The sequence below is a fragment of the Callospermophilus lateralis genome, chromosome 16, assembly GCF_048772815.1.
Source record: "Callospermophilus lateralis isolate mCalLat2 chromosome 16, mCalLat2.hap1, whole genome shotgun sequence".
Taxonomy (NCBI): domain Eukaryota; kingdom Metazoa; phylum Chordata; class Mammalia; order Rodentia; family Sciuridae; genus Callospermophilus; species Callospermophilus lateralis.
The window spans coordinates 51731744-51803832 of NC_135320.1; the positions used below are offsets into that span (position 1 = coordinate 51731744).

The window sequence follows — 72089 nt, forward strand, 5'->3', positions numbered from 1 at the left end:
ATATCCCCAGCCCTTTTTATTTTTGACACAGGGTTTTGCTAAGCTGTTTAGGACCTTACTGAGTTACTGAGGCTGGCCTTGAACTTGTAAACCTCCTGCCTCAGCCTCCCAAGACACTGGGATTACAGGTGCACACCACTGTCTCCAGCTCAGTTTTCTTTTGATTTGCATTTCCCTGATGGCTAAGGATGTTGAACATATTTTCATGTATTTGTTGACCATTTATATTTCTTCTTTTGAGAAATTAATCTTTTTGAGAAACTATATTAATCCTATATTTGAAGAGGAGCTGGCAAAGATTTTCTCCCATTACAAAGGCTGTCTTCACACTTGTTTCCTTTGCTGTGAAGAAGCTTGCTAATTTGAAGCCATCCCATTTGTTGATTCTTGGTTTTATTTCTTGAACTTTAAGGATTAATCTTGTTAAGGAACTTGGTGCCTGCACCAGTATGTTGGAATGTTGTCTGCGTGTTTTCTGCTAGAAGTTGCAGTGTTTCTGGTCTAATTCCTGTATCTTTGATCCACTTTGAGTTGATTTTTTTGTGCAGGGTGGGAGAGAGGGACTTAATTTCATTCTTCTACATATGGATGTTGTTTTCCCAGCACCATTTGTTAAAAAGGTTAACTTTTCTACAATGTATGTTTGTTGCACTATTACGGTTTAGATATGGGGTGTCCCCCAAAAGCTCACGTGTGAGACGATGCAAGAAGGTTTAGAGGTAAAATGACTGGGTTATGACAGTCTTAACTTAATCAGCGCATTGATCCCCTGATGGGGATTACCTTGGTGGTAACTGTAGACAGGTAGGATGCGGCTGGAGGAGGTGCGTCACTGCGGGCATTCCTTGGGGTATATATTTTGTCCTTGCTGAGAGGAGAAGTCTCTGCTTTCTGGTTGTCCTGTCCTGAGCTGCTTTCCTCCACTGGGGTCTTCTACCGTGATATGCTGCCTCACCTCCATCCCAGAGCAATAGAACTAGCCAACAGTGTGGAGAGACCTCTGAAACTGTGAGACCCAAATCAACTTTTTTCTCCTCTAAAATTGTTCTTGTCAGGTCTTTAGATCACAGTGATGAAAACAGCTGACTAAAACAGGCATCTTTGTAAAGGATTTACACCTGAGTCTATCTGGATTTGTCTGTTTTTATGCCAGTACCATATCACTTTTGTTATTAAAGCTCTGTAGTATAGATTAATGTCAGGTATTGTGATGCCTCCAGCATTACTCTTATTGCTCAGTATTGCTTTGGCTCTCCTGGGTCTTTTATTCTTTCACATAAATTTTAGGACTTTTTTTTCTAGTTCTGTGAAGAATGTCATCAGTATTGTGATGAAAATTGCACTGAATCTGTGCATTGCTTTTGGTAATGTGGCCATTTTAACAATACTAATTCTGCCTATCCAAGAACATGGAAAGCTCTTTCCATTTTTTCAAGTCTTCAGTTGCTTTCTTTGGTGTTCAGTGATTTGGAGATCTTTCACCTCCTTAAATTTATTTTCAGGTTTATTATTATTTTTTATGCGTTTGGGAATGGTATTGTTTTCTTGATTTCTTTCTCAACAGAGTCATTGTTGGAGTATAGGAAAGGTATTGATTTTTGTGTTTATCTTGTATCCTGCTACTTTGCTGAATTTGTCAGCTCTAGAAGTCTTCTGTTGTTTTGGGATCTTTAAGTACAGAATCGTGTCATCAGCAAACAGATAGGTTGACTTACCCCTTTCCTATTTGTATCTCTTTAATATCCTTCTCTTGCCCACTTGCTCTGCTAGTTTCAAGTACTACACTGAATAGAAGTGGTGAGAGGGCTGGGGATGCGGCTCAAGCGGTAGCGCGCTCGCCTGGCATGCGTGTGGCCCAGGTTCGATCCTTAGCACCACATACAAACAGAGATGTTGTGCCTGCCGATAACTAAAAAATAAATATTAAAATTCTCTCTCTCTACCTCTCTCTAAAGGAAAAAAAAAAAAGTGGTGAGAGTGGACATCCTTGTCTTGCTCCTGATTTTAGAGGAAATACCTTTTCCCCATTCAGTATGATGTTGGCTTTGGGTTTGTTGTCTATAGCTATTACAATATTGAGGTAAGCTCCTTCTATCCCTAGTTCTTTCAGTGTTTTTAACATGAATGGGTGATAGATTTTGATGAAGGCTTTTTTTTTTTTTTGCATCTATTGAGACGATTATATGATTTCTCCCCTTAAGTCTATTTATGTGACAAATTACATTTATTGATTTGTGTATGCCGAACCAACCTTGAACTCCCAGGATAAATCCAACTTGATCATGGTGTACAATCTTCTTCATTGTGTTTCTGAATGTGGTTTGCTAATGTTTTATGAAGGATTTTTGCACCTATGTTCATCAGAGATATTGGTCTGTAGTTTTATTTCACTTGATGTGTCTTTATCTGGTTTTGGTATCTGGGTGGTACTTGCTTCATAGAATGAATTTGGGAGTATTCCCTTCCTTTCTATTTTATAAAATAATTTGAGAAGGAAGGACCTTAGTTCTTCTTTAAATGTCTGAGAATCTGTTTGGTCCTGGGCTTTTCTTTATTGGAAGGCTTTTATTACAGCTTCAACCTCATATATTTTTATTTTTAAATATAGGTTGGTGGATGGAAATATAGAGGTTGGGGGATTCACACTCAAATTCCTGTTCACTTAAATGATTATTCATTCATATACTAATTTTACACCAGCTTTTTAAGAAGTATCTAAAGTGCGTGTTAAACAGATCTTTTGTACAATTAAAATTAAACAGCAAGTATTTTAAATTAGTTATACCTACTTTCAAGACTAATGATCATAAAGATTAAATAAAACAATCTGACAAGTGTGACATTAAAGGACATTTTATTTACTGACAGAATAAAAACCATAACTCCAGACAGTGCAAAATGCACTGCTGAACCCCCAATTACAAAGAACTGGTATTAATACACAATGTTTAAGCAATGCTACACTTATTTTTGGCAAAGTGCTGTATTGTTCACTCTGTATAAAACTGACCTTCTATGAACCAATCCGTATAAAAAATTTCCATAAAAACAAAAAAATTTAGACAGTGGCTCAAGAAAACAAGCTGCCATTTATGCATAGATTGATGTACAGTATATAACCTAACCAAATGTCCCTTTTGAGTTTTCAAGTTGATGAAAAAAAAGGTGTCCAGGAATACATTAAGAAGGCACATAGTACAATCTACAACACTCTTCAGTCTTCATAACTTATGCCCTGCCCTTGAAAAGCAAATGTGTTCACCATTTTACTTGAGGAAAACATAAATCCACTTTAAAAAAAATAACACACACAATTATTAATTAAAGTTCAAACCTCTGGAGGAAACAACCAAAAGGCAAACAAAACCACTCACACACTCCAAGCCTGAACACACACCAACCTCCCCAAGTACTCTAAGTACTGGTTTGGTTTTTTACACAAGTCCACCTAGAAAACTAAAACTTCAGGCAAATACAGAGCAAAATTGGGCATTTAACAATTATACATTTTAAAAAATGTCATAAGGAAATTTTTCAACAATATACAAACATTATCCACATAAGCTGCCTTCCTCTGAACAGGAACTTCTCTTTCCACATAAAGGATACTGTTGCAAAGAAAAGTTCTCCTGATCTGTACCTTGTAGGTACCCCTTTCCTCCACTTAAACCTCTTTAATTGGTGTCAGATTTCAAGTGAAATTGCTACATGGCAAGACTGACACCATTTTATTATGTAAGTTTTCTAAATAAAGCATTTTATATAAAATTTTAAGCTTTAAAATAAGTACATAGGGATGTCATTAATAATACATCAGCATGGCTGATAGCTGTGAAAGTATCCATGATAGGAACCCATCTTTAAAAGAGTCTAACTAGTATTTATGGGCCTTATAAAATAAAAGATAATTTCAAGGTAACATAACAAACATACTAGTATCTCCTAGTACAAGGAGCAGTCTCTTAACTGATTTGAAAACAGAAACAAATACTTGGAAACTTTTCTCACTAATCTATTTAAATGCAGATATCTGTCTTCTAGTTGGGTTCCTTCATTTTTTGCTTCCAACTCAAAGAAAATAAGAATGATGAAGATGTCCTTCCTTGCTCTTTTTTCTTAAGAATATAAAAAAGATAATATATTTCCTTAAGGAGGAAGAGAGAGCAAGGTAATTCAAATTTCAGCAAATTAGCATTACAAAACCAGTCTACTATACAGATCTGAGAAGCAAAAACAACAGGTAATGCTGAATGGCCTTCTCAAGTTTTAAGTAAACTATCTTCTTGCTAGAATCAAAGAACTGATTGAACAGAGAAGGTATATAAACAGGAACAGTCTGTATGGGAAATGGAAAAATATACAGGAAATTAATGTGTTTGTGCTTGTGCGTGTGTGTGTGTGTGTGTGTGTGTGTGTGTGTGTGAGTGACATCTCCCTGTAACAGGAAGTCTAAAATCCAATCATTTTGCATTTTCTGCAAAAAACTTCCCACCCACCCAGCCATATAAATGCATTGCTACAGAAGATAAATAACAGATAGCTAATCTTCAACTTATAGTGCAGAACATAATTTGATTAGCTGAGGAAGAAAAATAAACATAGGGTACACATTATAAAATATTTTACTAATGAAAACATAAACTTTGAGGAATGTGGTGCATTATAAAAAGTCAGAAATCTATTCATGAAGCACTGCCTGTGTGCACCACACATTCCAGACTTTTTCCAAGTAACATTCTATGGTATCAGTTTAGAAACAGTCAGAACTCCCAAATTCAGAGGAATTGTATTTCTCACTGCCTGAACTTTTAAGTAATATGCACAAATATGCATTGTAAACCACTAATAATCACAATAGCAAAAATATCAATCAATTCACAAAATGCTTTTTGGCCATGTTTTAAAGAATATGTAATAAGTCAACATCATTCTTTTGTTGGCCTTATGTCTTACACATGGTCAATACCTCTTAAACATCTCATGACCACGAATTTCAGCTGAATTATATAACCATTTTATTCAATTCTTACATGTACCAATTTTAGACAGAAATCTTAGATACTGACACAAAACCACAGTGTTCCATCACAGGTGGTATGGTAATCCTAATTCTGAAAAAAAAAAAAAAAAAAAAAAAAAAGTCCCAGTGACTGAATTTTTTTGTTTTCCAGGTACAAAGCATAAAAAAACAAGGCCCAGATAAGGCAAACAAAAAGTCAATAACTGTTAGAGACATAAATGTATTTAAGGTATCAAGAAGTCTGAAATAAAAAGTAGTTAAAAAAAAAAAGATTATTGCAGTTTTATATACAAATCTGTTCATGCCGCCTAACAAATTCTCATGACTGAACTTCTGTGGCTTGTGGGGTACTAACAACTCTCATGCACTGTATGAAAGTGGCCCCATGAAGGCAGAAGTTTAGGTCCAAAAGACACCTCTCTGGTTTGTTTTCGAGTCACCAGTGTGAGGCCCTAGAACAGACGCGGTGTAACACACACACTTTCATGAAAACTCTCCCAACTCTGGTAAACACAAATATTAACAATTAACTTCTCAGTTTGACAAAACTTTACAGACTTGGCCCCTGATTAGAAAACAAATAAATAAAAGGGGAAGTCCTTAGAAAAGGGGAATAAAGAAAGAAGGGGGATCTAGACTCTTGTTCTAAAGAGACGTCTGGCACTTCATCACAGCCAGTGGAAGGACAATCTAAACCACCAACTAACTACATGTTTGACCTTTTCCAACTCAAATGCCCCAGTCGTGTCAGAAAAGAGCACAGCTCTTCCCTGGGAGTCTCCCAGGGTTCCCTGCATCAAGCTGCTACAGGGTTAATGAAAATATAATACTTCACAGGACTTTATGCTGCTTTTTCCTTGAAAACATTTCATAGACATGTGCTCATCTACTAGGGTTGCAGAGGAGATGGACAAATAGGCTGACTGTGCAGGCAGTGCTACTGTTCTGTAGGTAGCATGAGCTTTCAACCGTGAATGCATTTAAGTTAATTTCAGAGGAAGCTAGCAAGTGTGTGGACAGTTCTGCAGAAGCCATCACCAGAGTGAAAAAATGAAGCAACTGGCTAGAGGTACGGAAATAGATTTTTCTGTGTCGAGTTAACTGGCCTTCGTGTGAGTTGAACCCTGCACCCTGGCCTCATTAGCACCAACACTGTGAAGAACAATGGTGGCAGAAGAACTGCGACAGCCTGCCATCACTAGATTCAGTAGAAAGGCCCTTGGAAGTTCACACGAGGTTCAGTTGTGGACAGCCCCATTTCCCATCAGTATGCGATCCTCACAACGACCCTGTGAGGGAGGTAAATGTTACTACTCTCCTGTTGTGGAGGAAACAGAGGCCAAAGTGGTTCAAGATTTTGCCTGAAGTTAAAACAAAAAATGAAAGCTCAAGGAAGCCACCTGTCACTCTTCTCACAGGCACGATGAAGACATCACCAGAAGTCCCTCTTCACCCTTGCTTGCCCCTTGGCAGGACAAGCTCCATGTCAGAGGGGGTTTTCACTGTGTCTAGAAATAAGAAGTCCATCGCTTTTCTTGTGGGCAGATAGAAATATGAAAAGTCACTCAAGTGTCTGGACAAGTACATCTGAATTTATAGCTGCTATGAGGAGGAGTGGGCAGAGCTGGCAGGAAAGAATCCAAACAACTTAAATATGGACTAATGGGTTACTTATAGACATGGGTTTTTTCAACTATAATTTCACAGGTCTAATTTCTTCCCTCTGCACATGAGACAAGTGCTTTTGTCCATGACACCTGATCTGTACCACATCACATAGTCCCATCGGAATTGCTGAATGACTGTTCACTAAAGCTTAATGTACCTGAATTCCACAATGAACTGCATGACTAATCTGGAAAAAAATAATCACATACAGAAAATATCAAGTTTTCTTTCAAAAGAAAGTCCAGCCATAATTCCATTATATCCAATGGCAACTATCACCTGTTAATGCTCATGTTAGTGTGTAAAAATGTATTCATATTATACAGAAAAGATTATCAAGTACTGGTCAATAAAGTATATGGCTGACCCTGAGAATAAATTTTTGCTTACTCAAAAGATTAAGTAATACAAAATAAAATGAAAATTGTAAGATGCCTATTCTCGTACTTGGGGGAAGAAATGTCTTTAAATTGCTGACTAACCTGTGTACACCTTAATAAATTTAAAGACATCCCCAAACACCAAACACTGTAATTGTATTGATATGTTTCCAAAAATATCCTGAAAAATTTTACAAAAAAGTACATGTTAGGAGCAAGGCATTATGTGAAACACAGCATAGAAATCTGGTTTTTAAGATAGTGTCTAAATACACTGATAAACTATGTGATTGGTCATCAATTGGCTATAAAGAGACAGCATTTTCATTGTACATATACGTACATCCCCACACAGGTGCACAAACCAAGAGAAACCAACCAGCAAAACTTGAAATTTTTAGTAATTGTACTGACGCGGGCAGGGCTGATGAACCACCCAGCCACTGTGCCTGACTTGCCGGGAGTGGTAATCCCTGGTAAGATTTTGGCGACGAAGACTATTTCTGTTCAGAGACTGCCTTTCACCATGTTCTTTTATCCACTGGGAAGGGCGAAAGCTCTTGGGTTGTTCCAGAAAAGTTGTATGAGCAGCAAGAGCTGCAACATAGCAGTGAATGTGTTGCTCCACTTCATTTTGGGCTTCCACTCTGAAACAGAAAAGTAGGATGCATTGAAGAGCAAAGTATGTGATTAAGGAAGCTCAAAAAGACATTTCACAATTCAGTGGGACACACTGATTTGTGGTTGGATGAGTTTATATTTTGTTACCATACTGACTGATAGTGGTGGAAAGGAGAAGCCAAAAAAAATTTTTTTTTTTTTTTTTTTTTTTTTTGGTGGTGGGGTACCAGGGATTGAACTCAGGGACACTAGACCACTGACCACATCCTCAGCCCTATTTTGTACTTTTCATTTAGCGACAAGGTCTCACTGAGTTGATGAGCACCTTGCTTTTGCTGAGGCTGGTTTTGAACTTGCAATCCTCCTGTCTCAGCCTCTGGAGCCACTGGGATTATAGGCGTACACTACCCTGCCTGCAGAAACCAACTTTTTAATAGTTGGTTCACAGATGAAGCAGACTGTACTCTAAAAATATGCTTTATACTTTGAATGAATTAAAGCAAGTTTTTTTAGTCAGGGAACTAACATTGATTGAATTTCTGCATTTGCCATCTTTTTTGGGGGAAGTATTATCTATTTTTGTTCTTACCATTATCTATTTTCCTTTTTCTTTTTTGCACAGTACTGGGGATTTACATAAGGATACTCTGCCATGAGCAATATCCCCAGTTCTTTTTATTTTTTTTTAAACTTTGGTTGCCTATGCTGGCCTTGAACTTGTGATTCTCCTTCTTCAGCCTCCTGAGTAGCTAGAGTTACAGATGTGTGCCATTGTGCAGGGCAGTCACCTTATCTTAAAAATAAAAAAAAGATTTTTTTTGGTACTGGGAATTGAACCCAGGGACTCTTTACCACTGAGCTACATTCCCAAATCTTTTTTTTTTTTTTAAAGAGAGAGTGAGAGAGGGAGGGGGAGAGAGAGAGAGAGAGAGAGAGAGAGAGAGAGAGAGAGAGAGAGAGAGAGAGAGAATCTTAATATTTATTTTTTAGTTATCGGCAGACACAACATCTTTGTTTGTATGTGGTGCTGAGGATCGAACCCGGGCCGCACGCATGCTAGGCGAGCGCGCTACCGCTTGAGCCACATCCCCAGCCCCCATTCCCAAATCTTTTTATTTTTGATTTTTGAGACAGAGTCTCACTAAGTTGCCGAGGCTGTCTGTAATCCTCCTGCCTCAGCTTCCTGAGTTGCTGGGATTAATAGGTGTGTGCCACTATGCCTAGCAGGAAAATATTTTAATTCTCAAATTTTACTTATCAGAATGAACTATGCCAAGAGCACATTCACAGATGCTTTCTACCTACAAATAAAATGTTCTAGGAAGTATATTTTAAGCCCATATTTCATGGAAGTACATGCATAAGGAAATTCTACTGACAACATTTTTCTAGCCAGAAGCCACTGCTTATTATAGAAGACAACTCCAAATTTTATTTATATACGATAAGGCATATTCTGGAATGGCATTTACTGTTGAGGTTTCAAGACCCTTGAGGAACACATCATCTTAAAACATGGCCACACACCACTACGGTTATCGTGTCTTCTATATTAAAAGTTAACCAAGTAGGATTGGTCTAGACTATATTAATATATATCATAAAGAGTTTAAGTTTCTATTTTTTTTGCAGTGCTGGGGAATCAAACCCAAGGCCTTGCACATGCGGCCCAAGTGCCCTCCACTGAGCTAAACATCTAGCCCAAGTTTCAAAATTGTTAAGGGTTATTTTACACAGGAAGGGCGATGAATGTTTTGCCTAAAATCACTTGAGGAAAATACTTTTAACACACAAACACATGTATTTAAATTTGAATTAAATCAGGTTTCATTAAGAAACTGATAGAGGGTTGGGAGTATAGCTCAGTGGTGGAACACTGGCCCAGCTTGTCCAAGGCACTGGATTCATCTCTAGCACCACTCACAAAACAGAACTAATAGGAGTTGACATAAAGAAAGTGGTTCATAAAAGGTGGGCATTTGGGTACCGAGCCTCCCTATGCAAACTGGTAACAGAGATCACACAGTCTCAAAGTTGAGTATACTTACTCTGTGCCCGTGAGTCTTATAAGCAGCTTTTCCTGGCCCTACAAATGTTAAATGGTGAACTATTAAATCACTAGTAAGATTTAAAATGCTATTTTAATTATATTGTTAGGACGTGGTCAACTTTTCTTTATTAAAACTAATTTACTACAGGTCATTAAAGGCACATATATTAAGATTATGAGAGCTCATAAACTTTCACAAACAATATTCATAAAGGCTAAAATGCACATGCCAAAGCTCATTATAATTATAAAGCACCTTATTTTTATGTGCTTTATGGTAATATCCCTGAGGACAGAAGCATGGTAGCAATTTAACTTTTGAAAGATATATGGTTTATTGCCTTCTTAAAAAACATAGATTTTGTTGTTGCCGTTATTGTTGTTTTGTGGTGCTGAGGATAGAACCCAGGGCTTCATGCATGGGAGGCAAATGCCCTACCACTGAGTTCTATCTTCAGTCCCTAGAAAACACTGATGTTTACTACATAGCTAGCCTCCTAATTTTTCAAACACCTGATTCTATCTGGATATAGTGGGCCTTAGAATTTCAAATCCAAAAATATGAATGTTAAAAAAATTAGCTGCTATCATTAAACTATAATAATCTTCAGGATTTTCCTATGTGCAAAAAAAATTCACATAAAGTTTAGTGCATTCTTTTGATAATTTATAGAAAAGTACCTATTTAACTATTCTATATAACATGTGAATGCAAAAACAAACAAGATAGAAAAACAACATTCTCACTGCATCAAAACTACAAATGCATAACAACCAAATGCAGTACATGGTCCTGGATTAGATGCTGGTTTTGGACAAACTTGACATAAGAAAATGTCAGTATAATTTGGCTAGCAGTATAAAAATTTGTTGAAGCAAAATGGGTACCACTGTCTAAATAAACAGGTTTTAAATAGTATATACAGCATGTCCATTTGGGGTGAAAGCATGTGTGTGGTTATGTAGGTATGGGTACACACAGGAAAAACAATCTTGAAGGATCTGCCCTAGGGTATGTATATACCTTTGGGTCATGAGAATGTCATTTCAATTTTTTAAATGTTTGCATACTTGCATTTCCTGGGCTTCTGTAATACTGAGTTATTTTACAAAGCTGCATACTACAGACATAAACATGTACTTTTAAAAATGAAAAGTAAATATACAAATGCCAGTAAGTTTAAAGTTAATTATTAATCATGCTAAATTCTTGAGTGAAATTCCTCAGAGGTGAGACGAGAATCAAAAGGGAAGAATATTTAAGAACTGAAGAAATTTAAAAAAACTACAAAGCAACTAAATCAAATATCACCTCCAAAAAGTTATAGTTTGAGTTTTTGTTGGAATGCCTGAAGCACCTCTTGATAAAATTATGGGGCTGATTATAAGTGCCAGTTAGATAAACATCTCCCACCAAAGATCTTATCCAGTCTACAACCTGTATCACTTAACTATATAAGCACATTGTTTTTCATTTTGGTATAAGCAAAATGAAATATGTTTAACCTCAAAAAAGATCATTACAATATTGAGACTTGAGAGGGCAGCAAACTCTGGTAAGGTTAAAGAGCTTCCTGGGCCTTGTTTATATTTGGCAAACAGGAAACAGAATATATACACAATGGTCTTGTTAGTGGAGCCAGGACCTGGACAATCTAGAAGAGGCCCTTTAGATAACACTGAATTGCTCTAAAGTATCCAAATTCACCTGGACCTTTGATTTATAAGTTGGTGCCAATATCCCCCAAATGCTTCAATGTCATGGAACATTTTATTGAAATGCATAATGGGATTAGCTGGACTGGGCTAATTAACATGGTAATGGGGCTTTATTTTAGTGGGTGGGGGCAATCTCAAATATATTCCTTGGATATGTTCTCTGATAAAAGCCACATAATATCTGGAAGTCTGTTTTGGAACATCATAATCTTTACTCACTGGGTACCTGCCAGAATTTACCAGGTCTTCTCTCCCCATCTGCCATTCAGACAGAACACTCAGGCCACTTGGACCCCCAGAAAACAACAAAACATCATTTTGGTGTGAAATCTTTCCTCTGTAAGGCAGAAGATAATTCTCTGAACAAATATTTTGGTAAAGCAACTTTTGTACTTTATGTTTAAGATTTCTTAGGTTTTCATTGTTAAGCACCATTTAATGTGGCCTAGCTAGGAATATGTAGAAAAAAGTAAAAGACATAAGACATACTATACTGTTAAGTGTGTTAATACAGACTGTTTTGGCTGAATTTGATACTCTAGATGATCTAGTCTATAATGTGCCAGAATTATATTCTAAAATACTTGGCAGAAATGCCAGTCTTTTATTTTCCTTCAGTAGCAGAATTTTATCATACAATTTTATAAATGAGAGCTCTCTATTATACAACCATGCTACTACTTTTCAAAAAATCTTAAATGAACAGATTTTTATACTACTGACCACCTGTGCACTATATGCACATGCCTTCCTAAATCTCTAAACGAATCACTTTTGCATCTCCTAAAAACTTATCTTTGAATTGTAGCAGAAATAAAGAGAACACATGCTCAGCAGACTATCTGCAGAGAATAAATTATTTGCAACATACCTGGGACTACTTGGGTTATGAAATTCATCAGTCCCACAGCTGGCCTCACTGAGCCCAGGGCAGGAGTTATGCACAGCATAGACAGACATGCTGGGATGTTCGATGAGAAGGTTTTCCATAGGACTCGTTTCCACCTTGATAGTGGTTAATCCACCTGCAGTAAAACATGGGGGAGGGGTGATAAACCAGCTCTCCTCCATTGGACAGGACTCAAATTGGAGGAAACAGGAATCAGTTGTATCAGCCAAGCACTCCAGAGATGCAGGTAAACAGGAAAAGACTGAAGGGTGTTCTGTAGGTGACTCTTCACTGATGTCTTCTTCTTCCTCTTCCTCTGCTGAGAAACCAGTGCAAGTGTCTAGATAGCAGTCCACATTTCAGTTCATATCCACGGGAGGATGATTATCACAATGATCAGTCACAGTGGAGCCACCCATCAAATTCACAGCACAGAAAAAGGAAAGACAATACTGTTAGCTGATGCTCACGTTCCTCCCTTTATTTAATTCAGAAAAAAAATTTATATTTATTCATAATTATTATAAAATAATTTTCCAGTACTGTGTATATGTTGGGGAATGGGGGAATATTATATTGGCTTTGCAGGAATGGTTTTAGGGCTGTTTCTATTCCGCTAAATAAACATGTAATGAGTCATTAAGGTTCCTGCTTGTCTAATATGAGGTTTCTATTAAAGGGCCTCTGATTGGATCAGGCTATACAAGTAACAAAACTGGAAAGTGTGACATCAATCAATTTTACTCACTGATCATCTGGGCCAAAATGTTTGCCAAATTTTGTTTCTTTAGACAAATGTTTGTTTACCCACTTTTTTTTTTTTTTTTTTTTTTTGGTGCTGGGAATTGAACCCAGGGGCTTGTGCATGTGAGGCAAGCACTCTACCAACTGAGCTAATTTCATAACCCAAGTATCCCAGCTAAACCCAGCCCTGTTTACTCACTTTTAAAGCTTAAAAATCATCAGTTACTGGTTTACTTAGGCAAAAAATGGCATGTGAGAGTTTCTACTTTTATTGTGAAGATTTACCCTTGAGTATACCTTACCAATGAAATCAACAAGAATCCATTCATCATCTTCTTTCTCGCTAAATTCTGGTTCATGGTTGGAAGAAGTATTAACTTCACCCACAAACATTTTATTCAGCCTCTGGAACATTATTAAGGCAAGATTGAGACTTTGGCTGGGTGTCTTTATAGCTGAGATTTCAAAATCCTATCTTCAGTTAGCCCAACAGCGCAGACAGGTGATTAAAGTGCACAGGGTGCTTATTCAACTTAGGTGAGAAACAATAAGAATCATCATCCCTAAAACAAAACAGAAGGAAGAGATTATTTCAAATCAGCATATATTTATATGTGGACATTTTACAAGTGCACACATACCCTAAGATGAAAGCACACACTTTAGCCTACATTCTACAGCTATTCTCTTCCTGCAGGAGCCAAACCGGAGACATGTAACATTTCTTATTTATAAAAAATCATGAATTGAGTATCCAAATGCAACCTTCACATTATCTTAAAATGCAAAATAAAAAGGAAAGAGTTGTTTTTGTCACACCTGTGCTTTTATAAGGGATGAATTTGAAAAATATATTTCAAACTACAGGGCTTGGGGTATAGCACAGTAGTAGAGCTCTTGCTAAGCATGCATGAAGCCCTGGACTAAATCACCAGCACTGCCAACACACACACACACACACACACACACACACACACACACACCACTTTTATCTCAAACAGTAGTACCTCTCTGGTATAAGCAAAACTACATATGAAGCGTCTTGTTATATAAGGCTCCAATGCCCAGAAGTCTTCCAGTGAACATAGAAACTGTGCCATGTGACCACAGTTATACCTGGCCCCAGTCTTCCCCTGGCTCTGTTTCCCTTCCATCCTGTACTTCTTGTCTATGACTACATTTAAAATCTACAAGCACTGCACACTCTGGCCTCTAAGGCATGGAGAGATCTACACTCGAGAAAACTGAGCTGGGCAGCAAGTGGAGCTGGAGACACCATTCCCTGTGGAGCAGCTCAGCAGGGGATTCAAACCCTGGCTCTCTGCTTACTCACTATGAGATATAGAAGCTATGTGACTTCAGTTGTTAAGAGTTCCTACCTCAGGGAGTTCTAAAGGAGGAAATCCAGTTTGCTTGATCTTATCAGAGATGCAGATTTATTTACCCATTTTTACCTGGTTACTAGATAGTATATCAAACTGCTCACATATCAAAAATAATTTCAATTTTCCCCCCACACACTTATTCATCAACACTGCCCTTTGTCACCTTCTCAGTAAGCAGCAGTTGCCCCAGCAGTCGTTGAGGCAGACAGCCAAACAGTTCCTTCATCCTTTTTGCTGCCTCCTGCCCACTCAGCTCTCATCCAAACTACCAGCAAGCTCTGTGGACTCTGTGCTGCACAGGTAGCTCAAATCTACCTACTGTCTTTCATCACTCTCACCCTAGTTGAAGACAACTTCCCCAGGACTTTGCCAAAACCATCTTCTAAAAAGTCTCCCTGATCTTACTTTTGTTAAATGAGTTAATGCAGGCAATATGCTTAGCACATATGTACTTGGCACAAAGTTCTCTGTCTAGGTCAACTATTCTTCTACTGGGCACCTATTAGGTATAAGGCATATACTGAGCACAGGGGAGATGGCAGTGAACAAGGCCCTCCCACAGCAGGTGACACAACCTGGTGGGATGAAGCCATGCAGGAAAAATACTGGACAGTCCTCGACCTTCCTGGGTGTACCCCTGCAGTAAATGGCTTTAACCCTAAGGAGTAGACAAGACTAGGCAGGGAGGGGAAAACAATAAGGAACACTATGGAAGCCTGTAGATGAGTGAGAATGTGGCTCAAGATCCAGATGGAAGGTGATAAGAGCAGACTGCAGGCTAAGCAGGAACCAGAACCTGCAAGGCTTTGGAAGGCAGAAGTTAAGGGGGGAGTGGGGAGACAGTTAGACTGGGTTTCTGACTTGGCCAATTAAGAGATGGTGGCACATTTAGGGGAAATAGTATTGCAGAAAGAACAGGTTGGGCCTTGTGGACATGCTGTATTTGGGGAGTCTGCATGATAATGCATCTGGAGATGTCTAGTAGGCAGCTAAATATGAGACATTGGAGTTCAGGAGTGTGATGTTAGGAGGAGAAGCAGATCTGGGACTTTTCAACACAAAAGGGGATAGAAACCATAAGAATGGATGAGATTACCCAAGGATGGTGAAAAGAACCTCACTACTCAGTTCTTATGGCAAGAATCAGCTTTGAATAACTTCAGACTCTTGACCTTTTACATTCAGAATAATCATCTTCAGCTATGAAAGTAGTTGACAGATGTAGCTGATGAGAATTTTGCTGGGTTTAACTTGTTGTGTACAAACAAGACTGTTCCAATTGTTTGGCATAAGGGTAAAACATTTCAAGTAAATGACATTAGGATACTTTGTGGTCACAATTCATCATCCTCAGCCATTAATTAAAAGTGGGTAAACAGGAAGTATTACTTGCATAACCAGTCTTCCTGAAACCTTCTGGAAAGCAACATGGCCAAATCATGAAAGCTGGAGCTCTAGCATGAGAACTTAAATTTGGCTGTATGGTCCATGTAAGACATTAAAAGTGGGCTCAGCAGACTGGGGTTGTAGTTCAGTGGTAGAGCACTTGCCTAGCACATGTGAGGCACTGGGTTTGACCCTCAGCACAACATAAAAATAAAATAAAGGTATTGTATCCATCTACAAAAAAATTTTTTTTAAATGGGCTGTGTAGTTTGCATGACCTACTGCAGTATGATAGTTATGTCCCCAAAGATAAACCATTCCAAGTTCTGATATAAATGAATATTTTTGAGCATGTAAGCTAGGAGGAAAAAAGTTTTCTAATAATTCTGGATAGCACAGTATTGGATTCTGAGTCCATGTCAGCTAAGTAGCTGGAGCTGCTGGGTGAGGAGGAGTGCACCCCACAGAGACCCTTGCTAGAACTGAATGAGTGCCTTGTCCCCCACTTGTGATGATTCCTGAAGGCAAGGTACTGGGGCCCTGGCCAGACTAGTGGCAACTACAGGGCAGAAAATGAAAAACGTTGCTGGGGCAGCTGCTGAGTTCCTAAGTACAAAATGTTCCTCTAGCTACACCTCCAAACCCATGGAGTGGAAACTGGCTTGTGCCTGGAACACGTGCAGCTCTGCCAGAGAAAAGGCTCTGCCAAAAGAACTGAGGAGCAGCACAGGCCAGTGCTTTTTTTTTAATGTCTCCAGGTGTCCCACGTCTCTTCAAGGACAACCAACCTCAGGTGGGCAGAGTGTGGAAGCCTAGTCAAGTGAGGGAGGGAAGAGCTCATCCTTCATCTCCCCTGAGTCACTACTAGGTGTTTGTTTGGAAGGACACAAAATGCAGTCCTGGGGGAAGAGGAGGAGCACTGGCCTGGGTACCAGCAGAAGCTCTGGCTCTAACACAGGTAGCTGGAATTATACAATTCAGCCCTCCTGAGGCTTAGCATCACTGCTGGAAAAATAGGCAGTCACCACCAGATTGCCTAAAGGGGATCCCCACAGACTTCTGGCTCAGTGAAGAAGTGAGACTGGTCTAATTATACAAAGGAAAGTTTTTTCAGTCTTGCTTTCTGTGGGTGTCACAAGGGACAAGGAGCTTCTGGAGAGACCCTCATACACTAAAACTGTCCAGTGCAGTAGCCACCAGGCACAGAAGGTGAACAAATACGTGAAATGTGACTAGTGCAGTTGAGGCGCTTAATTTTTCATTTAAATCCACTTAAATTAAAAGCTTGATAATGGAGTCAAATTTTGGAAGACTTTCAAGTGTGTCTGGAACAATTAGGGTGTGTGAATCTGCTTTTTCAACTGTAATCTTCAGATACCTTAATACAGACCAAGTATTTCCAATGAGAATTTTGCATCTGAATTGATATGTTGTGTATAAAGTATACATTGCAGTGCATTTGAAAGACTTAGAACCAAATAAAGTAAAACAGCTCCTTGATTTTTACCTTGATTACCTGTCAAAATAATGTTGGACACATTAGGTTAAATATCGATAAAATTCATTTCTTTTGCCTCTTTCAACATGGCTACTAGAAAGTTTAAAACACATGTGGCTCATGTTATAATTTCTGTTGAACAGTGCTGTTTCAGGAAAATCTCCTTCAAATCTTAAGGAACTCTCCTCCCACGGATGACCCAGAGACTGTCCCTGCATAGTCACTGCTCCTCTTGACCTTGGCTCTCACACAGGGGTGGAGACTCTCAGTGGCAGCTGGTCCTACTTGGAGCTAAAAAGCAAAGCAAGGCTTTAGACTTTTCTCTACCCCACACAGCCACTGACTCTTTGATATTTACAACTCTAGGATAATGATAAAACTAAAATGAAAGTTCCAGAATACCATGAGTCCTAGAAGACACATTTACAACTCTGGAATTTAGAAAAGAGGTAGGTGTAAAGAAGGCTGGGTGAGGCAACACTGCTTTTCTTTGAGACACCTGCAACCTCTAAGCTAGAAGCAGCCTCACCCAGCAGGACCTCAGTGAAGAAAAAGTATCCTGGCACAAGCATTTGGCGAAGGCTGCTCTGTCAGGGTCCTGTCTGGTTCAAAATACCTCCACCCCTCCCTTTAAAAAACAAATCATATTTTTTATTATAAAATAAGCAAAGCCATATTAGAAAGCTGAGAAAGCAAATAAGTTATTATTCCATTATCTTGTTGCAATTGTTAGCAGGTTGGTATATTCTAATTTTTTCTTCTACAAGGTTTCTTTTTATCATAGTTGTAGCCTAGTGAATGCACAATTTTGTATCTTGCTTTGTTATTGAACATTTTATCATCGATGTTCTTCATATTATCACATGAGTAGGAAAGCTCTATGGGTAGCTCTATGGGTAGCATTCTATTTGAGGACTTAGAATGCAGTTGCTTGTTTGGAAGGTCTTGTGAGTATAACTTATCTTCTCATTTTTGGGGAGGGGTACAGGGGATTGAACTCAGTGGTACTAGTCACATCCCCAGCCCTATTTTATATATTTTTTAAAAATATTTATTTTTTAGTTTAGTTGGACAAAATACCTTTATTTTATTTATTGATTTATATGTAGTGCTGAGGTTCAAACCCACGGCCTCACACGTACAAGGCGAGTGCTCGACCGCTGAGCCACAACCCCAGACCCCTATTTTATATTTTATTTAGAGACAGGGTCTGAGTTGCTTAGTGCCTCACTTTTTGCTGAGGCTGCCTTCGAACTTCTAATCCTTATGCCTCAGCCTCCAAAGCTGCTGGGACTATATATAGGGGTGTGCTACTGCTCCTGGTTTATCTTCTCATTTTTGAGATAGGTAATACACAAGAGGTAACATGTGGTACCTAAAGGTGGCCTGCTCCCTTTGAAATTTTGGCTCTGTGCTGCAACCCACATGAATTCAGGATATTCAGTAACCTCTTGGTGCTCCAGTTTTTTCATCCTTAATATAAGAATGATAGTTATCTACTTCTTAGTGCCAATGTGAGGATTAGATGTATAACACTTAGAATAGTGCCTGGCACATAACAGGCATTTGTAATTATTAACTACAAGTTCATTCCAAGCTACCTCTGAACATGTGAGCATCTCTGGGTCTGCTTTACCTGTAAAGTATCTATATAATAATTAGAGCTACAATTTGTAGAATACTAATCATATGTGACAGGAACTTGAGATACTTGTCCCATTTTACTGATGAGGCAATTGAGGCTCAGAAATTAATTGCTCTGAAGCGACAGAGCCAGTCACAGGTGGAGTCAGCGTTACTGCAGAAATCCCTTTGATTTCAACCCCTTTCTTTTTCTCTGCAAATGATCTCTCAGTCTCCTCCTAACCACAACTCTGTTATATGAATTTCACAGAAGAGCACTTTTCAGTTGATTTTAGCTGCCAGTAGGCGGCACCAAAAAAGCAACATTTTGAAACTTAAAAAACAAAACAGAAAACAACCATAACTTTGATGAGTGCAGCTGTGGCTCCTTTTCAGTTTCAAACTATCAGGTGGCTAAACACACCTTCATTTTATTCTACCACTGGTTTCGAAAAATAAAGATGCTGATTCAATTTAAAAAAAAAAAAAAAGTCTTGAACTAAAAAAAAAAAAGAAAAGAAAAAAAAAACCAAAAAACAAGAAAGTGGCCTTTGCTTGTTCCAAGTCTACTCAGTCTGTTCACCCAGTTTACATTGGAGGCTATTTCCCCATGGATCCTGCTGTCTGCTGTCTTTCCTCAAAGCTGAACAGTGGCAAAGGCATCAGTGGGATGTAATTCATAGCCTGTTAACCTTGAATTTTGAAAGCAGAGCCATGCCTAAAAGAAGTACACAAGGGGAAAGAAAAGAACAAAAGGTAGCCTGAGAAAACAAAAGAGATCTTGGTCACAGAAATTATGTCCTGATTTCAGGCAAGGGCCTTTGAAAATTATGCTGCCAGTTCAGAATTACAATGGTTGCAACCTAAAATCAAAAGCTTCCCAGTACTTTTTCCACCTATAAATGAAAAACATAATTCAATTACCAAGCAAGTGATTTCAGGATCTTGGGGGCGGTCATTATGACCTCTGTTTAATGACCCGAGGGTCACACCCTCCTCTTTTTTTTTTTCCTCAAAACTACTTTGCATTTAGAAAAGACTCTTTTAGCTAGGGATGCCCAAGTCCTTAGGAGCTACAGATGAAAAGGGGCTCCTCCTTAATCTACTCAAAACTGGAATTAACACACTGAGCAGATGTGCTCAGAAAAAACAAATCAAAACCTAGAATGCCCACGTCAAATTCATCTGCAACTTTCTAAGAGTAAATATCATTTTCTTTTAATGGGCTGCCTGGTCCTTAAATTCCTTAATTTCTCTGTGCCTTGGGTTTCCTTTCTATAAATAAGCCAGGCCTGCTACATAGGCTTTTTGTGAGGACCATCTGGGATAATGTATTTAAGCCCTCGGCTTAGTACACGGCACATTCTAAGCACCAGTGATCAAAATGATTAGGATTTAAATGACGGGTAAGAAAAGTCCTCCTTCCACGGGTGCAACCTCAAACCGTGAAGTGTAAGATCAGGTGGGGTCCTGGAAGAAGCCACCGACAGGCGGACACTCAGGCGGGGGCGGGTCCCGGGTAACGGAGGAAGTTTCCCGGGGCTGAGCTACGGTGCGCGACCCTTGGCTGGAGGGCAAGCAGAGGGGACCAGGAGCCTAGGGCGGGGAGGCGGCGAAGCGCTGGGCCGCTGAGTCGGAGCGACGCGTCCCGGGCAGCGGCCACTCCTCTGGAGCCCCGACGCCGAGTCCCGAGTCCCGAGCGGGAAACTCCATCCCACGGCTGAGCGCCGGAGGGCAAAGGCAGCAGTGGGACGGAGGAAAAGCACTGGAAGAGGGTGAGGAGGAGGAGAAAGAGGGGGAGGTCCTGCCGCGGCCAGAAAAACAGGCCACACTCGGGGGAGGAGGCAGAAACCGAACACTCAACCGCCGCCCAGCGCCGGGTCTCGGTCCGGCCCGTGTCCGCACGCCTGGCCGCGGGGGCCGGCTGAGCGCCAGCCAGGGCTGGGCGGCGGCGAGCGGGGGAGCGAGAGCCGGCGCTCCCCGAGAGCCGGGCGCGCGGCCAGACCCGCGGGGCTCCGGACTCCGGACCCCGCTGGCGACGCCGCGGCCCGGGACTCCGGCCCCGCCCGCACTTACGTGGGCCGGAGCTGCAGCGGGGACGCGGCACCGAAGCACCGCGAGCTCGGGGCGGGCGCGCGGCGGAGGCTGCTGAGGTAGCTGCGGCGGAGCCGGGCTGCGCCTCTTTCGGGTCCGGGACGGCGGGCGCGGGGCCGGCTCCAGCCCTCCCGTTGCTGCCCTGGCCGCCGCCGGCCCGTCCAGGTCCTTTTGTTGTTGTGCAGCCCTCGGAACAGCTGATCGGCCACTCCGCCCGCCGTCGGGCCCGGCCGCCCCGCCCCGGGGCTTCGCCAGGCTCGGCCCCACCAATCGGCGGCGCGGGAGCCCCGGGGCCGCCCTGCGAGAGGTTGTCACCAACGCACGTGACCTGGCGCCGAGCCGGCAACGCTCAGAAACAAGCCCGGGCAACAAAGCCCGGAGTCTAGCGTGCAGACCTGGGCGAGTGGGAGGGCGAGGAGGGGTGCAGGGCTGGGGCCCCCCATACACTGGAGCTGCTGGGAAGGAGAGCAGGAAGGAGGGCGAGAAAGCACGGAAGAGCCGAGGCTCACGAGTTCTTGTAAGAGGAAAATTAAGGTGGCCGAGGGTGAGGAAGACTAAATTTAGACTCCAAGACCCTCTTCCGTCCTGTGTAGGGTAAACCTGTAGATACCGCGCCCAAGGCAAGCCCGCTTCTGGGCCTACCTGGTAAGGAAGATCTGGGCCCAACAGAGAGGGTGCCAGCCCACACAATCTTTTTAAGACTGGGAGCCAGGCCCCACCTGCTGTGTTAACACATGGGAGGTGACTGAACTTGCCCCTAGAATCCTGCCTATGGACAGGGCAGAAGCCAGGCAAACATACTGTGAGCCCAAGCCTGAAGTCAGAGCCACAAGGGCCCTCTGTTCCAGTAGAAGAGTTAGAAGAACTGCTTCTTCCCCCAGGCTGTGCAGCTAAGCTCTCCTGTGATCCAAGGAGGTTATGGCCTCTCTTCTGCTCACATACCTGCAAAACTGTGGATGTTGACAGCCTACCTACTCACTGGACTATTTATAGTGAGAAAAAAGTAAGACAGTGACATAAAAATACAAACCAAAGCTCTGTACACATATAGGTAGATTAATTGTTGGCAAAGAAATCATGTTGAAGCCTATCAGTTCTCTGGATCCTGCTTAAACAGAGATGTAAACCTCTGACCCAAGTGAAATGTATAGCAACCCTTCAGAGGTCTATTTCCATACATTACAGTATCTGAAAGATTTTCACGCTCTGACCCTCACAAGGATCCTGTGGTCAGTCCATTTCCAATAATATTGGTTTTAAAAGAGTATAAGTTAAAGTTCAGGGAATTGTCTGACAGGAGTAATGATTAAAATATGATAGTCATCTGACCTTACAAGTTACAAGACTGTAGTTTGTGGACTGGATAGTCTCACAGAATTGAATGTGGACTGGGTTTCAGATTTTGGCAAATAAGGATCACCCTAATATTTTTTTCTCAAATTCATTGCTATGTTAGGTGTCTCCTTAGGAGTTCATGAGGAAACCATCTTTCCATCCAAAGCAAAAGTATGATAACAATTACAAGAATCTAATTATTTTTCAGGGCTAGGGATTGAACCCAAGGAGCACTTTACCACTGAGCTACATCCCTTGTCCAATTTATTTTTTATTTTGATACAGGGTCTTGCTAATTTGCTAAGGCTGATCTTGAACTTGTAATCTTCCTGCCTCAGTCTCCTGAGGTGCTGTGCTTATAGGCATGTACCCAGCAGGGGTGTAATTTTTTAAAAGTCAAAAAGTCCTATCTTTTTTCATGTTGATAAGTTTTATTACATTTAAAGGCAACATGTGAAAACTTACTAATACCTTGTTATGGTAGAGAAAACAATGTGAGGTAGGCGATGTTCCCAAAGATGGCCACCACAATCTCTCCTTTGTCACAAAGTAGAATAGTTTTCCTCCCTTTGAAACTGGGCTGTCCTAGCATCTGCTTTGACTAACAGAATGTGGTAGAAATAATGTTCTGGTACTTTCATGCCTGGACATTAAGAAAAACTGACAGCTTCTGCTTTGTATTCTAGTGAAAGCCACCCACTATGAAAGGAGACAACATCAGGCTGTGAAGAAGCCCAAGCTAACCATGTGGAGAGGCCACATGGTAAGAGAGAGATGTTTAACCAGCCCATAGCTGTCCACCCATCTCAGCTGAGGTGCCAGTCAGGAGTGAAGAAGCCCTCTAGGGAGTTCAGAGGTAACAGATACCACATGAAACAGACGGAGGTAAGGCATCCCCACTGAGCCCTGCCAAAATGTCAGATATTGAGTAAACATTGTGTTAAGGCACTAAATGTTGGAAGATTTTTAAATTTTGTTTTGTTTGTTGTTTGTAGTGCTAGGGATTGAACTCAGGGCCTCTTGCATGCTAGGCAAGAACTGTACTAGTGAGCTACATCTCCAGCCCTTAGAGTATTTTTTAAAGCAGCAATAGATAACCAGAATACAAAGCTAAAATACAAAGCCCATCACTGGTCTTCCATTTCTAAACTCCACACAGGATAGTTTTTGTGATTTAAAAAACAATGTATTGTGTTGGGGATGTAGCTCAGAAGTGAAGTGCCTGATTAGTATGCATGAGAGGCCCTGGGTTCGATCCCCAGTGATCCCCAGCACTGCAAAAATCTATCTCAGGAGTCATTTGCTTTCTGTTTACTCTCTTGCTGATTTATAATCTTGCCACCTGGTACTTGTTTATCCCAGTGATGTACCAAGGGATGGGTGGAGGGAGGAAGCTTAGGAGAAGTCTGCCCTGTGAGGGAGGAGTACTTTATCACTGACATTGTTTGGAACTATTGGGGCATGAGTGATATTACAAAGCAGATTGATTTTTAGTCAGTTTTATTATTGTGTTAAAATTCTCTACAGACAAAAAATAAAATAAAACACTTCACTGCCAGCTGCCTGCACCTAGGGTGAATCCCTCTCTCTGTCTCCCTCCATGGTAGGCCACTCGTTTACATACATACATGCAGTAAGACTCAGGAGTAATGTCATCTCCTCAGCAGAGAGCTCAGTGAACACAACCAAACTGTCAGATCAGAGGACTGCAAACCAGCCTCTCATCTGTTAGCTGACAAAGACCCAGCCAGTTCTTTGCCTGGGCAGATCCAGTCACTCTAACCATCCTTTAATTCATAGGATAATATTTAGAGTGTTGCTATAGTACCCAGTTCCAGGCTGACCCCCTGCTGTGGTGTGCCCCTTTCCCCATCTGTTAGAGTACCCTTGAGTTCAATACACTCTCTTATCTGCCCAAACAAAAGGGATTCAACCTCAAGTTTTGTTGGAAGGATCACATTTATGCCAACATCCAGATACAATGCAACTGATGCTCCTGCCTCCTGCCCACGAACGCAGACTGTGACCACCATCCCGCCAGTTACACCCAGGCTTCTAAAGACTTGTTTCCCACCACGCCACAGGAGAACCCCATACAAGACAAATTTGTGGCACAAAGCAGCAAGTTATCCAGTCTGTGCTGTGGAAAATCCCAAAGTGAAGTCCACTTAGGTCTTTTTCAATCTATCCATCAATAAATCAGGTCTATTGGGCTTCAACTATGTACTCAGCATGTTGCCAAGTGTCTGGAAAGACAGTAAAAACATTTCTATTTATCTCTTTTAATACCAGGATTTGAACCCAGGGGCACTTACCCACTAAATCACATTCTCAGACTTTTTTTTTTTTAATTTAAATTTGTTTTTTAGTTGTCAATGGACCTGTATTTATTTATATGCAGTGCTGAGAATCAAACCCATGGTCTCTTACACACACTAGGCAAGTGCTCTACTACTGAGCCACAAGCCCAGCCCACATTCCCAGCCTTTTTTTGTATTTTATTTGGAAACAGGGTGTCGCTGAGTTGCTTAGGGCCTTGCTAAGTTGCTGAGCCTGGCTTTGAACTTGCTATCCTCCTGCCTTAGCCTACTGAGCCGCTGGGATTACAGGCATGTGCCACCACTCCTGGCTAGGAAAAAAACATTTTTTAAAAATTGCATCTTAATCACTTAGAATTCCAGTGAAATCTGTGGTCCAGTGAAATCTGCCTGGACCAGACAGCATGGCAGAGAAGGAAGCAAGAGATTCAGTGAGCTCTACTTTTTGGAATAAAAACAGGATCATAAGTGTAACAGGTATTCATGATCCTGTAACCTTTGTGACTTCTGTGTGTTAGTTTTTCTGTTTTTGTTTTTGGTGCTGGGGCCTTATACATGTTAAACATGTACAATATCACTGAGCCGGAATCCCAGTCCCATTAGATTTTCTTTTTTTTTAACCCTGTTTCCACATGGTGATTAGAAATAAAGCCTTTAAAATACAAAGGACCGGTGTGCTGGCAGAGAGACCAGAAAGGAGCAGGAGGTGTCCCCACCTCATTCAGCAGCCAGTACAGGGGAAAAGAGCCTTTTAGAACTGTGGGGGCATATGCTGGATTGTGGCTGGTCCATGTCAGTTCCCCAGGCCTGTGGTGCTTTCTCCAGTTTCTGTAAAGTCCTAAATTTAAAAGCTTTCTGGTTTCTGGATGAATGCATAGTCAAGAAGTAAATTATGTAGAATTATATTAAACTTATCCATATAGAACAGAAGTCAAGGTCATCCCTGAATGGATATATGCTATATGGTGTCCCTCCACACACTTTCCCAGTCCTAGGGAGCATTGAAGGGACCCACTCTGTCGGGGTGGACCTCCTGGGAGCTGGGGCATTTGTTGGGGATTAACTAAAGTGTGTGAGCAAAGGTCTTTTCTAACTCTTGCTACCAAACCTACCTCTACACTCTCACTACTACTTCTGGACCTCTGCCCAACAGGCTGCGTGGGCCAGAGGTGGCCTAAGGTGGGGTCTGTAACCATGAACTGCTCTGTTATGGGGACAGTTTGAGCAGAACGTGCTTCTCTGCCTGTCTACAAAGAATGCTGCAGACAGTGTGATTGCTGCTCACATGAGCACCACACTGCCCCGGGACTCTACCTATTTAAGAAAAGTTGTTTATTGGGTCATCCTTTTTTGCTTCAACTACCTACCTTTAGTATCCATTACATTCTGCAAGATTAATTTGTGTTCTTAAATATCCAGGTTTTTCTTGGTCTTGGGGTTGCCAGGCCTAAACATTTTGATAAACGGAGGTAGGGTTTTTGATTTCTTTTCCTTTGGGACCTCTTCTGCCTTACTCCTCTTTGGCAGGGGTAATTATTTCTTTCACTTCGTAGCTCAGATAAGTAGTGTAGTTCCATAAAGGCTGAAAGTCATCCACTCATTCATTCGGGCCACAAAGTGCCTATTGTGTTCACAGCATTCATTCACTCACTCATTAATTCAATAATTACTTAATGAGCACTTACTCTATGCCACATACCAGATATAGAGCAGTGAATAAAGGACTGTCTTGGTCCTCAAGAACCTTCCATCTAGCAGATGAGTTACAATAATCAAGTTCATATATAATATAAAGGGTGCTGTGAAGAAAAACAAAGCTGGGTAAAGATCTAGAGAAGTTGATGGAGGGGTGCAGGTAAGATGGTTAGGCTGAACAGCAAGGACTGAAGAGTGTGAGGGGAAGAGTGGTCCAGGCAGCAGGAAGATCAATTGCAACAGCCTGAGGCAGGAGGGTCCTTGGTATGCTCAAGGAAGAGCGCTGTGTTTGCCCTCACACTGTACCTGAGAATTTTGTAGGATCTGGTTATCTGTTATTACCTGTCCAGATCCATTGTTCTTCAGAGAGGACTGGCCATAGAACTTCAAATTCCTTTACAATTTTTTGGAGGTTTTCACAACACTTCCTAAAAAGGCCTATAACCCCTGAAAGGTAACTCTTTATGTTTATCATTATAATATGGAACTGCATTTCAGAGTGCTGAGAACAGGTTTCACAGAATGGGCTGCAGGGAATCAGTCCTGATGCTGGTGGGGAAAGCAGAAGCACTTTTTATGCTCCCTGGCAAGGAAAGGAACAGGTAAGATGGAGACCCTATTCTGGAATGGGGACAGAAAGCAGAAAATGCCTGACTCATGCTGGTGTTCAACAAGTGTATTCCCACCAGCACATAGACCCTTCTTGTTTTAAGGATTTTTATGTCTTATCTCGTGTGGAAATAGGATTTTAAAAACTATTTTTAAAACCCTAAAGCTTACATCTTTAATAGCATTTGAGAACTTGAGGTCCTGAAGAAAACCAACAGAGTAAACAGCAAAACATCCTCAGCTTCTTTCCTATGTTTGTAAGCAGGTGGTCTAGACCTATGCTTGGATTTGTGCCTACCTGACCCATATTATGCATTATCCAAATGTTTAAAACCATAGTTTGGAAAATAAGCCACTCTCTAACATACACTGCTATACCTGAATTACTTTACCTGTCCAAACACATATGTAATCGAAACCCATCAGTCCCTGAAAATAAACTCAGCTATTATCCATATTGTCCATAACTCATAATAGAATTTAAAGTGAGATACAGCTGAATGTAATGGTTAAGAGGACTAGTTCTGGAATTAGGCCTTAGTACAAGTGTATGACCTTGGGCTTGACCTCATTTAGCCTTAGTTTTGTGATTCATAAAATGGGGATGATAAAAAATCTCTTTTTGGTAGTTCTGAGGATCAACTGAGAAGATGTGTATTAAAGTATCTGATACAATTGTAGTGGCACCCCCCCACACACAGAAAATCTTAACTAAGCTTCTCCAGAAATCGTCACCATAATTGATTTTAGGACTATCAGCAAAAGAGTCTCTACAAAAAGAATTCAATGTAGGTAAACTTCCTATTTTCCTGTTGCTCTATTACTTAGCCACTGGCCTGGAAGAAATCAGCACTCCCAGTGCTGAACACCCCTTGACTTGTTTTTCACAAACATGTATCCAGTATAGTAGTTTGTAGAAGTGTGTTTGCAAATGCAAAATGTGATTAAAAAATATATATATATATATATATATATATATATATATATATATCTGGCCTTGAGCTGGGCTTCACAGAGATGTCTACATTTCTAAGATAAGAGAAGTTACCAATTGGGCTCCATGGTAACAGCTGGCAGGGGGAGGAAAGAAAGGGGAGAAGAAGCTCTTCCCTTCTCAGGTGTTGTTCTTGAAGGGTTAACTTGCCCAGAACAGTGAAAGAAAAAGCTGCTTTTATGTGAACTTCTGAGCCCCTCCCCTTACATGCTGGGTATAAAATTCTGAAACTACCTGGGGTTCAGGGGATTGATTGATTACAGCGAAAGCTGTGCCCTCTGAACCTGGCTGCAGACAAATAAAACTGTTTCCTGCTATCTTTGGTGCCTTGCCTCATCTGTCCTCTACAACACAATGCTTGGCACTATTGTAAGCACTTATTAAAATTCATAAGTGTAAACCTGAGTGTGCTGAGTTCTCTGACCTTTGGACAAGTGCTAGGTGAGAGGGTATCAAAGAAGGTCTCTCCCAAAGGTGAGTTTTAAGCCAAGCCCTGAATGATGTAAGGAGCCGGAGAGCTCTGTGGAGCCCTAAGCAGCAACTAATAGTAGAGACAGAAGGAACAGTGAGTGGCAGCCCCACCCACCCCACCCACAGGAGTACCTAGTGTACAGGATTGTGGCTGGAGAATGGCAAGGGAAGGGGACCGTGGAAGGAGACCAGCTCAGAGAGGTGGGCAAGGCTCAGGTGAAGAGAGAACTTATAAACCAGAATAAGAAGTCTAGATTGCATTCAAAATGTGATGGGAAATGAGAGGCCCAGTAATTTCAAAAGAATCAGCTGGGTCACTGAGTAGAAGACAGCTTATAGGGGAGAAGGGCTTTGGGTAAGGAAATAAGATGCAGTAACTCAGGGACAAGAAGGAGCAGTTTGGAGCAGGAGCTGGAAGGCAGCCATAGAGGTGGGGATTAACGGTTAAAATGGGTGTTTATGTGCCAGGCATGATGGCTCACACCTGTGATCTCAGCTACTTGGGAGGCTAAGGCAGGAAGATCACAAATTTGAGGCCAGCCCAGGCAATGTAGCAAAACTGTGTCTGAAAATTATTGAAAAAAAAAAAAGGACCGGGGATGTAGCTCAGGGATAGTGTGCCCCTGGGCTCAATCCCCAGTACCACAAAAATAGGTAAATAAATAAAAAAGAAATGAGGGTAAGTTTTGAAGTAGAGACAATGAGGCTGCTTAGTGAATTGATATGAGGTATGAGAGATAAGCAAGGGCGGTGCTTGGGTTTCTGACCTCCTTGGATGAATGGTGATGCTATTAAAGGGCATGGGGAGAAACAGGAGAGGATCTTGGGGAATGTCTGAATTTGAAATGCTCTTTAGATAGCCAGGTGGGTATGTCTGGGTCTCAAGGGAGTGGTGAGAGTACTCCCAACCGAGGCAAAAGTGTGCAACTAATAGTATTCAAAGCCATAGAACTGGGGGGAGTGAGCTAAAAAGAGATTGCGGACAGAGAAGAGGGCTGAGGGCTCTGACACTTAGAAGAAAGAAGGATAAATGATATCCAGCCAAGAAGTCTGAGAGGAGCAGTCTATGGGGTGAGTGAAAAATGAAAGAGTATAATGGCCTGGAATCCCAGTGCTGAAAATGCCTTCCAAAGGGGAGTGTCACCAACTGCAGAGAAGCCCAGTTTGATGAGGACAGCCGAGGGGTCCCCGAATCCAGAGAAATCACAGCCAGTAATGACCTTGACATAGTGGTTCTGGAGACTGGTGGAATCCTGACTCGAGAGAGTTAAGAAGAGAAAGGAAAATCACCAGAAACAGACTGGGGCCAAGGAGGAAGATGGATGATCCAGCTGTATTTGTTTGCTGGGGCTGTTGTAACAAAGTACCTCAGACAGTGGAGTAAGAATGGACGTGGTTTTCTCACAGTTTTGGAGACTGGACATCTGAAACCAAGGTGTGGGCAGGGCTGGTTTCCCCCGAGGCCTCTCTCCTTGGCATGGTTGCCGAGTTCTCCCTGGGTGCTCCCATGCCCTGCATGTTGTCCCCGTCCTAATCTCCTCTTCTCACACGGACACCAGTCATACTGGATGAGGTCCACCCGAGTGGCCTGGTCTTCACTTAACCACCTCTTTAAAGGTCCTGCCTCCAAATGCAGTCACATTCTGAGGTGCCACGGGTTAGGCCTTCCACATGTAAATCTGAGGGGAGAACACAATTCAGCTGATTCCACTAAGCAATTGTTTTAAAAGGAATTTTGTTTTAAAGGAGAGCACAGAAACGAGAGCGAAGTGGGGAGACAGGGCAGTTGTGTCCCAATCTTGAAATTTCTACTGTGGGAGAAATGAGGCCTGCTGGTATTGCCGCTGCAAATGGTTTGGTGGAGAAGCTGAAACTGGCTGCAGGAGAGACGGGGGTAATTGCAGTAGCAAAGCCTACCTGAGAAGGGAAGGGATCAAGAGGTGTTAGATAACCTACTCGTGTCACATAACCTGTGAGTGATGAGGCCTGCACTTGACCCCAGGGATGTTCATTCTGAGACTCTTTGAGTTCCACCAAATTATAGTTCAATCCTCTCCTTGGGAGCAACAAGAACCAGCACAGTCCTCCAGAACACAGAGAAGGAAACACATTAACATATCAAATGTCAGCTGACCTGGCTTCCTCCATACTAGATACTCAGGACTCACAGAGGGCAAAGTAGGTCAGTGGGTTCATCAGAGGGAAGATGAGGATGAGAAGATGGGGCTGTCTGCCTGACTGATAAACTAAAACTCCCAAAGGAAGTCCTGTGCAAATGTGGTTGAATATTTCAAATCCATGACCCAATGTTGGCCTGTTTGAACTGAACTTGGTCAACTTGGTGTTGAACTTGGCAAGTCACCACCAGTCATTTCAAAAGGTTACATCATTAGCTTCCCATATGCAGATTGTATCCTCTGTTACCAGTGCCAAGGGACACGTGGCTTTGTGATTTTGCTTCTACAAACTCTCTTATCACAGCACTTGCGTGTTGCAATCCAGATGTTAAACAAATCAATAAATAAACCTTGGCTTCACATTTTGTACAGAGAAATTTAACTGACACAGACAAAAAGTCTCTTAGCTACTGCGCAGCCTCTGTGTCACAGGGGTGACAACACAGCCACACTCCCAACATTTCCTCCTCAACACTGTGGTTTTCACCTGAATAGACACGTCGGGCTCCTAACCTTGGTAGGGCTTTGCTGTTTTCGTCACAGCAGTTTCCAGACATGTGCAGTTTATCTGAAGGCAAATGCGGATGTAATTTGGTGCCTTGGTACAGCTGATGACTGCAACGAAACCACGACTGTTACACTGTTGAGGAATGAATAAACAAGGAACTGAGAGGTTTAATACAGCAAGGGATGGCTGCTTTACTTAGTGCTCAGACAATGGCATCTCAGTATTTTTAATCCAAATGGCAGGACACTAAATCCCTTGCATTTGTTTCATATCTTCTTACCCAGCTTTCTGCTAAATGCTCCATTTCATTCTCCAAAGTGTTTGTTTTGAAACCACCTATGTTCTCCTTCCTCTCATGGAAACCACCTGTAGCAGCCACCCCTGGAGCTGCTGCAAACATTTGTTTTTGATAACAGTGCATTTTGAACGTCTGTGGTTTCAATTTCTATTTTTGTACCTGACTGTTGTAACTTTTCGATCTCTTCATACCTTTTAGGGGAAGCTTTGCATTTCCCAGGCTTTTGTACTCTGCCCAACACGTCAGCTACATAAACATAAGACTATTGCAAATTTTTTCCATCATTATTACCCCCAGAAAATGCCTTGTGATAGACCAGAACTCTAAGAGGCCAGCACGTGGACATTTTCAGCCTTGTATTGTATCTTCAGCTATTCCCAAACACCAGAAACTGTGCCACGAGAATATCCTTTTTCTGAAAACTTGACCTGCAGTACAGAGGAGCACAATGGTATAAACCCCTCATTCCCAAATAGAAACTTGCTGTTTGTATTAGTCAGGGTTCTCCACTGACACATAAGACTCACTACTATACTCATGTTTTATTTTGTTCTGAACTCTAGCCTACATCATTTAGAATTTTTCCTCTTTCCGATTAGCACCATCTGATTTTCATTCATTCAGCAAACACTCTTAATATTTCAAATCAGGAAAATTGCTTAATGATTTACAGTTTTCAACTATATTATTTAAATTGGTCCAGATGACAATTCAAAGAACAAAATCAGGGCAACCATTATTCCCATTTTTACAGGTAAGAAAACTAAGATCTCCTGGCTAGCAAGTAATCAAACTTGTACTAAAAAATGAGTGAGATGGGGCTGGGGATGTGGCTCAAGCGGTAGCGTGCTCGCATGGTGTGCGTGCGGCCCGGGTTTGATCCTCAGCACCACATACAAACAAAGATGTTGTGTCCGCTGAGAACTAAAAAATAAATATTAAAAAATTCTTTAAAAAAAAAATGAGTGAGATGCAATTCACAATAGCCAAATTATGGAATCATCCCAGATGTCCATCAATAGATGAATGGATTAAGAACATGTGGTATATATCCACAGTGGCATTTTTATTCAGCCATAAAGAAGAATGAAATGATGGCGTTTGCAAGTAAATGGATAGAACTGGAGAACATCATGCTAAGTGAAATAACCCAGACCCAGTAAATCAATGGGCAAATATTTTCAGTCATGTGGAAGCTAGAGCAAAATAAAAGAAAAGGCGGGGGCAGGGAGCAGAGAAGTAGAAGAAGGAGATGGAGAGGGAAAGAGGAAGGAATGGGAGAAGAAATGTGAAAAGAATTTTAACAAAATCACATTATGTGCATAAATAAATATACCACAAGGAATTTCACCTGTATGTGGAAAGTGCCAATCAAGGATGGGTAAATGGATGAGCAAGGGGCAGACCAGTGGAGTAGGAGGTGGGTAGGAGAGGAACAGAGGGAAGAGAAACAGGGACTGAAATGGAGTGGGTCAGATTCTGTGCATGTGATTTTCTCAGATGAACCCACTTTGTATAACTCTAATATGTATACTATGTGTAATGCTCAAATTTAAACAAATGGGTGATAGGAATTCTGGTCCAGGAATTTTTCCTACCATAATACTGGCCATCAAGATGGCTAAGTTGCTCCAGCTTCAGCTGCATTCAAATCCCCTGGAGGGTGTGTTACAACACAGATTCCTGGGATCTACCCTCAAGCATTTCTGATTCAATAGGTCTGGGATGAAGCCCAAGAATGTCATCATTCACACTCGTGGTCCTCTGCTTTCTCTCTTATGGCTAGAGGTGGTCATCTGATCTAATTCTGGCCATTGGGATGTCAGAAGTCTTCTGAGAAAACCTGTGCTTTTTTATGAAAAGGAACAGAGTTGACTTTTCACATCTCTTGGTTCTTCCTGCCTAGAACATCTATGCAACACTTAAAGGTATAGAAGCCACATTATTTATGACCAATATGTTAAAATTAGCATGATAAGAAGAGTCCTGATGGCCCTGGACTCCTTTCCTCCAGTCTTCCTATTGTGTGAGAAAAGTGAATCTCCTATTATTTAAGTCGATCTCTGTTATTTGCAGCCAAATGCATTTCTTTCTTTCTTTTTCTTTTCTTTTCTTCCTTTTTTTAAAAGCCAAATGCATTTCTAATTGATAAAGAGAAAAAGAAGAATAAAAAAAGTGTATGATGGTTTGAGGACATGGTATTACACAAGCATTTTTAGGCCCTTTTCTATAGCTGACATTGTGCTAAATGAGAGAGGATTCTTGCCCCCACCCCCAAGGGGTTCCTACTCAAGGTGAAAAGAGCACCAAATAAACACATAAATAATAATACATTTTGACAAGCAGAGGTATAAACAAATTGCTACAGAAGTGCTCAGAAGGAGCCCTGCCCAGGGAGTCAGTGAATTCTCCCAAGAGGTGACCTCTGAGCAAGGTCCTGAAGGGTAAATAAAATTCTGTTAGATAAAGAAGGAGGGGGGGTGGCTGGGGATGTGGCTCAAGCGGTAGTGCGCTCGCCTGGCATGCATGCGGCCCGGGTTCGATCCTCAACACCACATACAAACAAAGATGTTGTGTCTGCCGAAAACTAAAAAATAAATATTAAAAATTCTCTCTCTCTCTCTCTCCCTCTCTCACTCTCTCTTTAAAAAAAAAAAAAAGAAGGAGGGGGGAGCTTTCTCCACTGTGTCTCTTCTCTCCCCTATCCTTGGGGTTCAGCTCGGGTGTATGAGGACAAGGTTGTAACAGAATTTCTAATTAGCCAAAGGAGGATTCCAAAGCCCAAGCTTCCAAGCAGGACCAGCTGCAAAAAATCCAAAAGTATAAAGAACAAAGAAGTTGTAAGGGTTAGCAATAGAAAATACTGACAGCTGATCTAGGAGACCAGAAGTCTGGGGCTAAAAGACAAGAGCAAGAGAAAAGAAGGCAGACAGGACAGTAGCCCAAGAATATCAATGGAAACTCACTTCTCAATCAGGACAGAACCTCAGCAGATCAATAAATACCCCATTTTGTTATTGTGTTAATCCTCTTCGTGTTGCTATAACAGAACACCTGGGACTGGATAATTTATAATGAACAGAAGTTCATCTGGCATGTGATTCTGGAGGCTGAAAACTCCCCTAGAGTTGAGGGGACCATGTCTGTAAGGACTTTCTTGCTGCATCATCCCAAGGGGGGAAGGAAGAAGGAAGGAAGAAGGCAAGAGAGCTTATGTGCATGAAGGAGGAAGGGGCCATCCTTATGAGCCCGTCCTTTTATCAGGAACTTACTTCCAAGGTAACTTACCCTCTTCGTGGTAACATACAAATCCATTCATGAGTACTGAGCCCCCATTGATCTTCTCACCTCTTGAAGCCCCCACCTCCCGACACTGTTGCACTGGGAATTAAGTTTCCAACATATGAACTTTGGGGGACACATTGAAACCATAGAACTTACAATTCAATTTCATTTTCACTCTCAGCCCCCATCCTGTTAGACTTGTGGGAAATTCAACCTTAGTCCTTCCTGGGGCTTCCCCCTGCACCCATGGCTGGGCTGAAATTCTGGTGTCTTACTCAACCTGCAGGGCCCTGAGCTGCTTTATTATGTGACACAGTAATCTGGCAGAGGGATACCATCTCCCTGATATATCTCTGACATTTCCATAAAGCACCTGGTACATCCTTTGGTGCTTTTAAGAAAGCAGGGCACAGGTTCTTGCTTCTGGTGGGCCCCAGAGACTTATCTTTCTTCTCCCCAAGCCCAGGTCTCTCTTCTTATTCTAGGAAGTTACCTTTGCTCTGCACCCGCCCAATTTCCCCCAAGGCTATGAACAGATCCTTTTGGAAGGAAGAGAGAAAAAAGGGTAAAAATAAATAAATAAATAATAAATAAATAAATGGAAAACTTATGAACAATTACTGGGCTACATATTGATGGCAATTCTGTATTAAAGGACTCAGTACAGAACACACACATTCTAACAGGCATGAAGTCAGAGTCAGGAGAGGGTCTGGGGTGTTTGGAAACTGGTGAGTCCTTGTGGAATGAGGAGGAAGAGACTTGAGGGAATGAAAAGGGATAGGCCATTTGTGGAATTTGGATTTTATTCTGAAGGTATCAGAATCAGGAAAGTTCAATAAACTACGTGGAGACATGACTTTGTATTTTTTTTTAAGGGGAAACTCTGGTAGAAGGGTAGGAGATGAAGCTGTGAGGAGCCTATGGCTGGCCCCAGAGATAAGCCAGATGAGGGCTCATAAGAGGTTAAGCTAGAGTAGCAGGAGAGAGAAACATAGTCACAGTTCTGGGAGAAAAATCAACTGAACTTAGTCATTGATTGGCTATGAGGGAATGATGACAATGACAAAGAAAGAAGTTGAAGAAGATTCCAAGATTTTTAGCTTGGAAGACTAGGCAGTTAATAGTCCTTTATCCAAGGTTTGGAAGACAGTGGGAGTGTGAGGGAATGGGGACAGGTGATGGGGAGGCGAGAACTAGACAAGCTTAGCACTGGTCATATGCCAGGTACTGTTTTGCATACAAAAACCATGTGAAGTAGTAGTAGTGTGCCCATTTCACAGCTAAGAACACTAAAATAACTCAGAGATGTTGTTCACCCACCTTCATTCAGAGAATAATGGTGTCAGGATTGGAAACTGGTATCTCCTTGGCCAGTAATCCATGCTTCTCCCCCACATGCTGCTTAGTGCCACACAACTTTGGAACATTGGGGAAATCACTCAATACTCTGAGTCTGGAGCTTGGGAGTCAGGCAGAAGGTGCAGGTATCAAATTGGGAAACCTTATTATGCAAAGGATTCCTGCATCATGGAAACAGATGAGATCACCTGGGGTAAAGGTGGAAAGAGAAGACAAAGACAGACCCTGTGTACTGAGTTACACCAGTTAGGTCTGTGTTACATGACAAATCACAGGACAGGCAAGGAGCAAGGTTAGGACTGTTTTTCCCATGGTGGAGTTCAGAGGTGAAGTTTCCAGGGGTGGCAGTTGGCTTCATTAGAGACCAAGCTCTTTTTCTTCTCCCATACTCTGTGTGTTCCATCTCGAAAAATGGCCTCTTTAAATCCCACCATCCTATTTCAGGCAGCAGGAAAGAGGAAGGGCTAAAAGAAGAAGGTGTCTGCCAGCTTAGCGAGTCTGTTTTTAGGGAAGTCTTTCTAGAAGGCTGATCATGTAACTTCCACTTACATTGGCCAGAACTTGGAACCATCTTCAGGGTCGGCTGCAGAATGTGGTTCTTTAGCTAGGCCCCTTACTGTGCCAACTAAACCAGGTCCTGTTGGTAGGAAATGAAAGAATGGAAACTGGGTGGGCCCTGTAAACTCTGCCAAAGTGGTAGTTGGAGGAAAGAAATAGACAAAGAAGAACATTTGAAGAGAGAGAAAAAAAGGAGAAAGGATCCTATGAAAATTATACTGGTTAGGATGATTTTAGTTTCATGATTGAAAATCCAGCCCAAATTAGCTTAAACTTTGCTTGAAAAACAAAAATCAAAAACTGCAGATAGTGCAGGTGTGTCCACTGGGACTTTGATTTCACACCTTTGCTTTTTTTGGATCTTCCCCTGTGTTGGCCTTGTATTCAGACTGGCTTTACAAATGGTAATAAAGCAGTATAAGCAGTTTCAAGATTCACATGCCTACCACACTGTCCAGAGCAAGACATGTCTTTTTTTTTTTGGTGGGGGGGGGTACCCAGAATTGAATTCAGGGGCACTCAACTACTGAACCACATCCCCAACCCTATTTTGTATTTTTATTTAGAGACAGGGTCTCACTGAGTTGTTTAGCACCTTGTCATTGCTGAGGCTGGCTCTAAACTCAGGATTCTCCTGTCTGAGCCTCTTGAGCTACTGGGATTACAGGAGTGAGCCACCACACCCAGCGACAGGTCATCTTTCTAGCAAAATTCCTGAAATGTGTTCATTCGTTTAGAAATATTTCTGAGTACATACTGCGTGCCAGACAAATTTTGGGTTTATACCATCTATTCCCTGTACTAAAGCCTTTTAAAAGTAAGGCAGATCATGTCACAGTATGGCTCAGAACCTTCCAGTAAGGTCTTTACTTTCCTGCTGTCTCTATGTAAACTTCATAATCCCACCCTGCCTCTCTGACTTGATCTTTTCCCTTGTTCACTTAGCCAAGGATGGCTAGAATAAGGCCCAGCTGGGCAGGACCCCTGTTTGTTTTATTCACATTGTCTCCAGCACACAAATAAAGACAAATGCTTGGCTTGTTAGCCAAGAAAGAAATACAGAAGAAAACCAAAGATGATATATTTTCAACTACCAATTATCAAAAAGTGATTTAAACCATTTAACCCAGTAATTCCAGTTCATAGACTCCTAAGAAACAAAGCCAAAATGCAGATGAAAAGAACTGGCCATAATTTTGTTTATGATAGCAGAAAATAATCCAAGTAGGTTACACCAAGAGACTAGTTTAAAAATTTACAGAATATTCATACAAAAGAATATTAAACTGCATCCACTTATAAACATTTTGGGGAAGAATTTATGGTAACGCAGGAAAATGCTTATATTGTCTTAATTGAAAAAAAAAAAGCAGGACTATAAATGTATACCATACCTATATTCTCACCTATGGGAAAATGTTCATAGGAAAACCGGGAAACTCACCCAAATGTTCCCTCAGGGTCACACAGGAAGACTGGTTTCCATTCTTTCATGTGGCACACCTTTGTTGAGTTCTGTGATGGCCTCTCTATGCTAAGTCCTGGGAGTACAAAGATAACTTGGAAAGTTCTGCCCTTGAGAAGTTTATATCCAACTAAAATTTGACAAACTGTTCTGTGGGAGTAAATAAAGTCTCAAAAGACATAAATATAACTTGAATCCAGAAATATCACAACACAAACGAGGCCAGCTGCAAGGTGGCCTTGCCTAGATCTACAGTCCCAGGGTCAAAAAGCTGCTGGGGCTGTGAGGTGGACTGAACTGTCAGTCGAGTTCTTGGAGACCCAAGTGCTGGAGTTAAGATGACCCTGGCCCTAAAGGAATGAACACCAAGGCCTAGCTAATGGAATCGAAGGATGAAGCTGATGTTTCTAAACAATATTAATTCTCCAATTTCTTGTGAGAAGAGATTTGGCGCAACTGTGCCTCTGCCCAGCCTTTTCTTAGAACCACCAGCCTGCATATGGATTGTGGTTACTCCTTCCATCTTGGGCAACTCTGCCTCCCCACCTCTTTGCCTGGTATGGTATCAGGGTCAGGCTGGTCAAAAAGCCTTTGTTTTCAGACTTCTCATAAATGAAGACAACAGAGGACGGCACCTCATATTTCCAGAATCTTTTATGTATATTTCACATATAATCATATGCCACATAATAATGTTTTGGCCAACAACTGATTGCCTAATGATCAAGGTCCCATAAGATTATGATGGAGCTGAAAAATTTCTATTGCCTAGAGACATGTCTTCAGTGCAACGCATAACTCAAGTTTTGTGTGATCCTCATGTAAACAAATATGCTGTGCTGCCAGTCATATAAAAGCATGACACATATAATTATGTATAGTAAATGATACTTGACAATAATAAGCAACTATGCTACTGGTATACTGATTTAATATTGATTATATTATACATTTTATTGTTATTTCCAAGTGTACTCCTTTTACTTATTAAAAAAAAAAAAAAAAGGTTACTGTAAAACAGTATGCTGTTGTACCCTGGCATCAGCTCATATATCTTGATAACTGTGTCTCTCAGTTGCATTAGGAGGCCATGTCCACTGATGGACCTATACCTAAGTTTGTGTAAGCGCACTCCATGATGCTTTCATAACAATAAAACCCACTTAACAATGCGTTCTCAGAACATATCTTCATTGTTAGCAATGTATGACTATTTAAAAAAAAATTCTGACTCATTTGCAAATTAAACAATAGTGGGGTTGCTTATAAAACCAACCAGCTACATTATTTATTTTCTGGCAGTGTCACTTCCACCTAGCTTCCTTCACCTATCAGATTGCAGCTATTTCACAAATGATAAGCAAGCAAAATACTGGTTCCAGTAGGCTGAGGAAGAAAGCTCTTCTAGAAGGCTGCTTTCTGGAAAGTTCAAAGAGATTGTTCTTTAAAATTAAGATAGATTCAGAGTGCAAAGAATAGCTACAATGTGATCTTTAAACCAAAGGAAAATTCAGTTTCTGATTATAAAATAAGTGCAATTTGAAAATTCTTTTTTTTTTTTTTTTTCTTTTTGTACTGGGGGTTGAACACAGGGACAATTTGCCACTGACTCACATTCTCAGCTCTTTTTATTTTTTTAATTTTGAGACAGGGTCTCTCTAAGTTGCTGCGGCTGGCCTCCTGCTCCTGCATTAGTCTCTGAAAACTCATTTTTTTTTTTTTTTTTTTTTTGTACTAGGGAATGAATCCAGGGGGTACTTAGCCACATCCCCAGCCCTTTTTTTTTTACTTTTTATTTTAAGACAGGATCTTGCTAAGTTGCTTAAGGTCTCACTAAGTTGCTGAGGCTGGATTTGAACTTGTAATCCTCCTGCCTCAGCCTCCCCAGCTGCTGGGCATTACAGGCATGTGCCAACACGCGCAGCTGAAAATTCATTTCTTAAGAGGAATTCTCAATAACTACCCTGTTATTAGGACTCTGGTATCTAAAAATTACCTGTCTGGGTTCAAATTCTGGCTCTGTGTGACCTTGAGCAAGTTACTAAATTTTTGTTTTTTTCCTAATTTGAAAATGGAAATATTGATAAGACCTACTTTTAAAGTCATTCTGAGAATTAAGTGGAGCTAATAATCTGTAAACATCTTTACAATTACCTTCATAATTCCTTCTATATAAGTACTTGCCAAATAAATATCTGAATAAAATAAAATGAAAGGATAGTTTCTTTCTTCTGTCATTTGCAATTATCACAAGTAAAACCAGCCCATAAATTAGTCCTGTGACAATAAGATGCTGTGTTTGTTTCTCCTTTCTGTGTGTCCTTTCTGCCCTGTGTCTAGCAGGTGGCCATGCTTTCTGGTACCTGTGGTTTGAGGGATTTTTGTAGGGCAGGAAGCCCATGGAAACCGAAGGTACCTGAAGCATGGCTTGTCCCATGTTTCCTGAAAGCCTGAGCCCACGGACCTGATAGGTGAGGCTAAGTGTCACAGAAGAGATGGAGGTGGGGGCTTGTGGGTACAAGAAGAGGGGACGGAAAAGGGGACGGAAGTCTCCCTGACAAGGGCCGGGAGCTGCAGACCTACAAAGCCTGGAACTGTGGGACCTGGGCCAGGCCTTAAGGGAATGGCTGTGTGGTGTGCTAAGGAAGGCAGCGCCCATCTTCCCGTGCCTCATATGACCTAGAAGCAAGGTGCTCCAGACTCAGGGACCCTGGGATATTGGACTAGGAAAATGTCAGTCTTCACCATGAGAGGTCAGAGGTCAGAGCAGCACTGATCAACAGAATATAAGACAAATTTGTAATTTAAAAATACCTAGTATTGGGGATGTAACTCAGTGGTAAAGTGCTTGCCTAGCATATGCAAGGCCCTGGGTTTAATCCCTGGCACCACAAACAGTATTAATAAATAGAAATTAAAAAGGAGTTTCCTATTTCTCAGGAGAATTTAAAAACATTCTACGGCTTTCAGTGGGTGACTGGTTAAGCGAACTGGTATACTCAAACCATGGAATATAGTGCAGTGGCAAAGAAGAACTGACTGGAGTCTGGCAGCCACATTAAAAACTATCAAAGGGGGTTGGGGTTGTGGTTCTGTGGTAGAGCGCTCGCCTAGCATGCACAAGGCACCGGGTTTGATCCTCAGCACCACATAAATGTAAAATAAAGATATTGTATCCACCTAAAAACTATCAAAGGACACAAGTGAAATTAATTTTAATAATATGTTTTGTTTATGTCTATAATATTATTTGAACATATAATTAATGTAAAGATAATACTGAAATATTTTACTTTTTAAATATCACTAATTGTGAAATGTGGTATGTAGTTTCTGCCTGTGGCACAGCTCCTTGCTGGTGGGAATCTAAAATGGTAAAACCACTCTGGAAAACAGTTTGGCCATTTCTTAAAACTAAACATGCACCTACCATCTGATCCACCAACTGTACTTCCAAGCAGAGAAATAAAGACTTGTGTTCATATGAAAACCTGCACATGAATGTTTGTGGCAACTTTATTTATAATATCCCTAAACTAGAAACAACCCAGATGGCTTTCAGTGGGTGACTGATTAAGCAAACCGTGGTACACTCAAACCACAGAATACAGTGCAGTGGCAAAGAGGAACCAACTGTGGATACAGGTGATGACTTGCTGTTTCGATCTATTAGACCACCAGAAAAAGATAGTTCTATCTACCAGTGAACTTGCATTGAGAATCCTGCCTGGGACCTTGCTGATAATCTCCTTATTGATCTGCATGAGACTTGAAACTGCAAATAACACTGAGTGTGGTGGTGCATGCCTGTAATCCCAGCTACTCAGGATGCTGAGGAAGAGGAATCACAAGTTTGAGGTTAGCCTCAGCAATTTAGTGAGAACCCCATCTCATAAAATAAAATAATTTATTTTTAAAAAGTGCTAATGGTCCCTTAGAACTAAATTCACTTTCTTTATCATGGGCAAAATTAAATCCAATGTATATAAAAGATCTGAAGAAAGTATGAATCCAGACATTTTTATATCCCTAAAATTAGATATTAACTGAGTATTCTAAGGTTGTTTTTGTGTGTTGAGAGGGGGGGAAGGTGAGGGGTACCAGGGATTAAACTCAGGGGCACTTTACCACTGAGTCACTTCCCCAGTCCTTTTTTTTGTTTTGAGACAGAGTCTCACTAACTTGCTCAGGCCAACCTTGAATTCATGATTTTTCCCAAGTTTCTGGGATTATAGATGTGTTCTACCATGCCTGGCTCTAAGATCTTTAAAAAAAAAAATCTCTTTTAAAGTTCTTATGAAAGAGATGAAGATTTTAGTATGAGTTTAGTCCATATTTTTGAGATCTGGGGATTTTACTTTTTGGGAGTGGGGGAGTTTTACTTTTTGACTTTATACACCTCTGTGTTATTTGAATTATTTGCCACAAATGTATAACTTTTGTAATGATCTTTAAAAATCTTCTTTTGAAAATAAATTATATTCATAAAGTCTATGTAATAATCTGGAAAAATATTTATAAACTAATAACTAAGGGAAAAAGTAGAAATACGTGCAGGAGAATCACAACAATATTTTTCTTCAAAGAAAAATAACACTGTAAACTGTAGTTAATGAATCAGGCATGAAGTTTTGTGGACATATGTTTAGCTTCATCCCTCTTCTTTCCAGAAACACCTTCTTTTGTTTAGTCATCTCTCAACAACCCATGAAATGCCCCAGGCTTCACCCTTGACTCACAGGAACAGAACAGGACCCAGGCCTATACCAATCAGCAGGTCTTATTCCTCTTACCTTGTGAATGGTTCCAAGATGGCAAGTAATTGAAGCCAGTTAAACTGAAGTCACCACAAAGAACATCTTCTTTTGGCTGGGGATATAGTTCAGTGGCAGAGTGCTTTTCTGACAAATACAAGACCCTAAGGTTTGATCCTTAGCCCCACAGAAAGAAAAAAAAAAGTTTTTGTTTTGTTTTTGTTTGCTTGTTTTTGCATGCCATACTTGAACTTGAAACTTTATGGCTGCAGCAACCTCCGTCGTCATCTTACTTCCACATGGAGCCTGAGAATTAAGCAATGCATGGAAGAGAGAAAATCATTTGAGCCTCAATTTGGCCATACTGGGGCCAAGTCAGCTCTGTGATTGTTTAGCTCTGTGAACCAATGCATTTCCTAAGCCAGGTCAAGTTGGGTTTTTAGGTACTTAGAACAAAAATAGTCCTACAAACTCTGCTTATAGAGATTGGCTTTAAAATGAGGACTGGAAAAAAAAAAAAGTCGTATCTTTTATCCAGTGTTTTCTTGAGAGAACCCATGTTCTGATTCCTGACCCCTCCCCTTCTCATCCCACCCTCCCACTATTCAATGGTCAAATGTATTTCTCCCCTGTTTAGGTAGCCATGTAGCTCAGTGAAAATACCTCCTCAGGCTACCCATCTCTTATTTCTGATTCCAGACTCATCACCACATTATCTTCTAACCTGTAGTTTGGCCTCTTGACTGGGTTGGGGTCAGGCAAGCACTTTCCCATTATGTTCATGTTCATGGTGGCATTATATTTGCTAAGTTAACCTCTTGTGAATTTGAGTAAGTCATTGGTTGCTATAGTATGCTTAAAGGAGAAAACTTGAGATTCTGGATGCAAAGCCGAGAACAATCCCAACTCTATGGTGACCCTCCGTAATATGGAGGAGTCAGCCAGCTTAAGACTCTTCATATCTCTCTTTAGCTTCAGAAAGGTCATTTGTCTGAAAGAGGAATAATAAGGCAGAGTGTGCATGATCCTGACGATATTGTATGTAGGCTTTGGGGTGTGGTTAGACCTGAGTTTGTATCACCACTGTTTTGGGATAGTCAAGGGCAGGTCAGTTATTCCCTGAGCCTCTATTTAATTCTTCTACTATAAAATGGTAATAATAATACTTTTTACATAGGGTTGTTGCAAAAATTAAATGGAACAATATACATGAAATCTAAGCTCAAGAAAAATAATAGCTACTCAGAGGTGCATTTTCCATGAAGCTAATGAAGTTTCAGGTCCCTGAGAGGAACCCTAAAAATGTATTCACATGGTCCTATATTTTTGTAAAATGTGCCAATTTAAGATAGTTGCCATTATTTTTCTTAAATCAGATCCCTCAAATCTTGTGCCTCACAACAATATTATGAGATAGACATGGTTATTATTACAAATGAGAAAATGAGGCTTATGAATAGTAACAATTTTTCTAAGATAATACTGGAAGTGATGAAGCCAGGATTCAAACTCAGGCAGTAGTATCCAGGGGTTAAGTTGCTCACCCAGTTTCCCAAATTGGCTTGTACTGAAGAATCTCAAGGAACACATATTAATGTACAGATTTCAAGGCCCAAGTCATGGTTATCAAGTTAGGATCTGTAGGGGAGGCCTAGGATTCTACTTTTAAAACTCTTCCCAGATGAATATGAGCAGGAAAAGTCACACTCTTAAGATTACTCTTAGGATTTTTAATCAGTTGCCTCCATATAGCAAGAGTTCAATATGAACTGGCTAAGACTGTGATAAAATCGTTTTTGTTGTTTTTACAACAAAAACCTCAATCTTAAAGTTTTCACAGAGGAGACAGAATTTAAACTGAGAACAGACAGAACTTCACAAAGAGAAAAGAAAGAAGGAAAATCCTGAGATCACTTAAAATAGTAAAGTTTATCTGACCTAAAATAATTTTGCTACTGGTTAATTGTTGTTGCTAAAATTTATTGTCAGCTCTGCCAAAGCTACTTAATAGGTTTTTGGTTGTTACTTCCAGCCCAGGGCTGTGCTAGACAAGTGCTCTACCCCTCCATCTGCAGCCCTTTTTCTTTTACATTTTATTTTGGGACAGGGTCTTTCCATGTTGCCGGGCTTGCCTGAAACTTGTGATCCTCCTGCCTCAGCCTCCTGAGTAGCTGGATTGCAGGTGTGCACCACCACGCCTAGCTGTTTTATTTTTAAAATGAAAGTTCTCCAGCTTATTTGAGCAAATGTGAAAATATCACATTTGGAAACTACCTGAAAAAGACCAAATGTGACTACAGAAGTTTCCAATCTAAAGAAAACAAATGCATATCAACAACAAGAGCTTTAACATTACCGATGAGCTGGATTATGTTCACACATGTTGGTACCCTTTTGCCAAAAGTATGTTTTCCCCATCGATTCTTAAATCTGGGAGAAGCAAAGAAAAAAATCCTACCAAAATGCTTGCCGATTTTGTGTCTAAATTCCTGAAAACTAATTTCCCACATGTAACATCTGAATTCCATTATGTTTTCCTAAGTACACGATCACAGGCTTCAAATATTTTGCAGCATGAAGATCCAATTCCTTTTTTGTAGACAACATGTAGATATATCTTGTTTTTTGAGCAACTTGGGTCATCTATAATTTTAATTAGTGTATTAGCATCATTGCTATTCAAAGGAATTGTTGGTTTAGTTGAATGGATATCTGCCATACTTGTTATTGGTTTGTATTTGCTGTCTTTGTTCTTTTTATTTATTTCTTTTTTGTAGTGCTGAGGACTGAACACTGGCTCTCTGCACTACAGGTAATTTTTTTACCACTGAGCTACATGCCTATTCCTTAAAATTATTTTTGTATTCTGCTCTTTTTCTGCCTTCTTGTGATCTTACTTGAATATTTTATGATTCTTTTTTTCTCACCTTTTTTAGCATACCAATTGTACTTTTTAAAACTTTTTAAAGTGGTTGCAATGTACCTTCACAACAATTCAAGTCTATTTTCTTTTCTTTCTCACCCCATCCCCGAGTGAGGAGTGAACCTAGAGATGCTCTACTACTGAGTCACATCCACAGCCCTTTTTAGTTTTTATTTTGAGACAGGATCTCACTAAGTTGCCAAGGTTGGCCTTGAATTTACTATCCTCCTGCCTCCACCTCCTGAGTTGCTGTGATTGCAGACGTGCCCTAGGATGCACGGCTTCCAGTTCACTTTCAAATAAGGCTATACTGGCTGGGCACAGTGGCACACATTTGTAATCCCAGCAAGTCAGGAGGCAGAGGAAGGAAGATCACAATTTTCAGGCCAGCCTGGTCAACAAATCAAGACCCTGTCTCAAAACTAAAATGCAAATAAATTAAATGGGCTGGAAATATGAGTGGTAGAGATTCGTTGGTGGCAGTGTGGGGTTGTGGGAGGGTGAGGGGACAGGGACAAAAATAGCACTATTTTGTGGGTTTGTGAGGATCTTATAATAACAAAATAATCCTACTTCCTCCTGCTTGTCCCCTGTATCATTGCTGTCATTCATTTCACTTTCCTATAAGCATGTATACCTTAAGTGTACACAATCAAATACATTGTTGCTATCCCTATTTCTATTTTTTGGCATTACTGGGAATTGAACACAAGCCCTCTGACATGTTAGGCAAGTTCTCTACCACTGAGCTTCATCCCTAGCCTTTTTTTTTTTTTTTTTTTGAGATAGTCTCCCAAAATTGTTAAGACTGGCCTTGAACTTGCAATTCTCCAGCCTTAGCCTCCCAGGTTGCTCGTATTACAGGTGTGCACCGCTGCACTAGGCTTTAAGTTTTTATTTTATCTTCACTTATTCCTTCTTTAATGTTCTTCCTTTTTAAATGCAGATCTGAGTTTTCTTCTTGGATTATTTTCCTTTCCTTTAAAGATCTTCTTTTAACATTTCTGGTAGGGCAGAACTATTAGCAACAAATTCCCTCAGTTTTTGTTTATCTGAGAAAGTATTTCTACTTCACCTTTGAAGTATAATTTTTCAGGGTACAGAATTTTAGGTTGGTGGATTTTATTTTTTCTCACACCACTCTTCTTGCTTGCATGATTTCTAAGAAGTTGGATATAGGGCTGGGGTTGTGGTTCAAGTGGTAAAGTGCTTGCCTAGCATGTGTGAGGCACTGGGTTCGATCCTCAGCACCACATAAAAATAAAATAAAGATACTGTATCCACCTAAAACTAAAACATAAATATTAAAAAAAAAGAAGTTGGATTTGATTCACATGTTTCATATATGATGTGTGTGTGTATCGATGTAGCCATAAATATATAACAGTATCTGTATATCTCTGTATATCTATCTATCATCCATATATAGGATTCTTCAGGAATCTAAATTTACTTTTTTTATAAATCAAAAATGATATTCCCAGTTTGATAATTCCAGCATTACTGCCATGTCTGGTTCTGGAGTTGGGTATTTCCTTTCCCTCAGGTCAGTTAGGTTCTTGTAATATCCCAGCAAGTTAGCTTCTGGTTAACTAGTATTTTTCCTAGGGTGGACCTTGTTAAGGACACAGAGTGCTAATGGTGTATTTCGAAATGGTTCCATTTCCCCTCTTGAGAAACACATGGGGATTTTTCTCCAATATTTACTGTGAGAACTCGGTTGAGCCCCAGGAAGTAAAACTCTCAAAAGTGTGGGGTCCCCACGGCATGACTGAGTCCCTCCAGAGTTCTTAATTTTCTGATATGTCTGCACTGAGCCTCTAGTCATTCATCAAGTGCAGTGCAGTTTTCCTTCCCCACAGTGGTTCCTGCCACCATTTCCACTCCTGAGCTGGACCTCACATTCTGTGTTCACCTGTCTATCTGTCTGATCTTGGGAGCAGCCGCTTGCCCTGAGTCTTCATCTCTCATATAGTTCAAAGAAGATGTGATTTTTCAGTGTGTTCAGCTTTTTACTTGCTATTAGGACAGTGGTGACTTCCAAACTCTGTACATGCAGAACTGGAAACCAGAAGTCCTATCCCAACTCATTTTTAATATATTAAATATATGCAAAAGTACAGTAGTATAATGAATCCCTAAGTGCCCATCATCTAGGTTTAGTAATTAACATTTTGCTAATTTTGAGAAGCAGTTTAAAACTCCATAGAGACCGGTGCTTAACAGTTAAAGTGTTTGAGACTCAATTTGGAAGATGAAAAGAACTAATTTTTAAAAAGTATTTATTTTTTAGTTGGACACGATATCTTTATTTATTAATTTTCCTATGGTGCTGAGGGCCTCGCATGTGCTAGGCAAGCGCTCTACTGCTGAGCCACGACCCCAGGCCCACCCCCCCAAAAAAGAACTAATTTTAAGAAAAATTACCTGCATGATTTGGGGAAGAACCCTTTTTTATATTGAAAACACTGTATAAATAGATAACAGATAATGTTAATTTTTTTTTTTTTTTTCAGTTCTGGATTTGAACCCAGGCGTGTTTTATTCACTCCTTTTAAAATTTTGAGACAGGGTCTTAGTAAGTTGTCCAGCCCAGACTGGCTTTCAACTTGAAATCCTTCTGCTTTAGCCTTCCTAGTATCTGGAATCACAGGCACATACCTCTGTACCGAGAGGGCAAAGCAGTTCAGCTCAGTTCACTGGATCTGTTGAGTGTGGGGAGCTCCTCTATATTGGGAGATCAGAGAGAAGAGTCGCAATACTGGAAAAATTGGTGTTTGAATGACACCATTGAGAATGGATTTTGTGCATAAAAACAATGTAGAAAGGGACAGAATTCCAGGCTGAGGGAACTGTGTGTGCAAAGATAGGAGGTGGGAAGGGACAAGGTGAGCGTGGGGGTGTGGTTTTATGACTGTGTTTGTGATGGAAGGGTAATTTAAGAGCTGGATGAACCTCAAAGGTGATATCATGGAACAGAGGTTAAAACATAAACTCTGTTGACAGACAGACCTGTCTGGTTACCTACTGCCTCAGGTGACAATGCTAGGGGCCAGCCCAAGAGCCATTCCCCGTGAGTGTCCCTTACTGGAGAGCTGCCTTTTCCTCTAAAGGGTGGAAATGCTAGATACTTATTTACTGGCCTCTCTTAAAACTAGAGATGTGATTTGGCCATGTGATCCAAATGTGGCACAGGGACTTGATGGGAAATCTGTAGGGAACTTCTGAAATGTTTTTTCCCTAATGAAAAAAAAAATCCCTAAAAAAGCAAAAACTTATTTTTGCCTTTGAATCCAGTTTTGTGACAGTGTTATGACCTCTGAGCTCTGGCAACCACATTGTAACCATGAAAACACAAGCCAACTAGGAAAGCTAAGGTGTTGAGGAGGGCAGAGGAGAAGATAGAGAGTGTTTTATTCTTTGATGACATCAGTGTGCCACGCTACATATGCCACCCTGTGTTTGGAACTTCATGTTGTGTTCAATGATACATTTTCCTTATTGTTTAAGCCATTTCAATTGGCCTAACTCCTAGTTGATATCAGCTCAGAAAGTAGAAAACACATAATTCTCATACTTAGAGTATTTTTCCTTTGCAGCCTTTTTAAATTTTAAAAAATTATATATTTAGAACATACAAAAATGTATATAAATAATGTATTTCATATGATTTTGTACAAGTCTGTAGTTTTCAAAAAGCTCATCTCCAACAAATCATGCATAACAGGGCTTATGGGGAAAATAGGGTCAGGGCTAGACCACCTAAGGCCTTAAGACATTTGAAGCAGCCACATATGGTCGCACATCCCTGAAATCCCAACACAGGAGGCTGAGGCACGAGGATCACAAGTTCAAGGCCAGCCTCAGCAACTTAGTGAGACCCTCTCAAAATACAAAAAAAATCAAAAAGAACTGGGACGTAGCTCAGTGGTAAAGCACTATTGGGAAGAATCCCTAACAACAACAAATAAATTTGAAGAAGGACCCTGATTTAAAAAAAAAAAAAAAAAAAGCAATTGTTCTAACAAAAATCCTGGCAGTCCACTCTCCTCTGCATTCGTAGCTAGCCAGCTTAGGCACACAGCTACACCTTCCCTCACAGACTTACTTCCTGGCACATCTCCTCAGAGATGGGAGCTCCTGAGCACATTTGTTTCTATAAAGGTAGCTTTCTTAAGTTGTTTTATTTAAACATAAATAGAAATGTCTTCATAATTTCTTATTTGAGCTCTTAACTTCCTCAGAGAGTTAAAATAATGATGATGTGGAGGGTCACACAGTGTCCACTAACAGAAGGCACCTCTGCTGGGTCCTTAGCTTTTTCGTTGGGGTTCTCCAAGATGGGGAAGGCTTTCTCTGTGTGAGAAAGCTCTTTCTGATCCCTTCAAAACACTGACAGAACAGGAAAATCACACACGAACCATCTTGGTTTCTAGGGTGGTGGATATCATTCCCCTACTCACCTGTCATTTGTCATAAAATTAAAAGAATGCTAACTGTGGTTTAAATGGTAAATTTTATATTGTGTATTTTTAACCACGATATTTACAAATACAGAGAGGTGGGGGGAGGACTTTGGGGAGATAGCTCAAGGGTAGGGCTTGAGCTCAGCATGTGTGAGGCCTTGGGATCAAGCACCTCTTCCTAAAATAAATATTGAAGGCCTTCAAGAGCTTTTGTACATGAGGGTTTTATCTATCAACGTCTACTTCACTAGTCATTGAAACTTTGAAATCAAAACAACAACAAAATACCCTTATGTATACAGGATTGCTGGTGCTGGTGTATAGGCCACTCAGCTTCAGAAACAAAACTTGATTGATATCACTGGGTTCCCAGCTGTGCCTCTCCCTGAATGTTCTGCTTTGTCACCCAGAGGTAACAACTCTCCAGGACTTGGTGCTTATCATCACCATGTTTTTTTCTTTTTTTGGTACTAGAGATTGAACCCAGAAGCACTTCATCACTGAGCTACATCCCCAGCTCTTTGAATTTTTATTTTTATTTTTTAATTTTGAGACAGGATCTTGATAAATTGCTTAGGGCCTAAGTTGCTGAGTCTGCTCTTGAACTTGTGAGCTTCCGGCCTCATCCTCCCCCGTCACTGTGATTTAGACATGTGCCATCACACTCAGATTCCCTATGATTTTTCTTTTTCTTGTTTAATTAGCTATACATACAGTAGAATGCATTTATGCACGTTGATATATCATACATAGATGGGATATAATTTCTCATTTTCCTAAGTATACATGTTACAGAATCATATTGGTCATATAGTCACATATATACATACAGTAATAATATCTGCTTCATTCTACTGTCTTTCCTATCCCCACATCCCCTCCCCTCCTCTCCCATCACTTCCCTCTACCTAATCTCAGGTAATACTATTCTTCCCTAGTCTCAATAATTTTTCTAAGTTTGAATATATCCCTGGAGACATATAATTCAAAAATTTTAAGCTAATGTAGTCATACTATCTATCTGTATTGCTCTTCAACTCTTGGTTTGTCCATCCTTAAAAGTGCCCACGGTCATCCACTCCTCCCAAATCAGGGGTGCAGATCTCCCCAATACTTTTTTTTTAAACATTTGTTGTTGTTGTTTACCTTCATTTTTTAAATTATTTTTATGTGGTGCTGAGGTGCCTCACACATGCTAAGAAAGCACCCTGCCACTGAGCCACAGCACCAGCGCTGCCCCCCTCAACACTTTTTTGTATACCTTAATGTCTTACTCCTAGTTCTTTCAGAAATTGTCTGATACACACACACCCACACCCACACACACACATACACACAGCCTTTCGCCTCTCCTTTGGAGCTCCCTTTCCTACAGGAGGTACATTGTACACAAGTAGTCTTTTGTGTGACTCAGTATTTTACAGCCATAACAGAGCATTACAATAGAATAGAAGCTAACATTCTCCATTGGAGTCAAAATATATTTGGAATTACATCTTAGCACACTGAAACGTGTATAAGAGGAGAAGACATTATTGACAGGGACAATACTGGCTGGTGGGACTGCCCAGTTTTAGGCTAGTTAGGTAATTGGGGTACTGGAATAAGACCCCTCCCCCCCCCCCATAAAGAAAGGCAAACCAGAAACAAAAAGAGGAAGTCAGAGATGAACTGCAAAGAACTCACTGAGGTTGAAACCTCAGTGTAACATTTTGCACAGCAGGTTCTCACAATGTTTTCTTGTTTATTTCAGACTCCTTCTTTTAGCCTGGCTTACTAGGCTGGCATCTAATCTCAATGCTTCTGAGTTAATTTATTCAATGTTATTATCTTTATTACAGCAGCTTCCACTAGGATCACCCCATTCAAGGGTCTCATCTACATTTATAAAACTGTTAGGGAGACAAGGGTAATGAGGATGAATTTATTCACATTTTCACATGGCCTGTGGATTTCTAGAGCCTAGGCTTTCCAATTGAATCTGAACTGTGATGGTTATTGACTTCCAGTGTACTACTTTCATAATCAGGAACTTCTCTAAGCTTCTCTACCAGTTCTCTAAACTCCCACAAGCCCATTTTAATGACTCGTACAGAGGGCTCAATAAAGAAGAGACACAGAACCAGAGAAGGGGGCATGGGCAACAGTGAGGGCTATGTTCTGCAAAGAATTATTTTTTGTCAAATTCTTTTTCACCCTTGAAATGTTTTTCCCCCCTTAAAGTGGGAAAAACTCTCAAACAGAAATAGCAAAGGCAGTTTTAGTCTTTATTGAATTTGCATTTCTTAGTTTCATTCCCTCTTGCAAAAATTCCTAGGTGTGTTTTGATTTTTGATTTGTTGCAGTACTAGGTTTCAAACCCAGGGCCTCATACATACTAGACAAGCAGTATGCCACGGAGCTACATCCCCAGCCCTCTTAGGTGTGTTTAGAAAATAGAAATGAATATGTACTTTAATATTATAGGACCTAGTGTATTTATTGGAATTGAAGCAGGATGGAAAAAAATTTTAAAAAAGGTAGAAAGGAGTCATGAAGGAAGGATAAGGAAATATAATCTGAAAGTTCTGCATACTTTTTTAGGCCTGTTACTCGCTAGGCCAGTCTCTCCCCCAAGCCTGTAACTCTTACATTTCTTGGAAAGTTTTAGAGGTACCATAAATTCACTCACTTATAAAAACTACTTTGTGCCCTGTTAATTTGTTCACCAATGAATAGGTGAAGCAAAGAAAGAGACAATATTTTAAAAGAAATAATACAATTTAGGGGACTTTCTAGCATTATCTATTGATTAAATAATGGAGCCCATGTCAGCTTACGGATCCTGAGAATGGCCAGACCACCATAAAGCATTTGTGATCACCAGACTGATGACTTCTTTATGTACCTTTTTGTACCTAGCCATTACAAAATTTCCTTTAAAAGAAGAACCTGAGAACTCCAAAGCATCTTTCATTGTTGAGATGGCCTGCATTCTCCCTTGAATTCTCCTGGCACTTTTAAATAAATCTCTGTGTCTCTGCTGGCACATGCTGAAAGTCTTTTCCATCAATAAGTCAAAGGGCCCACTTGTCCTGAGTTGATTTCCCCTCTATCTGGGAATTCCTCAGGACTCTCTTCCAATGACATCTCTTCTCCAGTGGCAGAATGAGCAATGAATCAGGAGCCAGGAGGATCTGGGTTTGAATGGTTCCAACTCAAGCACTTGTTTGCTTTATTTGCTTTACTTATGTGATGAAATATACCACCTACCGATGAGTGGATAAACCCACTGCAGTATACCCACACAATGCCACAGAAGGAATGAGTGCAGACACCTGCTACCACATGGATGAGCCTTGAAGGCATTGTGCTAAATGAAGAAGCCATATCTCACATGATTCCATTTATATGAAATGTACAGAGTAGTTAAATCTATGAGGACAGATAGTAGCTAATGGGTACAAGATTTCTTTCTGGGGTAATGAAAATGTCCTAAAATTGTGATGATGCTTATAAATTAAAAACTCCATTAAAAATCACTGCATGGTATATTTTATTATATATATTGTCATTGTTTTATTATTATTATTTTGTGGTTCTGGGAATCAAATGCAAGGCCTTGTGCATGCTAGGCAAGCACTCTACACTGAGTAATATCCTAAGCCCAAAATATACTTCTCTTTCTTTCTCTCCTTCCTCACTTCATTTCTTCTTTCCTTCTTTGTGTTGGGGATTGAATCTTGTGTAGCCAGGCAAGTCCTCTACCACTGAGCTACATGCCAGTTACATTCCCCTATCCCCATGTACTTTAAGTAGATAAAATGCATGACCTGTATCTCAATAAAGCTGATATTAAAAAAAAAGAAAGAAAAAGGAACAGTAATTTCTAGCCAGGTATGTTGGGAGGCTCAGATTAGTTGCCTTCATTATAAGGCAAACATTTCAAGGGGAGGGAGAAGGGAAATGCTGGGGAATGATGTTGGCCAAATTATATTATTACATTGTGTGCATGTATGAATATGTAAGAACAAATTCCACCATTATGTACAACAATAATGCGCCAATAAAAATACAAGCATTTGATAAAAAACATTTCAAACTATGTAAGATAAACTATTTTTAGTCTAGTATTTTCTTAAATTAGAGGCTAATGTACTAAAGCAGTTTCCCAGTGACAATCAGCATTTCTGTGGGTGAGAAATTGGAGTTGCTACTTACAAGTTGACCTCTGTGCACCAAAGTGAGAGGAGAGGAAGCAGTTTCCAGTTCGTGACCTTGGCAGGGGAGAGAACCATGACTGGACTGTGAACTGCTTGAGGACAGGGGTTGCTTCTGTTTTGTTCTCTTATGTAATCCCAGTGCCTCATACCATATCTGGCTAAATAAATGTGAATGAATGAGTGAATAATGAACAAATGAATGGTCAAACTAATGAACTAAGCATTACTGAATGAAAATGGTGAGACACCTTCACCCAGTCAACAAACCATTTTATAAGCCAGCACACTCAGATTCTTGCTTTGATGCTGACAAAGACTGGGCAATTTGGGGGACATATTCCATTGCTAGTTCTCTTTTTGGTGTTCAGTTCACAATGGTTCTTATTTCTCCTTAAGTCTGCAAAGGGCTGGGAGTGGTGGGGCACACCTGTTATCCCAGCAACTCTAGAGGCTGAGTCAGGAAGATTGCAAGTTCAAGGATAGCCTGGGAAATTTAGCTAGACCCTGTCTCAAAATAAAAACAAAGAAGGGTTGGGTATGTAGATAAGTGGTAGAGAACCTTGGGTTAATTCCTCAGTACTAAAAACCAACCAACCAAGCAACAACAAAAACAAACAAACAAAACAAAACTGGAAGTTCTATAAGACTCCAGCCAAGGTCGTGGCTAAGATTCACTTCATCTTCCATAGTTGTGATAAGGAGAGGTTTGACCTCCAGAACAAAAGCATCATAAGGTCTGGTCTAGACATACTGGGACCACAAAGGGACTAAGGGACTATGGGGCCAACTGAGAGGTCTATTTTGCTGCAAAACAAGGGCAAAACATTCATTAGGTGGTTTGGAATCAGGACAACAATTTTGTGTGGTCCTGGCATTTGAAGTCACTGTGATAGAAACAGGAGTCACCAGTTTTTGGGAAAAGCAACTACTCCCTATTTCTCCATATTTACCAGCTGGGAAAAGTCTTGTGGGTTTGGGCCCAAGTGCTGCAAATCATAATCCTGAAAGACACAAACCTAAATACCATAATCCCAAATGTTGAAATCCTGAAAGATCAAAAGCTCTAAGATCTAAAATCCCCCCAAATCATAATCCAAAAAGATTAATATCCTGAATGTTGAAATCCTGAAACCCCAAATCCCCCAAACCACAATTCCCTTTGGGAAAACAAAGAAGGATATATAACAGGGGTAGAAAGCCAAATCCTGGGAAAGGTATTAGTGCATCTTTGGTTATACACAGGGTATTTTCTTCATGTTTGGCAGAACAGATACCTTGAAGCCTGGTATAAAAATTAGTCTGAGTGGATTGGGTGGGGAAGATCCACCATTGATGTGGGTGGGTACCCTACAATGGACTTGGGGCCTAGAGGGAGCAAACACCGGGGGGAGGGGGGTCAGTGTTCTCCTCAGGTTTTCCTCTGTGGCCTTTGGACTTGGCTCCTTAGGCAAATGGATATGTGGCAGTGACCCACTGTGGGCATTTTTCTTTTTTTTTGTAGTGCTAGGGATCAAACACAGGACCTCACACAGATTAGGCAGTGCTATCCCATTGAACCCTAGTCCCCTATTGTAAGTTTTTGATAGATCTCATAAAAGATTTAGGTTGTCTCTCATGGTGTTTCCAATAACTCAGTTATAAAGCTGGGCACACACAATTAAGAACCACAGTGGTATGCATTTATATATTTTGCTTTTTGACCTATTTCTTTTTTAAATGTTTTTATTAGTGCCATATAGTTACACACAAGAGTGGGGTTCCTTTTGACATATTCACAAATGCATTTAATAATTTGCTCTGTTTCAATCCTCAGTAATTCCCTTCCCCTTCCTTCTTCCCTCCCCCTGATCCCTTCTTCTACTGGTCTTCCTTCTATTTACTTAATTCTAATTATATCTTGTGGAGAGTAGTGATTTGAATCATGGTCTTGCTGACTCTTTCGTCGCTGTGCTTGTGCTGGGAACTGCCTGTGTAAAATTTCAGGTTGAGATAGCCCAGTTGCTGTGGTGACGCCAGCCCAAGAAACTCTGTACAAAGGCTCAGAGTTATCAATCAGGACCTTGAATTCAGGCACCAACTTCCAGGGATGGAGGGTTTTGAGCATAACAAGATGACCCTAATGTCTTATGGGTCCTGTGTCTTCAGATTGCCTGCTTTGCTAAAACTTTCCCACAAATAACCTTTTGATGAAACCTATATAATAAACATGCTGAACTATCTCTGGGTCACTGTTTCTCCATCAGAGAGCAGTGTCCCACTTGGCCCCACCTTTCTTCTCTGTGTGTGTGTGTGTGTGTGTGTGTGTTTATCTTTTCCTCATCCCCCATCACTCCTTGTCTGGTTTTTCTTAATTAGCATCCATGGCTGAGAGATGAGAGGGCCCCAGCAATACCTAAAAGTGGAATTTATCGTGATATATTCATACGTGCACAGAGCATGTAATTTGGTAATTTTCACTTGGTAAGTTCCTCCTCTTTCCCGCCTTTCTCCCTCCTCCTTTATCCCCTCCTTCTACTCTACTATTCTCCCTTCTGATTTCATGAAACCTCTCCTTTTAAAAATTTCTTATTTCTCTCTCACTTCCATATATGAAAGAATACATTTGACCATTGATTTACTGGCTTATTTCACTTAGCATGGTGTTCTTCAGTTCCACTCATTTACCTGCAAATGCCATAATTTTATTTTTCTTTATGGTGGAGTAAAACTCCATTGTGTACATATATCACATTTTCCTTATCCTTTTCTCTATTGATGGACACCTAGGCTGGCTCCATAACTTGATGATTGCAAATTGTGAGGCTATAAACATTGGAGTGTAGGTATAACTGTACTATGCTGATTCCTGCTCTTTTGGATAAACACCAAGGAATAGAATAGCTGGGTTACATGGTGGTTTCATTCCTAATCTTTTAAAAAGCCTCCAAACTGCTTTGCAAAGTGACTGCACTAATCTGCAGTCCTGCCAACAATGTGTAAGTGTTCCTTTCTCCCCACATCCTTGCCATTTATTATGACTTATATTCTTGAAGCTTGCCATTCTAACCAGGATGAGATGAAATTTCAGAGCAGTTTTGATTTGCATTTCCCTGATTGCTAAGGGTATTGAACATTTTTATATGATATATATATATATATATATATATATATATATATATATATATATATATGTTGGCCATTTGCATTTGACCTATTTTTTAGGAATATAGTTCATCTATCTGCTCATAACTGTTATACCTTTGTGTTAGTGTATCTGAACATTTATACTTGCAAAAATAAATATGTTATCATTGCCTATTTTATTGTGCAAAGTGGCTGATGAAGTATACAGCCCTATTTTTAATGTGTCTCAAATAAATCCCTTTTAAAATGTAAATAAAAAGCCAAGTGGTGCATGTGGTGGTACATGTATGTAATCCCAGTGACTCATAAAGCTAAGGCAGGAGGATGGCAAGTTCAGGGCCAGCCTGGACAAGTTAGTGAGACATTGTCTCAAAATAAAAAATAAATAAGGCTGGAGATAAAGCTCATTGGTAGAATGCCCCTGGATTCGATCCCCAATATTAAAACAAACAAACAAACAAAAAAACCCAAACTTGTTAAGATTGTTTTTTTCCAGAATTACATTTTCAGAATTTTGATCTTTTTTAGATTTTAGGAATTTTAATCTTTTTACATTTTAGCATTCAGGATATGGCATTCAGTGTTATATGCTCCTGTGCAGGCTGGTATGGCTACACATAAAACATATAAAATAAACAATAATAACATACTTATTTTTATTATAATAACATCTGTTAGCAGATGGACCATTGTGTACCTACAGAGACCCACCCTTTTTGTCTACATAAACAGCATTCCTCTTATCCCATTGGATCAGTTGGGGTAAGCTTTCCTCCCTGTATTCTTATCCCTTATGCGCATATAAATCCTAATAAAGCCTCTTTTGGGTGGTCTTATTTTGCCTATTTGTGATTTCTATCTTGAAAAGAGCAGGCTAAGCTAGTTGCACTAAGAGCTGGTAATACTGAGGTCAGTTGGTAATGAGAGTTACCAGAAGCCAGAGCTGATAGCACCCAGCACTATTAGCCCTGAAGACAGCTAGCAGTCAGACAGCTGTGGAGAGCTGCTGGGAGCTGTAGGAAGTGCTGCTGGGAGAGCTGCTGGCCCTGGTTGAAGAAGGAGCTGTTAGCTTTGGATGCTAGAAGAGCAACAGGTAGAGCTGTGAACACTGAGAGGAAAACCAGTGGCCCTTAAAGCCCAGAGCAGCTAACATTAAGGGAGTTGCACTTTGCCCATTTATGACTTCTCCTGAATTGAACAAAAGAACCCTCAGCCATTTGGCAACATCTATACCTCTAGCCATTTGTTTTTTGTTTTGTTTTGTTTTGTTTTTGTTTGGTACTGGAGATTTAACCCAGGGGTGCTTTACCACTGAGCCACTTCCCCATTCCCCCCCCCCCCCCCCCCCCGCCCTTTTTTTTTGAGACAAGTCTCCTTCAGTTGCTTAGGGCCTTACTAAATTGCTGAGTCTTGCTTTGAATTTTCAGTCTTTCAATCCTCCTGACTCAGTCTCTAGAACTGCTGGGCCACTGTGCCTGGTTCTAGTTACTTGCACAATATGTCCTGGAGCTAAGCAGCAGTAAATCCTAAACTTCAAAAGTCTTAAAAAAAAAAAAAAAAAAAAACTTGCCTAAAGCAACTGTATGTACCATATAAAGTAGATTATGTTTCCAACCCCTTCTCTACTTATTTCTTCCAAAACAGATATCTGTAAAGCCAGGAAACCAACAAAGGAACAAATAAACAAAGACAAACTTCTGGTAAAACCAGTTTATATAATAAACAACAACAACAAAAATCTACCAATCTCTAGTTCTTTGTATTTGATAAACACCTTAAAAAATGTTTGGGTATGACTACTGATTATTCTACACTTGACATTATTTATAATAGATAATAAATCTGAAAACCAGGGACTCGTGTTTGCTCACGAGTGCAGTATGGATTTTAGAGTCAGGTGGAGAGTAAAGTTAGTGTCTGGCTCCATGTTCACCAGTTGTGTAAATTGGTAAACTGGGTAAGTGTATTAGTCAGCTTTCTGTTGCTGTGACAAAATACCTGAGCTAAACAACTTTAAGGGATAGATTTATTTTGATTCATGGCTTCCGAGGTTTCAGTACATGGTTGGCAGCATGCTTTGCTTTTAGGGTTGTGGTAAGGCAGAACATCCTGGTGGGGAACATGTGGTAGAGCAAAGTTGCTCAGCTCAGCGTGACTGGAAAGCAGAGGGTGGGGAGGGAGAGAGAAAGAGAGAGAGAGGGAGGGGGGGCTGGGGCCTCAATTGTCCTTCAAAGTCACACCCCAATGATCTGCTTCCTTCAACTAGGTTTCACCTCTCAAACTTTCCACCACCATCTTCCAATAACAGCTTGAGACCAAGCCTTCAACTATGGGTATTTGGGGGATATTCCAGATCCAGATGGTAACAAATGACTTTCTGATCTGCATCTGTACATGGGGATAATAACACTTGCCTCTGATTTGTTGTGAGGATCTAATGAAACTGTGTATATGAATGAGAACATAATCTAGAATAATCCCATCTCTGTCCCTACCTACCCCCTTCTCTCTATATAACCAACTATTTGCTTATTATTCCTTCAGATTTTTATTAGCAAACATAAGCAAATTAAATAAATATGAATATAGGGACAAGTATACCCTCCTTTTGTCTCCTTGTTTATATAAAGGGAGCATACAACTGCTTTTCATCTTGTTTTTTTTTTTTTTTTCCACCTAATCTATCTTGGAAATCTTTCATCATTTTTTTAAAACAGCAGCATGAGATTCCATTCTGTGGCCTTAGCACAGTTTGTTTATTTTTTATTGTTTGTTTGTTTGTTTGTTTTGCAGTGCTGGATATTCGACCCAGAGCCTTATGCATGCTAGGCAAGTGCTCTACCACTGAGCACATTCTCAGTCCCATGTAGCACAGTTTATTTAACCACACTTCATACTTTATAGGAAGACATTTGGATTATTTCCCAACTTGGTTTATAACATATAAAGCTGTAACAACTGTCCTTTGATACATAGTATCATTTGCATGTGAGTATATATAAAAAGTTGATACCTTTGAAAATTATATGTGAGGGGGGGGAACGGTTCTGGGGAGTAAACTCAGGGCCTCACTCATGTAGGCCAGCACTTTACCAACTGAGCTACCTTCCGAGCCCTAAAACTTTAAAAATATTTTATTGACATTAAACTTACTACATTTGTAATTTTGATGGTTTTTGTCCAGTTGTGCTTCAAAGGGTTTGTACCATTTTGCACTCTCCAACAATGTTTGAGGGCATGCATTACAATTTTTAAAAGTGGGTATTTCTAGCTGGGTGGAGCATACTGTCGATTCCAGCTACTTGAAAGGCTGAGACAGAAGAATCACAAGTTTGTGGCCAGCTTAGCAACTTATCCAGATCCCTGTCTCAAAATTAAAAAATAAGAAAGGGTTAGGATGTTGCTCAGTGGTGGAGCATTCCTGGGTTCAGCCCACAGAACTGGAGAAAAGAAAAAAGTTAGGGTTAGAGGGCTCAAATAGGAATTTTTAATTTCTTTCTTTAATTTAATTAATTTAATTCTTTAATTTCTTTCTTTAAAAAAATACTGTAAGTTAAAAAAAATTTTTTTTGCATGTGGATATAATCTTATGGTAAAATATTTTAAGCCATGTAAATAAGTGGTAAGAATTTCTTTTTTTTTAATATTTATTTTTTAGTTGTGGTTGGACACAATACCTTTATTTCACTTAGCTATTTTTATGTGGTGCTAGGATGGAACCCAGGGTCTCGCACGTGCAAGGAGGGCGCTCTACCGCTGAGCCACAACCCCAGCCCCAAGTGGTAAGAATTTCAAGTTCTCCTTGGCCAACACTTTTTTCTTCCCTTCCAGCTTCTTCAACCCCTCACTTATTGTACACTGTTTAGTGTGCCAGTTAACAATTGTCAAACACAATAGCGTTTCCTCAGTTGCCACCCTCCTTGAGTTCTCCAAAGATCTCATCCCAAGATCCTCTCTTCTTTTTGCTTTCCTGGCACAAACATTCTTGGGTTCTCTCATATTTTTCTGATGCTTCACCATCTGCTCTTGTTTCTCTTTCGTCTTTTGCCTTGAAAAACAGGCCTAATGATAGGAAATGTTTACTGAAGACTGATGATGCACAAGAACAACAGAACCCTGGCCACAAGAATGAGGTCTTGGGAGGATGGCAGATTGTTTGCTAGGGTGGCTGCAACAATTCCTCCTCTCTCTCTAAGCATATTTGCTAAGTCTGCCATAACAAAATACCACTAAGTGGGTGACTGAAACAACAGAAATTTATTTTCTTCTGGTTCTCTAGGACAGAAATCTAAAGTCAAGATGTTGGCAGGGTTGGTTTCTTCTATAACCTCTCCTTGGCCCACAAATGGCTGCCTTCTCCTCCCTATGTCTTCCCTCTGTACCTGCCAGCATACTCCTCTCCCCTTCTTATAAGAACACCAGCATATTGGATTAGGACCCTCTCTAATGAGCTCATTTTTAATATAATTACCTCTTCAAAGACCCTATCTTCAAATACAGTGACATCCTGAGTTACTTAAGGTTAGGACTTCAACATATGAATCGCCCATTCAGCCAACAATAGTAAACTTGACCTTTACTTTGCTGTCGTTCCCATTAAAGGTTATAATATTTTTCTTCACTCCCTAAAGCTAGGCTGGCCTTGTGATTTGATTTGACCCATAGAATATGGCAGAAGCAATGTTGAGTAACTTCCAAAATTAGTCTGTTTCTGCTGGCACTCTCTTGGAATGCTGCCTGCTAAGACCACCAAGTAAGGATGCTGGTCTAGCCTCCTGGGGGAATGAGGGTCTATGGAAGAGAAATGGTGCATGCCAGCCCTCAGTCAGCACTTCTAGTCATTTGAGCGAGGTTACAGTAGCTCAGGCAGCTCTTACTGCCATCATCTGACTGTAATTTACATGAGTGAACCCAGCAAGTTCAGCTGAAGAAGTGCCTATCCAGCCCACAGAACAATGAGAATAAAACGTGGTTTGTTTTAAGTCACTAAAACATGATTATTGTTCTGACCGATTATTTTGAAATAGCAACAGTTCACAGATACTGGAGGAAATAAAGAAATTAAATATCTACAAAAGTGATGAGTTTCATAAAAGGAAAAATCAGGGTTGAGGCAAACAGTAGGAATCAAACTAGTGTGGGAAGAGGAGCTTCAAAGAGACGTCCTGGTTTGGAGAGGCTGAGGCAGGAGGATCCCAAGTTCAAAGCCAGCCTCCGCAATTTAGCAAGGCCCTAAACAACTTAGTGAGACCCTGACTCAAAGTAAGACAGAAGAAGGGCTGGGGATATGACTCAGTGGTTAAGTGCCTCTGGGTTCAGTCTCCTGGTGCCAAACAAAACAAAACAAAAACAAAAACAAAACACCAAAAAACCAAGCTTCCTGGGGAAATGATGGTTGAGGTGAGGTATCTGTGACAAGCAGAAGAGGTAGGGCAAAGCTGGGGAGTAGAGCATGGAAAGAGGATGTGTGGACCAAAATCAACTCAAACATTTGCTACCCCCCGCCCCGCCCTCCACCGGGAGAGTTCACTTCCCTATCAGTGGCATGTGGGTAAAAGTGGCACCGTGCTGTTCCGATCCTAGGCCTTGAGAGGCAAAGTGTGGTTCTGCCTGTCTCTCTGGGAACTTCAGCTTCTGCCATGAGAACACTCCCCAGGCAGTCTGCTATCCCAGCAGAACAGAGGGTACATGGAGGAGAGCCAGACCAAACCCACAGTGTGGAGCTGAGCCCAAACTGGATCAGACAAATTCCTGCTGACCCAAAGAACATGAGTAAACAGATAAATACTTCAGGTTGTATGCCACTGAGATTTTATGGTTGTTTGTTACATCGACTAGCTGACTAATAGGATGACTGGCTTTCTAGAGAAAGAGTAAAGGCCACATGCAAAAGCCCACAAGCAGGAGAACATGCTGTAGCTGAGGAACCAAAGCTGATCAGTGTAGCAGGAACCTAATGAGCAGGGTGGAGACTGGATCACTTGGAGGCTGGAAAGTCAGCAGAGGCACATCATTTAGGGTTTAACAGGCCATGTTAAGACTTAGGAGCTTTAGCTGGGCACCGTGGCACAGCAACTTGAGAGGGTGAAGTAGGAGGATCACGAGTTCAAAACCAACCTCAGCAATTTAGAAAGGCCCCCCAGCAACTTAGCAAGACCTGTCTCAAAATAAAAAATTAAAAGGACTTCTTGGGAAGTGGCTCAGTGGTTTAGCGCCCCAGGGTTCAATTCCTGGGAGAGAGAGAGAGAGAGAGAGAGAGAGAGAGAGAGAGAGAGAGAGAGAAAAGAGAGAGTGCAGCTACTATGGAAAACAGTATGGAGGGTCCCTAAAAAGTTAAAAAGTGGGAGCCACCAACATGTACTTCAAGAGTCTTGCAGTTCCCCCGGGTGCTGTTGCTTTGAGTGGGGTGAGGGGACTCTGGATCTGCAGCTGGTGGAGTAGTGTGCACATCTTCATGGATGAGAACTGGAGGGTCACTGAAAGGAGACAACTTATGCTCCGAGACGTTGTGCTTGTCACACTCTTCAACCAGAATGGGAAAAGTTATAACTCTTCTTCCTACTCTTTATCATTGTAGAGATGGTGAATGTAGGCGCCTATCAGAGCCCAAGGACAAGTTTATGAAGCCCTTCTTAAATTTAGAGAAAGAGTGGGAGAGAGTAGAACACGTTGCATCCTGGCTTGGTCCAGGTTGTCCACTAGCTATCTGTGTGGATCAGGACTTGTCATCACTATTTGACCAAAGACCTTGGATTAGTGGTTTGGGGATCACATATGGTTTTGCTTTCACTCTGCTCTCAGGACTGTAATTAGAATTCTGTGTATTTGTGGCAAATTGCCTTTGTTCTTCAAAAAGGCACTAACCACAGACATACACTTAAAAAATATTATTACAGGAATTTTTTTTCCTTTTTTTATTGGTTGTTCAAAACATTACAAAGCTCTTGACATATCATATTTCATACATTAGATTCAAGTGGGTTATGAACTCCCATTTTTACCCCAAAAACAGATTGTAGAATCACATCGGTTACACATCCACATTTTTACATAATTCCATATTAGTAACTGTTGTATTCTGATACCTTTACTATCCTCTACTTATTACAGGAATTTTATCAACCTTTGAAAAAAGTGGAAAAAGAACAAGAAGCTGATGAAGATAATTCAGAAGAGGAAGCTGAGAGTAAAAAACAAACCCTTCGCACAGAATGCCGCACGATGACACTGTGCAGATCTGTCATTAACCACAGATAAACCCGAGTACATTTCTATAGATATTTTAATATTATGATTTTAGTAAAAACAGAATTCTGATCATTGCTTATATATTGTGGGGTTCTTTCTAGATTGTTTCATTAGATTGAAAAGTCATTGTTCTGAAAATTAAAGTGCTGGATAGAGAAGCTTGAAATATGATTTCAACAGCATGGTGGTTTAAATAATTCTTTAATTTTGGAAAAAATCTGGTACCCAACAATAAGATTTGTATATGTTTTATGATAATAAGCTGTTTCAATACTGAGTTGAAAAATTACATTCCCTCAGTATTGTTTTATTGGGGTATTTAAGAAGATTACTCTAGAGAAAATAATTTTTCTTTTTTGGCAGTATTGGGAATGGAACTTAGGGACTTGCACATGCTATGCAAGTGGTCTACCACTGAGCTACACCCACAACCCTTTTTATTTTTATATTTTGAAATGAGGTATCACTAAATTGTGTAAGCTGGTCTCAAACTTGTGACCTTTCTGCCTCAGTTTTTTGAGTAGCTGGGATCAAAGGGGTGTAACACCACACCCAGGTTGATATAATATTTCTTGGTTTCTCTGTGTGAAAAAAAATTTCCCATGAATGAGAACTTCACTTATTGTTTTAAGAAATGTATATTCCAACAACAACTCTGTGATATTTTTAGAGATAAAGTCCAAAGTGTCCTGTTTTAAAATTATGCAACAAATAAGAACTATCTTAATTAAATTGTATTTTATTATACATGATAAATACAGAATATGCTACTTATTTAGGAAGTTTTTATAATTCCACAGTGTTCTCTTGATTTCCATAAAGATTGGTTGCTTTTTTTCCCCTGTCTGTTCAGTGTATGGTTTGTAGTTTTTAAATTTGCTATGAATTACATTTTTCATTTTTCAAATTGGGTGATAATATCCTGACATTATCATGTTTTGATAAACAGTATTTTTTTTGTTACTGTTTCGAATACAAGTTTACTGAGCAATTCATTAAATCAAGCTATTGATAATTTTGATAATTTAAAATTTTGGCTGCTCATTTCTAGTTGTACATCATTCTTGTTGAATCTCTACTTGAACTTGTTTTTTTTTTTTTGGATGTGAAGGTGAACATTCCTGATTTTTATTTGATGTGGAAAGCCTTGGTATTTTACATTTTGAAAATTCACAGAAGCTTAATTTGGTATCAAATTTATATTCCATTCAGGAAAAATAAATTTGAAAATAGTATTACCATGTGATCAGTAATCTACTATATATATATATATATATATATATATATATATATAATCTAGATTAATTGAAAGCAAGACCTCAAAAAGGTATTTATATACAAACATTCTTTATATACCAACATTCATTGTAGCATTATTCACAATAGCCAAGAGGTAGAAACAAATGCAAATGATGAATGTATAAAGAAAGTCTAGTATATACATATAGTAGAATATTACACAGCCCTTAAAAAGAGATCACATGTTACAGTATGGATAAGCCCTGAAAACATTATGTGATGTGAAATAAATCATTTGCTAAGGGACAGATACTGTAATCCCACTCCTATGAGGTATCTAAATTAGCCAAAATCATAGAAAGTAGAAAGATGGTTGACAAGGCAAGGGGGGAGGAGATATTAGTGTTAATGACATTCAGTTTCAGCTTTGTAAAATAAAAAAGTTCTAGATATATGTTGCACAATAATGTGAAATACTTAATGCTATTGGACAGTGCAATTAAAATGGTCAAGAAGGTAAATTTAATGTTATGTATTTGTAACCATAACTAAAAATAAAATAAAACTTGAGAAAAAGAAGGAATGAACAATTCATTCTAAAAGCACTGGGAAACCATTTTAGAGTTTTATACAAGTCAGTGACCTGCTCAGTAAACCCCTGTTCATCTACTAGTCTGCCTTCAGTTCTTGCCTCTACTTGTCAAGTTTGGGTCTGGCCCTGACTTCTCTCCAGTGTTCTATGCTAGATCACTAACTACCTTTGAACAGATTTTTTTCTAGGTGGTCAAAACAACCATTTTAAATTTAGTGGATTTAAATTTAATAGATCCTGGCCCGTGCACTGTGAATTCAGTATGATAGTCCCAAGCCTCAAGAGTCTCCTGACAGATAAATGTGACAGCCAGCCATAGTACAATAAAACAAATGCTGCTCTTTTTTTTTTTTTTTTTTTTTTTTTTGGGCAGGGGATGTCCTCTATCTTTCAGTCCTGCCTTTGCCTAGGAACCAGGTCAAGAATCACACACCTCCTCTAAGGTCTCTTCTTGGACTTTTCAGATTTAATCATTCCCTCCACAATTTACACTTGAGGCCATTATTACTATTGGGTTGTCTGTAAGTATATTTTCATGTATTTAACTAATTTATAAGCATTAAAATGAGATATTCAAATGGGAATTCTTCATTTTTCTTTGTATACTAGGGATAATAATTATTGCCTCTTAACTAACTAGAATCAATAGTTGATCTAATTCAACTTTCTCAAGAAAGTTGGGGTGATACAGCCTGTGTTCCAGCAGACCCCGGAGTGCTAAGGATAATGTATGGTGTTGCTCACATGTCAAAGGAAGTAAAAATGGTGTTTGGGGATAAAATATGCCCCCTCCCAAATTCTTATGTTCAAGTCCTACCCCCAGAACCTCAGGATATGACTGAATTTGGAGACAAGCTCTTAAAAGAGGTGATTGTGTGAAAATGAAGTCATTGGGATGTCCAATCCCCCAATATGACGGGTAGCATTTTAAAACAGGCACCGAGAGAACACCTGAAGGCACCAGGAGAAGATGGCTATCTGCAGGAAACCAATCCTGTTGACACCGGGATTCTGGACTTTCCAGGCTCCACTACTATGAGAAAATTAACTTCTGTTTAAGTCACTAGTCTGTGGTGCTTGGTTATGGCAGCCCTAGCAAACTATCACAAAGTTATACCATTTGGTTTACAATAAATCAAGAAAATAACTAATTTCAGAAAAGAATCTGTGTTTGGAAACACAAATCCAAAAGGGCCCATCTCAAGACCCTCCTGTTTGGAGTTCGCCCTCCCTTCTGAAGAGGAGGATGTGAGGTAGAAGGGGGCAAGTGCTCTGTGCCTACACACATGGCTGGCTTGTGAGTCACAGGGCAGGCGCTGGCCAAGGGCCAGGATTTCATCAGGCACTCAGGAAAAAAAAAAGAAGAGAGGGAAAAAGAAAACACAAGAGAGAAATTTGGAGTATATAACCTAAGAAGTAAAAAAAAAAAAATCTATTCTTCTGCTAACAACTATGTTTGCAACATCATGATGATACTCCTAAAAGTAGCCATGGACATATTTTTGACTTAGAATCATTTCAGTGATTTTAACAGACAATGTTTTGCTTGGTTTAAAGAAGTTTGAAGATCTCCACAGCCATTCTTGTTCCAACATGCAGAATAACTGGCTCTCAATTAGTTGTCTTGTTAAAAGGATTCACAGGGCTACCTATTATTAGTGTATATTATTTTTCTCAATGCTTCAGACACTTAGGCATTTATTTTACTGTTGCCATGGGAACCCAGGTCTGTAATAAGCAGCTCTTTTAATTCTGACAATTAGGCTGATATAAAAGAATATTTTAATGAGGTGAAAAATATTGAGAGCCCAGCCAGAGGTCTGGCAGAAGAACTTTGTTCTCCAAACAGTTTCAAAATTAGCTTAGACTGTCCTTTGTTACAATTGTCTTCTTTGACATCTGCTGAGCATTCATTAGTCAGACCTCCCTAAGGATCTGTGGTTTTTCCATAAAGATTGGAGGTTTGCTTATTTCTTAGAAACTGAAGTCTTGTTCACCCCAGTCTCTCACTCTCTCTGAACACCTGGGCTGCTCTCTAGTTAGAAAGAGAAGCAACTTCTCCTTTGTGCTGTAAATCAGGAAAGACTAGGTTAATCTTTAGGCATCACAGACAATAAAGGTGTCCTCTCTCTTTTTTACTAATATAATTTTAAAAAACCATGCCTTTATATATTATGGAATTGCTGAAAGCCATAAATCTTGTTTTTCTTTCATTGCCTATAAAATATTTTGGAGGACTATTTATTAATTTAATTACTTTTAGTCATAGATAACGTTTGCTTGGAGCATAAAAATCAAGAGGCACCCAGTGAAATATTAGTGTTCCTTCTATCCCTGGCCACAGGGGGCAAACATTATTACCACTTTCCTTTGTATTCTTCAGAGATATTGTCTACCATAAAACTCTCTCTCTCTCTCTCTCTCTCTCTCCCCCCCCCCCCGCCCCTTTGGATGCTATTTTATCTCATTGCATTAACAGTTCCCTTGTTCTTTTTTTTAAAAAAAAATTTTAGTTGTTGATGGACTTTATCTTATTCATCTATTTATATAAGGTGCTGAGAACTGAACCCAGTGCCTCACACATGTGAGGCAAGCACATGAGCCACAACCCCCAGCCCTGCCTTGTTTTTTATAAACGCTCTTCCTTGTAATTATTTAGCAGTCACATGCTGGGTGCTACAGGTATCATATGGCAACACTGGCAGCAAGGACCACAAAATCCCTGATCTCCAGAGCCCACATGAGCAGATAACTTTGGAAGTGACTGCTCTCCAGTGCACAATGCTGAGATTAAGTCAGGTGGAAAGAGAGATGGATGCACAAGGAGGGAATCTGGCTTTGCTCAGGTAGGTCACCAGAGGGCTCAATGGCAAGATACTTGAGCAGCATTTTGAAGGGTAATCCAGGGGCCTTCAGGTGGACAAGGAAGGCAAGTTCATTACAAGTTGAGGGAACAATAAATGTCACGTCCTATAGTTATAACAGCATGGAGTTTTGGGGAACTGAAAGTGGTTTGTTATGGCTGGAAAGCAGGATAGGGGTTTGTGTGTGTGTGAATTAGACTAGATCAGTGGTTCTCAAACTTTCTGACCACAACCCACAGTTAAGAAACATATTTTACATCATCACGTTGTATGTATGCAAATGTGTGTGTGCATATACACATATGTAAGACAGAAACAAAATTTTATGAAACAACACCTCTATTAAATGTATTCTGGTATTTTTCTACTAAATTCCATTCTGGTTATTTTTCTAAGTGCTGTTTGTGACTCACTAAATTGTTTTTTTTTTGTAAACCACTAATAAGCACTATCTGCAAGTTGGAAAACTCTGGACTACACTGTAGATTCTGATGCATTAACCCAGTCAGCCTTTACTTGATTCACATGACCAGGACTACTTTTTAATTTATAATATACTGAAAAGCATCAAGAAGTTTCATTTGGACATTCATTCAGAAATATTTATTCAGCACCTGCAATGTCTCTGACACTATGCTACATACTGGAAAGACAGTGGCAAGGGAAACTACTTGACCTATACCCGCACAGAACCAAAGACTGGTGCCACAAATGCATTATTTACTGCAATAATTATAAATGCATATTTTGAGATGGGCATGGTGATACAAGACTGTAATCCCAGCTACGGGAGAGGTTGAGGCAGGAGGATTGCAAGCTTAAGGTCAGATTTGACAACTTAGGGAGTTCCTGTCTCAAAATAAAAGGGCTGGGGATATAGTTCAGTGGTAGAACACCCTGGGTTCAGTTCCCAGCACTTAAAAAAAAAAAAAGTACATTTTAGTCTCAAAGTAGAATAAGCTTGTTGTAAAAAAATTCAAACTATGTAAAAGAGTGTAATATAATAAGCAAAATTAAATTTAAAAATGCCCTTACTTTTTTGTGCATAAAGTTTCTGAATTAATTTATTTCATTAGGATAGAAGGATGGAACATCTTGAATTTCTGGCCCTTTGGAAAGTTTTTTGGGGGTGTGTGACTCAGTTTCCCAGAGCTTGATCACCCCCACCCCCATGAGAGAGCTAGTCTCATCAAGTTTGTGATCTGAATGTTTGGACCTCACCTTGATAAGGCTGTACTTCAGCGACATCCTTCCCAGAAGCCAACCAACAGGACTGCCTTGCCTCTATTTTCACTGCAACAGGAAAGCTTTTAGGTGACCAAAGACACCCAATGTTTTACTGCTGAGATGACATAATCACTTCTGGCATATTTGCCCAGATGCTTTTAGCCAGATCCCTCCAAGCTGTCCAAAGGTTAGATTAAGATTTTTGGATCTTTGGATAAACTTCTGCTTCAATTTGGCTGTCAAGGGCTAGACTCTAAACCTCTGAAGTGGGCTAAAGGGGAAACAATGTGAGGAAGTTGGATATAATCACACATTGGAGAGGAAGATTTAATTTGAGTTACTTGCCGTCTATTCAACAGATATTCCCAGAGCATCTGCAGATTGTATATTTATATGTGGAAAAGTCTTGGGGGCCTCAGAGTTAAAAAGAGCTCTCCTACCCTGTCTAAGGCGAAGCTGGAGCAGCTGGAACACAGGAAGCCTTATCGAGAGTTCTCTGGGGAAGCAGAACGTTTTACAGCCATTGTGTTTACCCAGGGTTAGACACACATCCAGGTCAGATTAACCTGCCCTGATTTAGTTGGAAAGAACCTTGAAGACATGGAAAAGAGCATTTAGTGAATCCTACGGTTATTAAATTATGTTCAGTGAAATGTGTCTGACTTTAAGAGTGGTTTTATGTTTCCTGTTTGGTTCCTGATCTATTTATAAAATGTTTCTGATCTTGTTCTGCATTTTTTTTGATACTTCTGATAAAAATATCTTTTTCTCTCAGTCTAGAGCTTTGTATCCATAAAGTATATATGTTACTTTTTCTTCTCTATTATTCATTTCCTATTCAGGCCAAGGCAAGTCACAACATCACTCGTTAAACATGTGCTGCAAGCACCTCAGGAGCAGGAACTGTCTCGCCGTCCCTTCTTTTTATCTTCTGCACAACAACTGGCAAAGAGGAGGCTGATTTAGAACAGTTAACTTACTGAACTTCTACTATGCAGACCTAAGCCCTGCCACCAACTTATCATCTGACAGGGAGAAAGGGCCGAGAACACAAACAGCTAAAATAAGAAGCAGGCGCTGGGAGTGGAACTTGGTGGTACAGTGCATGCTTAGCATGTGTGAGGCCTGGGTTCAATCCCAATGTCAACCACACACACACACACACACACACACACACACACACACACACACAGAGAGAGAGAGAGAGAGAGAGAGAGAGAGAGAACATACAGAGCCTATAAAGTGTCACCAGAAGTTATAGTATTTGCTTTAGGGTTCTGGGAATAATTCTGATTCCTA

The 72089-nt window shown here is 40.2% G+C and overlaps 1 protein-coding gene across 2 annotated transcripts; it reads right to left on the reverse strand.

The window, feature by feature from the left end:
* Positions 1-2837: 2837 nt before the first annotated feature.
* Positions 2838-21255, reverse strand: Tp53inp1 (tumor protein p53 inducible nuclear protein 1). 2 transcript variants are annotated; one of them, XM_076835456.1, is made up of 5 exons: positions 21060-21255; positions 13394-13654; positions 12330-12687; positions 9738-9775; positions 7626-7715 (listed from the first exon to the last, which is right to left on the reverse strand). In XM_076835456.1, the coding sequence occupies exons 2-4, from the start codon at positions 13503-13505 to the stop codon at positions 9754-9756; spliced, it is 492 nt and encodes a 163-aa protein (XP_076691571.1). In that variant the 5' UTR covers positions 13506-13654; positions 21060-21255; the 3' UTR covers positions 7626-7715; positions 9738-9753. The 2 variants fall into 2 exon arrangements, with proteins under 2 accessions (XP_076691570.1, XP_076691571.1); XM_076835455.1 differs by lacking the exon at positions 9738-9775 and having other exon boundaries at positions 2838-7715.
* Between the last annotated feature and the right edge of the window lie 50834 nt (positions 21256-72089).

Coding starts and splice junctions, on each gene's coding strand:
- Tp53inp1 (XM_076835455.1), bottom strand. CDS start 13,505: ATGTTCCAGAGGCTGAATAAAATGTTTGTGGGTGAAGTTAATACTTCT. Junction 12,688..13,393: donor GATTCTTGTTGATTTCATTG/GTAAGGTATACT, acceptor ACTGCTATCTAG/ACACTTGCACTGGTTTCTCA. Junction 7,716..12,329: donor CATAACCCAAGTAGTCCCAG/GTATGTTGCAAA, acceptor TTTCTGTTTCAG/AGTGGAAGCCCAAAATGAAG.